At 39.0% G+C, this 72089-nt stretch overlaps 4 protein-coding genes across 6 annotated transcripts; 1 reads left to right on the top strand and 3 right to left on the bottom strand.

Annotated features, from left to right (window-relative positions):
• Positions 1–11619: 11619 nt before the first annotated feature.
• Positions 11620–17827, top strand: LOC113322743 (altered inheritance of mitochondria protein 21-like). Of its 3 annotated transcripts, none has more exons than XM_026570885.1 (10): positions 11620–11812; positions 12581–12657; positions 13333–13509; positions 13591–13702; positions 13792–13825; positions 14124–14187; positions 14278–14430; positions 14604–17167; positions 17314–17373; positions 17535–17827. In XM_026570885.1, exons 2-10 carry the CDS (start codon positions 12587–12589, stop codon positions 17600–17602), a joined length of 3303 nt encoding a protein of 1100 aa, XP_026426670.1. In that variant the 5' UTR covers positions 11620–11812; positions 12581–12586; the 3' UTR covers positions 17603–17827. The 3 variants fall into 3 exon arrangements, with proteins under 3 accessions (XP_026426670.1, XP_026426671.1, XP_026426672.1); XM_026570886.1 differs by having other exon boundaries at positions 17538–17827; XM_026570887.1 differs by lacking the exon at positions 12581–12657.
• Positions 17828–17932: 105 nt separating this feature from the next.
• LOC113322744 (serine/threonine-protein phosphatase PP1-like) lies at positions 17933–19648 on the bottom strand. The gene is made up of 3 exons (XM_026570888.1): positions 19285–19648; positions 18645–19204; positions 17933–18389 (listed from the first exon to the last, which is right to left on the bottom strand). The coding sequence occupies exons 1-3, from the start codon at positions 19457–19459 to the stop codon at positions 18213–18215; spliced, it is 912 nt and encodes a 303-aa protein (XP_026426673.1). The 5' UTR covers positions 19460–19648; the 3' UTR covers positions 17933–18212.
• Positions 19649–63615: 43967 nt separating this feature from the next.
• Positions 63616–66221, bottom strand: LOC113322871 (cyclin-dependent kinase B1-1-like). The gene is made up of 6 exons (XM_026571052.1): positions 65737–66221; positions 65400–65573; positions 65214–65307; positions 64779–64848; positions 64328–64466; positions 63616–64004 (listed from the first exon to the last, which is right to left on the bottom strand). Exons 1-6 carry the CDS (start codon positions 66079–66081, stop codon positions 63912–63914), a joined length of 915 nt encoding a protein of 304 aa, XP_026426837.1. The 5' UTR covers positions 66082–66221; the 3' UTR covers positions 63616–63911.
• A 464-nt stretch (positions 66222–66685) lies between these two features.
• Positions 66686–70017, bottom strand: LOC113323100 (cyclin-dependent kinase B1-1-like). The gene is made up of 7 exons (XM_026571360.1): positions 69627–70017; positions 69359–69420; positions 69127–69238; positions 68949–69042; positions 68505–68574; positions 67927–68065; positions 66686–67033 (listed from the first exon to the last, which is right to left on the bottom strand). The coding sequence occupies exons 1-7, from the start codon at positions 69966–69968 to the stop codon at positions 66905–66907; spliced, it is 948 nt and encodes a 315-aa protein (XP_026427145.1). The 5' UTR covers positions 69969–70017; the 3' UTR covers positions 66686–66904.
• Positions 70018–72089: the final 2072 nt, after the last annotated feature.

Genomic DNA, 72089 nt, shown 5'->3' on the forward strand with positions numbered 1-72089 from the left:
CGCAGTGTTGGTCAAAACCAATACGAAGATAGAACACCTATCTATTATGTCAGTAAGACCCTCAATTCTGCGGAAAGGAACTACACGAAGATCGAACAACTTATCCTGGCATTGGTATGGGCTACTCAAAAGCTGAGAACCTATTTCCTAACTCACTTCATCCGCGTCCCATGCAAAGCACCACTGGAAGCAGTCCTCAAAAGCGCGGGAAAAGTAGGCAGAATAGCCAAGTGGAACACCCACCTGGACCAATTCAACATCATTCATGAAATTCAACATTCCCAAAAATCCCAAGTTTTGGCGGATTTCTTAGCAGACCTCCCCCTGGACAACGACGAAGAGATTAGGGGAATACCAGAAGCCGACGAAGAAAGCAAGGATCCAGTTGATGTCCTCGAACCCGCGAGTCAAAGACAATGGGAAGTCTTCGTTGATGGTTCCAAAAATAAGGAAGGGGCAGGAATAGGCATTGTCATCACCACCCCAACTGGAGAAAGGATCGTACAGGCACTCAGGTTAGAATTCAAAGAGCATACTAATAACATCGTCGAATACGAGGCAGTCGTACATGCCCTCCGCTTAATAATAGAGATGGGGGTAACTGATGTAAGACTGACAAGTGATTCGCAGCTTGTCATACGCAAATAGGGCTCGAATACAATGTGTACGACGACACCCTCTCAGCTTACATGGCCTTGGTCCAAACATTGGCATCACAAATTCCGAACATCAAGTTCCGGCACTTATGCAGAAGGGATCTCAGGCACGCGGATGCCCTAGCATATATCATCCATGCTGAAGGACAAGAGTATCGAAGCTATCAAAATAACAAGGGTATACGATCCCTCGATTGCAACACAATTTTCCTTTGCTACAAATAAAGATACAGTGGAAGAAAATATCGAATATCAGGTGGGAGAAGACATCCGTGACGATTTTGACGAAGAAGATATCCTGTCAAGAGCAAATCAAGACGAAGATTTCAGCAACGAAGATGATTGGAGAATGATGATCCATGCGTTTCTCAAGGATGGAACCTTACCTGCGGATCACAAACAAAACAGGAAAATACTCTCCAAAGTAGGAAGATATGACCTTCGGGATGGAATCATGTACAAGAAATCTTTCCTCGGACCGTTACTACATTGCTTATCCAGGAAAGAGGGGCATCGAATTCTAAACGACATCCATTATGGTGACGCAGGAAATCATAGCGGCATGAGATTACTAGCCGACAAAGCAAAAATGCAAGGATATTACTGGCCCACAATGGTACAAGATGCCGCAAGAATGTCCCGACGATGTGAAGAATGTCAGCGTTTCGCCAAAAAGATACATGCACCAGCAACAACGTTGAATTCTGTGGATAGTCCGTGGCCATTCGAAAAATGGGGCATAGATATCGTTGGCCCTTTCATCGAAGGATCAGGGAAAAGACGATTTTTGATAGCAGCCACGGACTACTTCAGTAAATGGGTGGAAGACAAAGCCTTAGCCAGGATCAGTGACGTGGACGTGTTTACTTTCATATTCCAAAACATTATTTGCAGGTTCGGCATACCAGCGGAAATCGTGTCCGATAATGGTAAACAATTACAGGGGAAAAACATAGACATGCTCTTCGACACTTTCAAAATAAGAAAAAACAAGTCCACCCCCATATACCCTCAAAGCAACGGACAAGAGGAAGCTACCAACAAGTCCCTCGCCCTTATACTCAAAAAGCAATTAGACGAACACAAGGGGCGATGGTGTGAACAGCTACACAATGTATTATGGGCATACAGGACAACACGAAGATCTGCCACTGGGGAGTCCCCATTTCTCCTCACTTATGGAGCTGAAGCAGTCATCCCAACAGATATCCTCATGCCAACCACAAAGACCGAAGCATGGGAGAAAAATCTCACAACAGACATGATGTTAGAGAGACTGGACGACCTGGAAGGAAGGAGAGAAGCAGCATTGCAGAAGATGGAAATTATCAACGGAGACTTGCGAGGGAGTACAACAAAAGGGTAAAGCTTCGAAATTTTGTAGAGGGGAAGTATGTGCTAAGAACAATCCCGCAGTATCAACGAGAGAAGAAATGGGAAAGTTAGCACCTACATGGGGAGGACCTTTTATAATACACGACATTGCAGGAAGCGGTTCCTACTATCTTCGCAATCTGAAAGGCGAGGTCCTCCGACACCCTTGGAATGCTAAATGGCTCAAACCGTACTACCCATAGGAGCAGCGCAGCTTTGCATCTGCGTGGAGAATACCAGAAGAAGAAGGCAGCGTAACCGCTTTACATGTTTCTATCTCTGGACGAGGAGTAGCAGGCCTCAACCTATCAATCAAACAAGCTTTTTGGGAAATCTTTAAGTAAACGAAATGGTCAAAAGGCCCGCTGGATGAACACATATACATTACCTTATATATTAACAATATTGGGGAAAGTAGTTAATCTACAATCTCTCAGGGCTCCCCTATCAGTATCTATGAGTGTAAGACCAGGGGGAAGGCACCCAACAGAAAGAGATACCCAACCAATTTTAAGGCAGTGGGTCCACGGAATGGGTGCATGTAAATATTTCAAATAAGCATTCCATATCCTAGAACGCTGTCTCGGCCCCCACCGTTTTGGAATCCTCTGGCCCAGGATTCGCCAGCGGGGTGACAGGTCTCAAGACGATCACGAAGGTATTTACCTTCGGTGTCGCACTCAAACACTCTCAACTTTTTACAAAACCCGTTATTTATAGTTTAGCACTTCACAATACTTTAAAATAAAAAGATGAATTGATAGCGCAGGTACGCCAAAAGGATGATCCATTTCATAAAGAGTTGATTACAAGATTCAACAAATAAGATAAAACTGGAAACACATCAAAGAATGATCCGAAATTATATAATCAACGAGGATCAACTTTCTATGACTAATAAAAGAAATCTACTTGGACGATACAGCTCCATCAACGGGGTTGTCTCTGCGAGATGAAGGTACGCTATCACCTGAAGAGGGCCCAGAAGAACCAGGCAAAGGCGCGGGAAGGGGACGGTGCGGATAATTCTTGACAAGACCATGTTCGAATTTAAGGCTAAGTTCAATATTATCCAGGAATTTGTTGGTCTCTTCAACCAACTGACATCAAGCCTTATAAGTGATAACAACGGTCCGCTGGTGGGCTTGAGACAACAATACAGATAGGCGTTCCGCCTCTTTGGAGGCAATCTCAGCTGCTTCCTCACGAGACGCGGACAACCCCTTGAAATAGTTGGTTTGTCCTTCCTGCTGTACTAAGGCATATTGAGTCTTTTTAAGCTCATCATTTGCTGCGTGAAGCTGTCCCTCGAGTGCTGAAAACAAAAAATACCAAGGGGTTAAAACGAAAAATAACAGAATCATACTCGATAAAACGAGGTTGTACCTTCGACATTAGCCGAAGCCTCCTCATACTCATTGACAACTGCGTCCCGAGCCTCATCAAGAAAGTCATATTCGGTGGATAGTTTCTTATAATCCGTCCGAAGGTTCGTAAGAGCAAATTGACTGGCGTCTAAATCTACCTGCTTCATCGAACCCAAGTGACGAAGATGGTTGACTTCATCATTCACCTCCCCCATCCTTTTATGAAGTCGATACACATTCATCTCAAGATCTCTTTCAGACTCTACTTGGCGAGCAATATCCGCTCGAGACGCTGCTAGGGGTTTACTAAGAGCACCAACCTCGGCCCTAGCATTATATTTTTCCTCGGAAAGACGCAGCATACTATCCCTAACCCCGGGGCCTAAGAAAGAACGAGCCTGTTGTAACTCTCCTTCTAAAAAGCGCACTCTAGCCTCTAAGTCTGAAGCATGTTCTCGAGCATCACGCAGGTTGTCACGCGTCCATAGCAGCATACCATTAAACAAACAACAGTCATGATTGTACTTATTTTACATATCAACCATCAGTGTTCGCTTTTCACGCCACTCAGCGGTTAAGGCGTTGTGCTCATCAACACGAGCATTCCACTTTACGGCTTCGCTCTTCAACTTACCCACCAACTCTGCAATACGGGATTTCTGTCGTTCCCTTTCTTTCCGAAGCCATATCAACTCGGGGACTCCACCCACTGAAGATAGGGTGAGGATACTCAGACAGAACACCAAAATACAGATAGGGAATCACAAAGAGTGAAAAATCCGTAAAATACAAACCTGTGAAGGACGATACACTTCTACGAGTCTGCTCTAATTCGTCGCGGACTATAGCAAGTTCTGAACGAAGATTCTCCTCAGCGTTACCCAGTTGTTATTTTTCCTTCAGACGACCCCTCAGTTCATTTATTTCCGCTTCAGCCGCAGACAGTTCCTCTTTCCTATGACGAAGCTTGGCCTCCAACTTTAAAGACTTTGCTTTAAAGAATTGGTATAGAACATTGTTACAATGTTCGCTCCTCATCATATACGTACAAACAACAAACATTATTATACCAAAGGGATCAGATATCACGAAGAACACAATGCGCGGATATCATAAAAAGAGTACAAGGATTTACCTCTAAAACACGTTGCTGGGGAAAACTGTACTGGTACCCATCAGCTATGGCCATTATATCAGCAACAGAAGAGGGAGGGTCAACCACTAAATTAGCTTCCGAAGTTCTAAGATTCTTCTCCCACATCTCAGCAACGCGGGGTTCAGAAGACAGTTACATCATTCGACGAGTATAAGCGTCAGAATTCTTCTCACCAGTGACCACGGGGGCATGGTTAGGGACGAACATCAGGTTCTTCTTCTTTAGCCAAGCCAAAATGGCATCTTCACCTTCAGGCATTAGCGAGAAAGGGAAATCCTCGGAAGGAGACTCAACCGCATAATTTTCCTTGGCGGTTATCTCCTCACCCGCGCATGACTCGACATTCCTCAGCACGACCACCTGCGTTCTCAGCTTGCTGGTCAGTGGTACCTTCTTTTCTAAAGTCCCAAAGCACATCCCAATCATCATGTGGGGAAAGCAATGAGAAGTCCTCGGCAAGACCCATGGCAGCAGTCACATCGAAGGATTCCCCCGTGGAATATATCCTACCGAAAGAGAATTCTGGGAAAATTACGGGCAAAGTACCCACACCAACAATGTCATCGCCAACAGGGCAGATCCACTCCCACCAGTACCACCGACAGTAATATTACCCTCAGCCTCACCATCACCACCCGCGACAACTTCTTCTTCACCATCACCACCCGCGGCAACTTCTTCTTCAAGATCACCACCCGCGACAACTTCAGCCTCACTATCACCACCCGCGACAACTTCTTCTTCACCATTACCACCTTCGTCATCAGGGTAAGAAGTGTCGGTACGCTCTTCTCCGTTGGACATTTCTTCATCCTCACCATACCCTTGGTTTACGGGACTCGTAACCTCCTCATAACCCTCAGCCTCACCAATAACCGCAGTAGAAGATTGTTTGGGTCCAAGTTTCTTCTTCTTCGACACCTACAAACCAGTATACATCCCACAAAGGCTCATTTTTTCCCTCACTTCAAAAATGAAAATTATTTCAAGCAAGGAAAAAGGGGCAAAAAGATAGAGAATATAAGAAGAAACTATACCTTGGTAGTAGCAACACTCTTTGATGGATGGATAACACCAGAACCCTCCTCCTCATCTCCATCAACGACATCAAGAGCATAAGGAAAATTCATGCCCGCGAAATTAGGACGCCAAGGACAGAAATCTCCATAACGAGTAGGAGGAGTTTCACGAGGCTTGCTATTTTCAGAAGGACGCCAACCACGTGGACCCGGAATCCATCCGTAAGCCCAAGGACCAACTACCTCAATAACAGTAGCATGCCATTCATAATCATGGTCACGCTTAATCATTTCACGAGCAGGAAAGAGTTTCCGTTTAGCATATCCCTCAGTACCAGGAACATACTTCAGCTTGGCATCACTCACCTCACTCAAAAGACGAATTTCACCACGGGGAGCAGCAATATTACGAAGACTAACACTCCACAGCTTACGGTTTCTGTTGTTGACATAATCCCCAAAAGAACTATTAAAGTTCTGAGGAGTGTACCACTTTCTCTCAGCAGGATTTGGAACATAGCAGGTCATCATAGTCTCTCCCTTGCTCCGCAGATAACATTCCTTCAATGAACGAAGATAATTCCCAGATAGTTGTGACACAGAACGATTATGAGTGTTCGTGGAAGAGCCTTCGCGACTAGCCAACACGTCATAATAAAATGAGTCACCCGACTTATATAAGGGAAACATAAGACCCGCCTCGAAGGCTCCAACCGTAGTCAACAGATGAAACTCGTCAAACTGATAATTAGCAAGGAGCTCGTAGGTGATATCATCGTCAGGAGCATAGAAGCGAACCTCAAAAGCTTGGAGTTCATGTTTTTCCTTGAACATCTCAAGATCAATATGCTTGAAAGTGACCTTCTTCTTACCAACTGAAATACTGCGTATCATGGGGATAGTTTCTTCTTCGTCTGCGGAATCAGAAGTAGGACCCAATTCCGAAGCTTTCATTTTAAAATGAAGATTTTTAGACGGATCAGCTCTCGACATAGTACCCTTGGAGTACTTCCCTTTGAAATAAACCGCGGGAGGAGGCGGCAAAGATTTCTGCGGAGGCACTGAAGGAGGAGCCATTGAAAGAAGGGGCGGAGCATCCACTACTTCAGTACGAGGAGGAGGAGCCCGCGTACTCCTAGAGTCATCACGAGGAGGAGCCTGCGTACTCCTAGAATCTTCACGAGGACGAGAAGGGGCGCGGTTAACAACATACCTAGATCCAGAAGGACCCTTCGGCATATCCCCTTTCTTGGGAGGCATAATCTTCGCACCGGAGGAAGATGAAACCCTATGACCACGAGGATCTGATTGCGAAGACTTGTAAGGACCATCCCCAAGTGGAGATCTGTCAGGATCTCTACGCGGAGGGGATCTTGGCGGACTAGACGTCGGAGTTTGGTAAGGAGCCCGCGGACGATCAGACATATCTACAAGGAAACACAAAAATAGGTTAGAGAAGAATACGAAGAGATCACTAAAGATCAAAAAACCCATAATTGATGGTTCATCCGAATAAACATGAAAAACCCTAAGAACTAAAAAAATACTCCACCCGACTCCAGGGATGATACTCAGATACAGACTCACAGACGCTGTAACAAAGAACAGGGGCAAGCATATATGCTTCGACATGTATGATCTTCATCGCCAAACCAAGAACACAGCAGCAGGAGACAAACGGGTAGATACACAAATAAGTCAATGTTGAACAACTAATGAAAAACCCCATACCTGTATAGAAGAGGACGACAAGCACCAACCACAGTCGAAGAAAGAAGGATCGGAGATATCGACAGATACAGGGGCAGCAACAATCAAGAACGAAAGAAGCAGAAGAAAGAAACAGAAAATTGAATGCTATATTCCTCACAAGAACAATGATAGTAAATGGCTAAAGAACAAGAATAAGAAGACAAGAAGAGAATGAACACTGACAAGAAGAGGATAAAAGTTTATTTTACATTCTCTTTCCTATTTATGAAGCTAGAGGAGACAATAACTGCTCCTCGTACCAAGGAGCAGTTACGGGAGAAGTTAATGCAAAGTGGGAAACGTGTAGGACTACCTTTCTTCTTCAAAATTGCAAAATACGCCCAAGTTAGAAGAAGATGGGCAAATTGTATGTACACCTTTCATCATCCTCCACGTGTATAGAAAGAGACACGTGGAAGGCATGCGAAGCGAGACATCAAAAAATGATAGCAAGCATCTCATCAGAAGATGCCATCGGTCAGCAGATCTGACGGTCAGGGACAGAGGACCACAGAGTTATGATGGCTCAGAGGAGCACCAGATAATACCCCTTGGGTATTAACACACCCAATCCCGAGGAAGATCCCAGATCAACGGTCGAGAGGAAGTTTGGCTGACACAGATGTGACCAGACAAATAGACACTTGTCTGACACGACCGGACATCCATCTACCCGCATTAAATACCAAAGAGGTATACACGTGTCGGTCAGCTCGTGGAAGAAGCGAGGATAACCCTTCGTATTCAAACTCAGGCCGCGACATATGCCGAAGACCTCTGCGTAATAGGCACAAAGCACAAGAAGATAAGATTACAACGGCATCTCAGAGATGGGACCCACGTTCCTTCCCTATAAATACCCCTCTCCACTAAGAGAGAAGGGGCAGACCATTTTGGAGAGCAATTAGAGGAGAATATAGGAGAGAGAAATAGGAAGAGTAAGTAATCCCCCTACTTCCGCAGACCTATGTATATTCTAAAGTCATTCGACTATCTTTGTAACCATTCAGTACATAGTGAAACACCAAACCCCGTGGATGTAGGCCTTAGTGCCGAACCACGTAAATCTGTCTTATTTACATTTCAGCACCTTACATTCAACGTTAAACTTCATATGCTTTATATTTATACTTGTTTCTTGATTTATTTGCTTATACGAACATTATTTATGATAATATTCGACTAGACAATGACAAGCCCGAAGGTTTTGAGTCGATGAATCGATATAATCATCCCGTTACGCATACGATGTACGATTCTAGAATGAGAACGTGTGCGAATATTGTTTGTGAACACTTGGATGTTCACAATCCGCGTGATTTATGTGTTCACAACAGTTATGTGCACCAACTCATAGCCTTGGGCATTAAGGTTGCTCCTCGTTTGATCACCACAACCAACATTTTGACAAAGAAAAATCTTATCACCAGGGACCAATAATTCCCCACTTTCCACTCCATCTTTTAGCACGAATGACGCCCAGTTAGTCCCTTCTCTACCGAAAACCAACTCTCTTTAAGTGCCCAATTAGTGGACTACTAGTACTACTGCAGTAGTAGACCCATACGTGGACCTACACCAATTTAAAGTTTAGACTTCTGGTTCTAGTCAAAATGGTTCATGAGTTTGGATGGTCCTTATTTTGTGAACGAGATAGGCCTAAGGCCATTATCAATCTACTGTGATATCGTGTAGGTACTTGGTAACACATTTTTAGCAACTGTGAGAAAAGGTAAAAAAGTGGCTAACCGACTAAACCGACAAATAGTTTCTATGAGTTGGAAAAAACGTGAAGAAAAAACCTTAACTTTTACACCACTTCTGTTCTCTTCTTGTTCCCCACAAAAATATACCAAAGTAGATGTAGGCGCAAAAAAGAACTCTAGGACTTGTGCTCATACTTTATGCCCTTTGCTTTGGATCAATGGATGGTGAATTGATATGAATTTGCTTTGATATCAATGGATGGTGAATTGATATGAATTTGCCAATGGATGGTCCCTGTAAAACTCTAAACATTGGGATGGGTAAAAGTTAGATGGGTCCAGATCAGTGTAGTTGATTTCGGCCGAAACAACCGGAATCTCGGCGATATTTCCGGTTTCGGACTTAGGGGAGCCGATATCTACATTCTCGCCGCAACGAGATCTCACTGGAAAAATCGCCGGAATTGTTCAATCTCGACTGCATTTTCGGCCGGAATTTCGTTGGATTTTATCTGTTTCAAAGTTCTCATTCAATTGAAACTCCTCAATTTTCATCGATTATAATATGGATTCTCTTTTTATTATTAAAACTCAAACAACACTAATTCTTGAGAGAGACAAACAGAAACAAACAACAGAAACGCCATATGCAAATCAGTATCACCACTACCGGATCGATCACAAGAGAGTCAGAGACCACCATTGTAGAACAAAAGTTTCATATGTGGTTCTCTAATTAGTGAGGAATTTTTTTTTTAATCTAACACCGTCATCACCCCTGTTAACATTAAAAATATCTCACCACTGATCTCCTTTTTCCTCTTTTTAATTTTCTCCAAAATCATTATCCATCGAACATGCTCAAAGCTTTGAGTAAACAACTCCCATGAAAAAATTTGAGAGAAAGAGAAATTCAATTCTTAGAAAAAAATGAGAAAGTTAATGGCATACTCTATCTTCTCTTTCCTCTCTTCTTTTCTTACTGCTAGGTGCCAGTAACCCTGGTTTCAAATGAAAGTTAATAGTATACAGGATGTTGAGGATCTCACGGTAACATGAGAGTTAAGTCACCGAAATTCTGGCCGCGTATCTCGGTGAGACACTGTTGTCTCGGTGTCTCGGATCCAGACGAGACAAGCCGAGAAGCGAGATTAACCACATTGGTCCAGATAGTTTTGTTTCTGCACGGTCGGGAGAAGCCAGCCCGAAGAACATCCAGCATTTTTGGTAAAACTATGGAGATTATCTTCCAACGTGCCAAAAAGTCATCTAAAAGGAAACCTAGTTAACAAACTGTTACTACCAATTGCATACGCAGTTTACTAATATTTGATTTGAATCATTTGATCTCTTTTTAAAGTTTTATTATTATAATCCAAGCGACATCTAAGCTCAAATAATAACATTATTTATCATTTAGCTTTTGTGGTCTAGTAAACAGTCATTTGCTTTAAACATAACCTAAAACAAATCCCAAAGAATACTAAATATTTTCATCTGATTTGAAATTTTAAATGTAACATAAAACCAAACCCCACAGACATACTGATTTGCTAATGATGCTCATGCATTTCCCGCTCCGTTCACGCAAATAAACAACCACTAATTTCGTGTGGCCCATCTTTCCTGCTTTTCTTGAAGAGAAACCCACCACTCTTTTTGTTGACCGCATCGCAAATATTATACTTTCCTCGGTCATCACTACACCACTTCCTTAAATTATTCTTCCGCATGGTTGGGGTTGGCGTCCCGGAATTCACACCCATATACCTTCTTGCATGCATACATGCTCCGCACGGTGTTATTTGGGTCAGTGCTTTAAATCTTAATCGTCAGGTCTAATAATGAATGACCCAACGCTGAACCATTTAGCGAAAAGGTAATTTTTTTAACACTAAATTATGAGGGCTACTTTTTCGCTGCTAGTTCAAGTGCGAGCAAATGTTAGAAGAGGGAACTAGTGATAACAAATAGACAACATTTTTCTTTTTGAACTGCAACACTTTTCTGCTACTCTAGCAGCTCAATCTAGCCCATAAGATTTAGCCTAAACTACTTTAATTTCTGCCAGAATTGTATCACCCTGAGCTTGCAAGTTGATGATGGCTTTGTACACCTCCTTTCCTCAAGCCTTGCAACTTATTTAGCACCTGTACTTCCTACATTTTAAAAGCATTGCGAAAATCGAAAATGTTTGGTGCACCGTGTGAGAGAAGAATGGGACCCACTCCTGTCCAGGACTGTCCGATCCCTCTAGTTGCGCATCACGGTGCACAATCAGGGTGTGTCTATCACAGCCGTGCCAAAATTTGGAGTACCACAATGCGAGCTCAAACTCTAGAAGAGAGACCAAACGAAAGACCACAAGCTTGGATAAGTTCAAATGAGAGCGGGCCTCAAGAATCGAGGACTCTGTCTGAGAAATATAGATTCGGACCATCTATCTTCTCGAGAAGAACATAAAAAAAGCACACAAATACATGTGGCAGGTAAAAAATAATAATTTCCATTACACCTCAAGGGCATTTCAGTAAACTTGTGATTCTAAATTATCAATTTTTCCATGAGATCATTACTGCACCAACTAGTGTGGTTAAGTGACTTCTACTCTCTCTCTCTCTCTCTTCTTCACTTCACACAGACAGACACAGCCTTTAACTTACTTTGTCTCTTTGCATTCCCCCATTTTTCTCTCTTCCCCATTATTTCTACGAATCTCTCTCATCTGTGAACACTTCTTTGAGATCTCTAGAACAGCAACAGATTCCATCTGAAAAATAAGGTACATTTCTTAGATTTTCTAGTTGGATTAATGACTTCATTTCGAGTTTGGGGTTCACTATGATGATGAAACCAGGCAATGCATGTTTCATTTTGGAGTTAGGGTTGTGCGTTTTTTGGAAGATGAATCCAAGAATGTTTTTTTTTTTTCAGTTTATATAACTGTAAACAAAGAATCTTTTTGTGTACTGAGATTTCTTTGTCGGTTGGGTTTTTTCTTTATTCTTGGATTAGTCAGATTCTTGAGATGTCTTTACTAGATTGGAGTTTGAGATGGTTAGATTTGTGTTGAAGTTGTGTGTTTTGCTAATGCATTTTGGATTTGAAGGTGTTCTTCTCCAAGTGGGTTTTGACTGTGTGACCTGATTTGAGTTTTTTACATTGATGATTTTGAAAAATGGTTTTGTTTGCCATGCCAGATTTTCCAAATGTTTTGTTTCTTTAGATCAAATTTTGCTTGAATTTGGCTAAAAAATTAACACTCTTTTGAGTATTTTGGATCCTAGTCATTCAAGGGAGGTAGATTGTGGGTTCTAACCAGAGAAGATTTTGTACTATTAGAATTTTGTCCAAGCTTGAAAATTTGTCTTGGGTTTGTTTTTTCCCGGATTTGATTTTTTGTTTTGTTTTGTTAACTTCCATCAAGCATCTCCACGAAGTAAGGATTGCTTGCTTAGTTTTGGGTGTTGCCATTAATGGTGAATCAATCTTATGAGTGTCTTCTGATGCAAGCTTCTCATACAAATACATGATTTTGTGACACAAGCAGATTAAGATGGAAGGAGTAATAAATGCTGAGGCACCCTTGGATTATGCTGCATTTCAGATTATGCCCACTCAAAATAGGTTAAACATCTTCCTATGAACTATCGTTAGTATTGTATTAGCTTTTAGAGCAGAGAGTAATTGGTGAAATTTTTGCCCATGTTCGCTGCCAGACATGAAAATTGGACAACTGATAGTTTAAACTTGATCTATCAAGACAAAAATTTCCTAGGAGAAATTAAGTTCTTGGGAAAGGGAATGTTTTGTTGCACGTATAGGGTTGGCCTGGATATATTAAATCGATAAGAGATTGTAGTTAATCAGCCGCTGCTGTGGGATTTAATGAAATATAGAGATCAGATTATGCCCCAATTGAGTTGTTCCTGCATTTTAGGAATATGGGTGCTGTGTCTATTCTGTGTAAAAATTTATCAACTCTTGAAACTAAAATAGTGCTTATCAACAAGATCCGTTGAGTGGACTTTCTGTTTGTTCTATATCAAATAAACTTATCAAAGAGATTAGTTGTACAGCTATCTGTGGTTGCCGATTACCAATATATAGAACAGTACTAGCCTTAAGTAATGCTCGCGTGATATCCTGATCCATCAAATCCTAAAAGCAGTTTATGAAAAGTTAATTTGCCTTCTGGTTTGCCCACCATGAGAACCTCATGGGAGTCTCTAGAGCAATATCAAATGCATCACATTTCTCTAGTGTAAGATCTTCTAGTAATGCATCTTATATTTATTGCAGGTACGAGGCATTTGTTTGTCGAGACAGAAAAATAGAGAAAGTTGCTTCTGGTCATCTAGAACAACTCATGGTAGAATTACCTGAAGTGAAAACTGCAGAACAGGGTGACAACTTCAAGCTACAGTTACCTGAAAATCTAAGGGGCTCAGCATGGTTCACCAAATCTACTCTAACTAGGTTTGTTAAGGCTTTACTTACCTTTTTCTCTTTGTCCAATCTTTTGTACCGAGTTCTCTTCATCCTGCATTGGGTTTACAGATTCTTGCATATTGTCGGTGCACATGAAAAATCAACGATTTGCAAGTCTCTTAGGAGTGAGATGGCTCAGCTGGAGGAAGCTAGACGGTTTCATCTTGAATTGTATAGCCAGGTAGAATCATATTGTCTTATCTTCTTTGACAACCCGTTGGAATTCTGCTGTTTAACTATCCTCAATAAGAAGTGTTTTCCCTTTCTCAGGGTCACAAGGAGCATCCTGGATCAGGGAAAACAGGTACCCTCATTCTTGACTTTTAAAATGTTAAATCCCAACTTAGAATTTACCATGTGCACATTCATCGCTGTATGCACAGTTTTACTGGTTATGGTTTGTCACTGGCTGCGGTGTTGATAATGGTTAAATTTGCATTTAAAGTACTAGTCCTCTTTCCTCAATAGCCTGTGTTAGTGTCACAAAGTTACTGCTGGATGTATCCCACAAATAAGTGTGACATGGATTGCGAATGTCCTGTTTTGTGTTACAAGATTACTTTTCGACTGGAAGCTTACATGTCATTTTTCCCTTTGATTAGATGGCCATTCAAAAGTTGCAGAACGAACAGTAGATTCCCAGACAGTGCCGTCTGATGCTACAAGGTACTGAGTCAATGGTTGTCATTCCTATTAGCAATTTTTTTTTGTTGATCTCCTACTTATTTTCTGATTTGTCAACTGATTACTTGTTAGGAATGAACTGCTGCGAGCAATGGACTTGAGAATAGCAGTATTAAAAGAGGATTTCACTGCTTCTTTCAACCAGGCTGTAGGTGCTCCATGCTCCATTAAGCAGATAACTGATTTGGTGACATTTTGTGAGCATTTTGGAGCAATGGAACTAAGGTGTTTACCTTTGCCATAGGGGTGTCCGTTAATTTAACAATTCCATCGAACTATAATAAATCCCTTTTATGTTTTCTATCTATTTTTTTACTGCATGAAAGACAGTTACTGATTACTGAGTATCTTGTTCGACTACAAATACTAAGATAAAGAACGTCCATTTTTGTATTCAGGAATTTGCTGTCCAAGTATATAGAATTGGGAGTAATGGATCAAGTTGGTGAACCCCAAAATGACCGATCAAGCGGCTTGCTTGATTCTGAGAATGGCAGCGAAATAACAAAACTGACAGCTCAGCACTCTTCGCCGGTGAACACATTCAAGGCAATAAAATACAATGCCTCCCCTGCTAAAGCTGCACAACGTGAACGTCAAAGCTCGACTGGTAGCGAGGAATCGTCTAACTCGGGCGATGAAGATCAGTCCTTTTCAGAAAGAAGCCGTCCCCTTGTGAGATCTGGTTCATCTAGGAGGTCTGCGTCACCAATGCGGAGAATACAGATAGGAAAATCTGGATCACGCAGAGCTGCTGCACTAACAATTAAGAGTCTTAGCTATTTTCCAGCTAGGGAAAGGGTATCTTCTAATAGAGATGGGACAGGGAACAGCAGTGAAGATGAAGATTCTGTTGTTCAGCCACCGGAAAAACCTGAGAGTAATGTAAGAAGGATGAGTGTTCAAGCTGCAATCAGTCTCTTTGAGAACAAACAGAAAGATCAAAGTTTGGATCTTCAGAAAAAGAAAACTTCAGCGGAAGTCTCCGTCAATACTAACAAGGCTGTTTTAAGAAGATGGAGTTCAGGCATGGGTGATTCTTCAACCCAGTCCCCGTCAGAGAATGGGAATGCTTCTGAAGAAGCTGCTCAGATATGTACAGATAATTTAGAGAGTGAAGAAGCTCAGACTAGTGAAGTGAAGTCGGAACAGAACTTTCTTGGTGAAAGTTTGAACCCCATTAATACTGTTGAGCCAGATTATTTTCTAGGTGGAGGAGGGGAGAAGAGAACAACTTATCGAACAACTCGAAAAGCTGATATTCTTGTAATCCACGAAGATGAGGATACTTGTGAACGAGTAACAAAATCTGCTGAATGGAGCCAGCGAAAGAAAGCAGAGTTGAGCCAAATGTTGAAAATGATGGAGAATAAGCCTGTCAGACATCGAAACATGGCCACTCAAAATAGCAGAAAACAAGAGTCTCCCAATGAACAAAGAGGTGGCTTTTATGATCACTACAAGCAGAAGAGGGATGAGAAACTTAGAGGAGAGAATTCTGGGAAGCAGGAACAAAAGGAAGAACAATTTAAAGCACTGCAGGACATCCTTGAGCAGCAAAAGGCTGAGATGGCCTCCAAAGCTACGATTACGGCAGGAAAACAAAGTTCCTTATTGAGCAAGCCTCGAAAAACTCAAAAGAATCCATCTCCACCTGTTAAACCCAAAAAGGATGCCCTTAAACCAGCTGTTCCACGCAAGACTTCAACCAAAGCCTCACCAACAACATCTTCCCTGCCAGCAGCGCGCAAGTCCTGGCCATCTGCTCCATCCCCGAAACCAACTATTCCTGCGCCATCTAAAACACCTAATGGAATCTCCTCTACAGGCACCACACCAACTCGTCGGAAATCACAACCCACACCTTCTCCAACTCGAACAACTCCGAAAGTTGGAAGACCCCTACAGCAACCGAAGAGCACAAAAAGTGCCCAAAGTGAGCCTAAACGGACCTTGAAAAGTCAGGAAGTGAAGAAGCAGCAAGCAGTAAGTAAGAGTGAGAAAACCACAAAAACAAAATCTCATTTAGCTCCAGCAGATGGCTCTAGTTTGGCTCCCACCAAGCCGAGTTTTTACAGCAAGGTGACAAGAAAGGGTAGTGTGGTTCCGTTAGAGTCCAAGCCTTTCTTGCGTAAGGGCACAGGAATTGGCCCTGGTGTTGGCCCTGGTGTTGTGAAGTCAAAGGCTTCTCAATCTGAAGAACCTCCAAGAGACAGTGGCAATCTTGTTAGGGATGAAGAGGAGGTGGTTGCTGAAATTCCAAAACCAATGCCAGAGCAGCAAGAGGAAGAATACGCCATCCTACCGGTAAGTGATGTTACTGACTTAGAACCCGAAGCTTCAGTACATACCCCCCAGAATTGTGAACAAACAGAAAATCGTGCTGAATTTGTTGCTGAAGGTGATAGCTGCAAAGAGACGACAGATTATCCAGTAGAAATGCAGTCTGACGAGGTACCAACCATCTCACCGAATGCCTGGGTCGAAATAGAAGAGCATCAAGAAGAGATGCCTGTATCTTGTGACAATGACATAAACCCTGCTTTGCCTGTTGCAAACCCAGCTGATATTGTGCCAATCAGATCGTCAAGTCCACGCATTCGTCATTCTCTCTCACAGATGCTGCAAGAAGAAAATGGTGATCCTGAGATCATTGAGTGGGGGAATGCTGAAAACCCACCAGCCATGATCTATCAAAAGGATGCACCAAAAGGATTCAAAAAGCTCTTACAGTTTGCCAGGAAAAGTAAGGGGGATGGTAACATAACTAGTTGGTCCAATCCATCGGTGTTTTCTGAAGGGGAGGAGGATGCGGAGGAATCTAAAGCTGCTAGTAAGAGAAATTCAGATGCTTTGCTGAGGAAGGCTGCTATTCAAGCTTCATTTGCTGACAGCATAAATGCTGGAAATTCAGACAAGAGAGCTACTGACAATACACCCACTATTCATGATTTACTGTCAGGTGTGTTTAGGCTTTATATACGTCCTAGGTCATTAAGTCACTAACTTAGCACACTACTCTACTGTGTCAAACCCCATAGTTTGTAATTTCTTTTTAACCTTGAGATGTCTCAAAATCAAGTTCATTTAATTATGATTTCTTCACAGCGGCTCAAGCAAGCAGGATGGCGGAGGGACACATGTCTGCTGCAGCTTCCTCTTCTAAAGGTTTGGTTTTTTACTCTTTTCTGGCTAAAGGTTTATGTACTTATATTCTTAAGTTGGATCCATATTTCCTTGTTGATTTTTAACTAAAATGATCCATGTTTGCTCTCCTTTATCTGCTCACGTATGGTCTATATTTTTCTGATGTTGTATTTGTATTTCAGCAGGACGGTCATTCTTCTCTCTTTCAACATTTAGGAGCAGCAAATGGAACGAAACAAAACTTCGTTAACGAAGGCAAATACTTGTAAAGGGAAAAAAAATGTTAACATTTATCTCCTCTCCTTGACCTTGTGTAGGTGGTTTTGCTCGAGGCAAATGTTTTTCTTTTCTCTTCCTTTATTTTTTTGGTTGTCATGTTTGTCATATTGGTCGAGCCTGGTTCTGCATATTGTCGGCTGAGTTATCTGTAAATTCAAAGTGATTAATATAACAATAGAGATTATTTTTTGCTGAAGATTTGTACCTTCTCTGTACCAGAAAATAGTAGAGGCAGATATATTAGCACATAGCATGTAATCATTTTCTCATGATTACCTTAGCTATACTTTCTAATTTATGGTTTGTTTCAACATGCCTTTTATTTATTTGGGTTACAAAGCAGCTGAACTTTTCTTCTTTTCCAAATCACCAAATCACCACATACTTTAGCTTCCTTTACTGTTAGGAATTATATACACTACTGATCCGCAACAAACCAAAAAAAAAAAAAAAGAAGAAAAAGAACAAAATAAAGGGGCTTTGTCGCCGAGATGTGAAAGACACTTTTGTCTCTGAATGAAATTTCCTTCTACCATGTTGAGGTATCTCTCTATTTTCCATCGTCTCACTGGCAGAAATCCTTACTCCATTTGAAGTGTCTTTGCCTTCCACGGTTTTAGGATTTGAAAGGAACACAGCAAACTAGCATCTACACTCATCAGTGCACCTGCATTGTTGAATTCTCCGCAATAGTTTGGTGCTGAAAATATTGTAACCAATTGCCTGTCCGCAAAGAATTCGTAGCCATCTTCAACAACCTGTCACCATATTCATTAGGTATAGACAGAATACTAGTAAAACTTTCACCAGGTCAAAATCTATCTCTTTGGAGGTTAGTATTTATAGTAGTCAGAGATAATCTAAAGTTGTCAAGTTGGACCAGGTTAGTCTGCAGTGTAAATGTACCTTCGGCTTCCCTGCCGCTGCCAGAGTCCAATATGTGCAACATACAAGCCTAGCCTAGAGAAACAAGTAGAAATGAAAGACAGGCAATAAGGAAGAAATGTATGTACCTGGTGGGCACGGCAAATGAGATCCAGATCATGTTTCTTCAAGAATTCAGCAACTTTGTCAGCTCCAAAAGTAAAAGAAACACCTCTGTCATTCTCACCCCAACCTTTAATATCTCTATCAGGATCAGCCCAGAGGAGGTCACATATTAGACCTTGATCTGGAACATCTACCGGTCTTTCAATAGCTCTTATCTGATCCATACTTTCCATTTCAGGTGAAAGCCCACCATGCATACATAATATCTTGTCGTCAATGATTGCTGAAACTGGCAAACAGTTGAAACAATCCGTAAAAATCTTCCATAAACGAACACTAAACCGACGTTTACATTCATCGTAGAATCCGTAGATTCTGTTAATGGAAGCGCATTCATGGTTACCGCGAAGAAGAAAAAAGTTATTTGGGAATTTGCATTTGTAAGCTAAGAGTAAGCATATTGTTTCTATGCTTTGTTTTCCTCTGTCTACGTAGTCTCCGAGGAATAAGTAATTCGACTCCGGTGGGAATCCACCGTATTCAAATAGCCGTAACAAATCCGAGAATTGGCCGTGTATATCACCTGTCAACAATTACAACAATGCAGGAACCATGAAAATGTGAAATTCAGATTAATGAGAAAATGAAGATGATATTACATACCACAGACATTCATAGGGGCTTCTAATTCCAGAAGAATAGGTTGGCTTAAGAAAACTTCTTTGGAAACTATACAAAGTTGACGAATTTCAGATTCATTTAACTGAACCCTTTTGCCTTTATTTTTTCTTCCATCCAAGAGTCTATCAATTAAATTGTCTAATACATTATTGTCCATCTCTTTTTGAAGAAAAAAGTTTGGTTTTGATTGAATCCTCCACTAGGCCTCAAATGATCAAAAAGAAGGAGATTGAAGAAGATTATTTGTTCAAAAGAAGCGAAAACAGAAAAGAAAAAACAAGAAAAGAGTAAGGGAGAGAATGAAAAGAGGATGAGTTTGGTTTTGGGTTGCTAAAATTGGTAAAGGAGAGAAGAGTGCAAGGTTAAAAAGAAGAGACTTTAGAAGCCCTTCATTTAGACCGTTTTATAAGGGCGGGTTTGAATGCATGCACCACATGCATCCCTAACATACCCTTAACTAACGGGTCGGTTGGCAATCGAGACTTTTCTTACGCAAACTTTGATTTTTCCTTCCTCTCTTCAAATCTGCATTTCTCTTTCATTCTTCTTGTAATGTACTGTATATTTTTTTTTCTAATGATCTAGTTGAAGAACTATTATGCTGACTGTATGTACACCTTTCATCATCCACCACGTGTACAGAAAGAGACACGTGGAAGGCATGCAAAACAAGATATCAAAACATGATAACAAGCATCTCATCAGAAGATGCCACCGGTCAGCAGATCTGACGGTCAGGGACAGAGGATCACAGAGGTATGATGGCTTAGAGGAGCACCAGATAATACCCCTTGGGTGTTAATACACCCAATCCAGAGGAAGATCCCAGATCAACGGCTGAGAGGAAGTTTGACTGACACAGATGTGACCAGACAAAGAGACACTTGTCTGACACGAGCAGACATCCATCTACCCGCATTAAATACCAAAGAGATATACACGTGTCAATCAGCTCGTGGAAGAGGCGAGGATAACCCTTAGTATTCAAGCTCGGGCCGCAACATATGCCGAAGACCTCTGCGTAATGGTCACAAAGCACAAGAAGATAAGATTACAACAGCACCTCAGAAGTAGGACCCACGTTCCAACCCTATAAATACCCCTCTCCACTAAGAGAGAGGGAGGTCGACCAATCCAGAGCAATTATAGGAGAATATAGGAGAGAGAAATAGGAAGAGTAAGTAATCCCCCTACTTCCGCAGACCTATGTATACTCGAAAGTCATTCGACTATCTTTGTAATCATTCAATACATAGTGAAACACCAGCCCCGTGGATGTAGGCCTTAGTGCCGAACCACGTAAATCTTTGTCTTATTTACATTTCAGCACCTTACATTCAGCGTTGAACTTCATGTGCTTTACATTTATACTTGATTCTCTGTTTATTCCTTTATACGAACATTGTTTATGATAATATTCGACTAGAAAATGACAAGCTCGGAGGCTTCGAGTCGATGAATCGATATAATCATCCCCTTTACACATACAACGTACAATTCTAGAATTAGACTGTATGCGAATATTGTTTGTGAACACGTGCATGGCTTCGTGATTTATGTGTTCACAATCTGGCGCTAGAAACAGGGACTTTGTCCCGGTAAAAGATTTATCTTATCATGTGATTTCACCTTAAACGCGCATTATGGTTGTGCCCTATTCTGGGTTCAGCGTGCTTTCAAAACCTTTTTTATTCTGGGTTCAGCGTGCTTTCAAAATCTTTTTTATTCTGGGTTCATGGTCTTCATTTTCACAAACACCATTTCAAAGCAGACAAATCCACGGCTATCTATCACAGATTTGCACGTGAGGCGTTTTTCTTTTAAAACTAAGACTTAATAATCCAGATTCATGAGTTCTCGCGACGGATCTGCCTTTTCAAGAGTTTTCCTTTTCAAAAGTAGTCTGAAAAAAAGGTGCATGATTGTTTATTAGAGAATTTGTATTGCGAAAACTAGACCGATGGAGTCTTTATGTTTCTCTTTTATTAAGGCCCTTGGGCAGCTCATTTCCTTTTATTCCAATAATTTTGCGGATAAGAATGGCACTAACCCGATCCTCGTGGATATCTTTGGTTCTCTTTATTTATTCCCTTATTCAGAAAAAGACTAAAAATGGAAAAGATACTAGAGGCAGGAAAAACCAAAGCCTCATCAAAGGAGACACCGAGGATTATCCCGGTCATGACCCGAAGCAAGCAGAAAGGAGACAAAGCTAAAACATCTACTCAGAGGCAGGATGCTGCAGAAATCACCTCGTCTATGAACACTAACTCCATTGCAGCCGCGGCTCTCAAAGCAGCAGCCACAAAGAACAACGCAACTGTTGCAGCTCTCCAGGCTACAGAAGCTAACAAGACTTTGGTTTCAAACCAAATCCATCAACAAAGAGAAGGGGTGGAAGAATCTATGACACATCGGCCCGCACATCCACCAGTCTTCGGAATGCCGTCAACCAACGGTCAGAATCAAACCATACCAGTGGTTTTAGTACCGCGGGTGGAAGCTCAACCGTGGGGACCAAACTTGGAGATACCAACAATTGAAGCTTATCCTCTGCGACCCTTAATACGCACAGTAGACGAAGGGGGAACTATCGCCGTAGGGGTACAAGCCGGAACTCCCAATCAGGGATCAAACCAGTCCCACCGACTGATGGTAGAGTTCGAAGTATTGAAAAAGAGCCAGTAGGTCTACGCAGATTCCGTAGCTCTTCTGGCCAGGGAGAACCAAGACTTGAAAGATAGGATTTCCCAAAGCATGAAGACTAGCCAACAACTGGACGAAGAAAATTCTAAAGCACCAGAGCCTAATCGAGACCGAAGAATCATCCTAGCAAACGCCGCTAAGGGAAGCAGTGCATCCGATCCGGAATATGCCGCCGAAGACTTAAACTATTATGACAGTGAAGTTCGAAGAAAGAAACGCTCAACTGAGCATGAGAACGTGGGATATTACCGCGCAATGGAGAAGCTGCGTGATGAGATGATGGCTGAGATCAGGTAGTTAAAAGTCAGACAAGGCGGAGGAAGGCTTGAAGAGGTGATGAAAGAAGCTAACTCCACGCCCCTAACTCATCACCTGGCAAATACCCCCATTCCGTTAAAGTGCCCTGTCCCAACTTTTGAATGCTATAACGGATCCAGTGATCCCGCAACACATATCCGGTATTATAATCGTATCTTAGCCCGATGGAGCCAAAACGACGTTTTCCTCTGTAGGTATTTCCCATCAAGTCTAAAGGGATCGGCTTTGTCTTGGTTTGACAACCTGCCACCTGATTCCATCAACTCCTACGATCAACTCGCAGAGAAATTCTTGAGAACCTACATGTACAGCAAAGCTTTCAACACCGGAATGGATAAACTTTTTTCTCTGGAAATTGGTTACAAGGAGAACACGAGGGAATACACCAACAGATGGCACAAGATCTGCTAAGCCATAGGGAGTATGGATCCCGTAGTAAGCATCAACTGCTACAAGTGGGGATTAGACCGAATGAGTCCACTATTTGTTGAGATCCACGGAAGCGTACCTAAGACAGAAGGAGATCTTCGAATAATTATTGAGAAGTATGCTCGTCTTGAAGAAATCCAGCGTGAGAACCCGAGGGCACAAACGCAGAGGTCTCACCGTACCAATTCCGCAGAACAAACCAGCGGGGCCAAAAGAAATAGCTCAGTGGAACGACCGCACGAAGATAGGAAGGAACGAAGAGATGAACGACGAAAAGACGATCGAAAATTCGAAGATCAGGTTTACACGAAGCTCAATGCTAGCTACGCTCGGATCTTGCGAGAGATCAAAGGAAGGGAAAATTTGGAGTGGCCGTGGTCTAAGGGAAAACATCCCCCAAGACCGAGAAGTCTAAAGATTACTGTGAGTATCATTGCTTCAATGGACACCAGACCGAGAAATGCAAAAACCTCAAAATAATGATCCAAAAATTGATTGATGCTGGCGAACTCAAGCAATACATACGAAAGGAGTCACCGAGGACAGATCCAAACGAACCAAGCAAGTCCAACTTCCAGAGGGAAACCGCACAATCAACACCATCTCGTGTTCCGAAGCCGCAGGGCCCTCACTTACAGCGCAGATAGGAAAGAGGCTACGAAGCAATTCGAAGACCACTGCGAATTATATAAGATTGATGGCGTAGAGGTGGACGAGCACGAAGAGTGGATGGACGCACCTATCATCTTCGATACTGAAGATATCGAAGAAGATATGGAAGACCATAACGATCCCTTGGTCCTCACACTACCAGTGGCCGGATGTAACCTCAAAAAGATCCTCATCGACGGGGGAAGCTCAGTGAACGTTCTATTCTACGACGCCTTCAAACGGATGAAGCTCCATGATGAACAACTGATGACCTCTTATTACACCATCTACGGGTTCAACGGAGCGCCCACAAAGCCATTGGGAGACATCGTGTTGCAGGTGAACGCCGGGCCCATGAAAGTAGAAACACGATTCAGCGTGGTAGACGCCCCATCCCCCTATAACGCCATTATTGGACGAAAGTGGGTACATAAACTCAAGGGAGTGGAGCAACTTACTACCAATATCTCAGGTTCCCTACACCCGAGGGAGTAATGGAAATCAAGGGAGATCGGGTCTCTGCAAAAGAGTGTCCAGCCACTCAGGATCGTATCAACAACGAACAGGAAGAGCAGCGAAAAACCCGAAGGATCAAAAATAAAGAAGCTGCGAAAGAAAAGGCCATAGACCTGTTCCTCAAGGAAACCACAGGGAAGGGCTTGACAAAGATGATAATGTCCTTAACACAGAGGCAAGTACTTCAGCAGCCAACGAAGGACAGAAACATACCAAATAGCAATTAAAGAACGTCCCAGTCCTTGGGGACCCGAAGCCGGTGTTCACACCAGTGGAGCCCGTAAAAGAAATCAACATAGGAACGGAAGAAAACCCGAAGATGATCAAAGTAGGGACCATAATGGACGAAAAAAGAGAAGATTCCTTAACCAAATTACTTAAAGAATACGCGGATGTATTCGCCTGGAAGTTAGGAGACATGCCGGGGATTGATCCGAAAATAATCCAACACGAGCTGCGCATCAAACCAGGCACGCCACCTTTCAGGCAGAAAATAAGAAAAGTTGCACCAGAGTATCATAAGGCAGTAGAAAAAGAACTTCGGAAACTACTAGAAGCAGGCTTCATCAAGGAAGTCAAATACCCTACATGGATCTCCAACATGGTCGTCGTTCCTAAGAAAATGGAGGGGTTAGGATATGCATCGACTTTACTAACCTCAACAAGGCATGTCCAAAGACAGCTATCCCCTACCGAGCATAGATCAACTGGTTGAAGCAGTGGAAGGGTACGAAGAGCTGTCATTCATGGACGGATATTCTGGTTACAACCAAGTAGCCCTGGCAGAAGAAGATCAACTACACACACATTCTACACCCGCATGGCCTTTATTGCTACACTAGAATGCCCTTTGGACTTCGAAACGCAGGGGCAATACCAAGAATGGTCGATGCTATCTTCAGGCCATGGATTGGTAGTACCCTAGAAGTCTACGTTGATGACATGCTCGTCAAAAGTAGGCTGCGCAAAGATCACCACCAGGACCTGAGAGATATTTTCGAAGCAATGAGGAAACATCACATGAAAGTAAATCCAAAAATGCACTTCGGTGTCACCTCAGGGAAATTCCTCGGATATCTGGTAACAAAAAGGGGTATTGAGGTAGACCCCGCGAAGATTCAGGCCATAGTGGAAATGCCATCTCCGAAGAATTTAAAAGAAGTGCAAAAGCTCAATGGGTCCTTAGCAGCCTTGGGCAGATTTATTGCCCGATCCTCGGACAAATGCAAACATTTTTTCAATATTCTCAAAAAAGGGAGTAAGTTTGAATGGACCGCAGAATGCGAAGAAGCCTTCCAAAGAATCAAGGAACACCTGGCTTCAATTCCAATCCTGCAGAAGCCTGATCCTGATGAGGTTTTGGCATTGTACATAGCAGCGACAGAAGACGCAGTTAGCGCAGTGTTGGTCAAAACCAATACGAAGATAGAACAACCTATCTATTATGTCAGCAAGACCCTCAATTCTGCGGAAAGGAATTACACGAAGATCGAACAACTCATCCTGGCATTAGTATGGGCTACTCAAAAGCTGAGAACCTATTTCCTAACTCACTTCATCCGCGTCCCATGCAAAGCACCACTGGAAGCAGTCCTCAAAAGCGCGGGAAAAGTAGGTAGAATAGCCAAGTGGAACACCCACCTGGACCAATTCAACATCATTCATGAAATTCAACATTCCCAAAAATCCCAAGTTTTGGCGGATTTCTTAGCAGACCTCCCCCTGGACAACGATGAAGAGATTAGGGGAATACCAGAAGCCGACGAGGAAAGCAAGGATCCAGTTGATGTCCTCGAACCCGCGAGTCAAAGACAATGGGAAGTCGAGTCTTCGTTGATGGTTCCAAAAATAAGGAAGGGGCAGGAATAGGCATTGTCATCACCACCCCAACTGGAGAAAGGATCGTACAGGCACTCAGGTTAGAATTCAAAGAGCATACTAACAACATCGTCGAATACGAGGCAGTCGTACATGCCCTCCGCTTAATAATAGAGATGGGGGTAACTGATGTAAGACTGACAAGTGATTCGCAGCTTGTCATACGGCAAATAGGGCTCGAATACAATGTGTACGACGACACCCTCTCAGCTTACATGGCCTTGGTCCAAACATTGGCATCACAAATTCCGAACATCAAGTTCCGGCACTTATGCAGAAGGGATCTCAGGCACGCGGATGCCCTAGCATATATATCATCCATGCTGAAGGACAAGAGTATCGAAGCTATCAAAATAACAAGGGTATACGAGCCTTCGATTGCATCACAATTTCCTTGCTACAAATCAAGATACAGTGGAAGAAAATATCGAAGATCAGGTGGGAGAAGACATCCGTGACGATTTTGACGAAGAAGATATCCTGTCAAGAGCAAATCAAGACGAAGATTTCAACAACGAAGATGATTGGAGAATGATGATCCATGCGTTTCTCAAGGATGGAACCTTACCCGCGGATCACAAACAAACCAGGAAAATACTCTCCAAAGTAGGAAGATATGATCTTCGGGATGGGATCCTGTACAAGAAATCTTTCCTCGGACCGTTACTACGTTGCTTATCCAGGAAAGAGGGGCATCGAATTCTAAACGACATCCATTATGGTGACGCAGGGAATCATAGCGGCATGAGATCACTAGCCGACAAAGCAAAAATGCAAGGATATTACTGGCCCACAATGATACAAGATGCTGCAAGAATGTCCCGACGATGTGAAGAATGTCAGCGTTTCGCCAAAAAGATACACGCACCAGCAACAACGTTGAATTCTGTGGATAGTCCGTGGCCATTTGCAAAATGGGGCATAGATATCGTTGGGCCTTTCATCGAAGGATCAGGGAAAAGACGATTTTTGATAGTAGCCACGGACTACTTCAGTAAATGGGTGGAAGCCAAAGCCTTAGCCAGGATCAGAGACGTGGACGTGTTTACTTTCATATTCCAAAACTATTTGCAGGTTCGGCATACCAGCGGAAATCGTGTCCGATAATGGTAAACAATTACAGGGGAAAAACATAGACATGCTCTTCGACACTTTCAAAATAAGGAAAAACAAGTCCACCCCCATATACCCTCAAAGCAACGGACAAGCGGAAGCTACTAACAAGACCCTCGCCCTTATCCTCAAAAAGCAATTAGACGAACACAAGGGGCGATGGTGTGAACAGCTACACAATGTATTATGGGCATACAGGACAACACGAAGATCTGCCACTGGGGAGTCCCCATTTCTCCTCACTTATGGAGCTGAAGCAGTCATCCCAACAGAGATCCTCATGCCAACCACAAAGACCGAAGCATGGGAGAAAAATCTCACAACAGACATGATGTTAGAGAGACTGGACGACCTGGAAGAAGGAGGGAAGCAGCATTGCAAAAGATGGAAAATTATCAACGGAGACTAGCGAGAGAGTACAACAAAAAGGTTAAGCTTCGAAATTTTGTAGAAGGGCAGTATGTGCTAAGAATCCCGCAGTATCAACGAGAGAAGAAATGGGGAAAGTTAGCACCTACATGGGGAGGACCTTTTATAATACACGACATTGCGGGAAACGGTTCCTACTATCTTCGCAATCTGAAAGGCGAGGTCCTCCGGCACCCTTGGAATGCTAAATGGCTCAAACCGTACTACCCATAGGAGCAGCGCAGCTTTGCATCTGCGTGAAGAATACCAGAAGAAGAAGGCAGCGTAACCGCTTTACATGTTTCTATCTCTGGACGAGGAGTAGCAGGCCTCAACCTATCAATCAACAAAAAACTTTTTGGGAAATCTTCAAGCAAACGAAATGGTCAAAAGGCCCGCTGGTGAACATGTACATTACATAATAAATTAACAATATTGGGGAAAGTAGTTAATCTACAATCTCTCAGGGCTCCCCTATCAGTGTCTATGAGTGTAAGACCAGGGGGAAGGCACCCAGCAGAAAGAGATACCCAACCAATTTTAAGGCAGCGGGTCGACGGAATGGGTGCATGTAAATATTTCAAATAAGCATTCCATATCCTAGAACGCTGCCTCGGCCCCCACCGTTTGGGAATCCTCTGGCCCAGGATTCGCCAGCGGGGTGACAGGTCTCAAGACGATCACGAAGGTATTTACCTTCGGTGTCGCACCCAAACATCTCAACTTTTTACAAAGCAAGTTATTTCTAGTTTAACACTTCACAATACTTAAAATAAAGATGAATTGATAACGCAGGTATGCCAAAAGGATGATCCATTTCATAAAGAGTTGATTACAAGATTCAGCAAATAGATAAAGAAACACATCAAAAATGAATCCGAAATATATACATCAAACAAGGAATCAACTTCTATGACTAATAAAAGAAATCTACTTGGACGATACAGCTCCATCAACAGGGTTGTCTCTGCGAGATGAAGGTACGCTACCACCTGAAGAAGGCCCAGAAGAACCAGGCAAGGCGCGGGAAGGGGAGGGGACGCGGATAATTCTTGACAAGACCATGTTCGACTTTAAGATCAAGTTCAATCTTATCTAGGACTTTGTTGGTCTCTTCAGCCAACTGACATCGAGCTTTATAAGTGATAACAGCGGTCCGCTGGTTGGCCTGAGACAGCAATGCAGATAGGCGTTCCGCCTCTTTGGAGGCAATCTCCGCTGCTTCCTCACGAGACGCGGCCAACCCTTTGAAATAGTTGGCTTGTCCTTCCTGCTGCACTAAGGCAGATTGAGTTTTTTAAGCTCATCATTTGCTGCGTGAAGCTGTCCCTCGAGTGCTGAAAACAAGAAATACCAAGGGGTTAAAACGAAGAAATAACAGAATCACACTCGATAAAACGAGGTTATACCTTCGACATTAGCCGAAGCCTCTTCATACTCATTAACAACTGCGTCCCGAGCCTCATCAAGAAAGTCATATTCGTCGGATAGTTTCTTATAATCCGTTTGAAGGTTCGTAAGAGCAAATTGACTCGCGTCTAAGTCTACCTGCTTCATTGAATCCAAGTGACGAAGATGGTTGACTTCGTCATTCATCTCCCCCATCCTTTTATGGAGTCGATACACATTCACTTCAAGATCTCTTTCAGACTCCACTTGGCGAGCAACATCAGCTCGAGACGCTGCTAGGGCTTTACTAAGAGCACCAACCTCAGCCCTAGCATTATCTCTTTCCTCGGAAAGATGCAGCATACTATCCCTAACCCCGGGGCCTAAGAAAGAACGAGCCTGTTGTAACTCTCCTTCCAAAAAGCGCACTCTAGCCTCTAAGTCCGAAGCATGTCCTCGAGCATCACGCAGGTTGTCACGCGTCCATAGCAGCGTACCATTAAACAGACAACGGTCATGATTGTACTTATTTTGCATATCAACCATCAGTGTTCGCTTTTCACGCCACTCAGCTGTTAAGGCGTTGTGCTCATCAGCACGAGCATTCCACTTTACGGCTTCGCTTTTCAACTTACCCACCAACTCTGCAATGCGGGATTTCTGTCGTTCCCTTTCTTTCCGAAGCCATATGAGCTCGGGGACTCCACCCACTGAAGATAGGGTGGGGAGACTGAGACAGAACAAAAGTACAAATAGGGAATCACGAGGAGTAAAAGACCAATAAAAAATACGAACCTGTGAGGGACGATACATTTCTGCGAGCTTGCTCCAATTCGTTGCGGACTATAGCAAGTTCCGAACGGAGACTCTCCTCGGCATTACCCAGCCGCTCCTTTCCTTCAGGCGACCCTTCAGTTCATTATTTCCATCTCGGCCGCAGATATTCTTCTTCTCTATGACGAAGCTTAGCCTCCAACTTTTACAGAAGTTCTTTTCTTTATGACGAAGCTTAGCCTCCAACTTTAAATGTTCGCTCCTCATCATCTATGTCACAAACAAACATTATTATACCCAAGGGATCGGATATCGCGAAGAATACAATGTTCGTATATCATGAGGGAATCAGTACAAGGACCTCTAAGACACGCTGCTGGGGAAAACCGTATTGGTACCCATCAGCTATGGCCATCATATCAGCAACAGAGGAGGGAGGGTCAACCACTAGGTTAGCTTCTGAAGCTCTCAGATTCTTCTCCCACATCTCAGCAACGCGGACTTCAGAAGACACTTGCATCATCTGACGAGTATAAGCGTCAGAATTCTTCTCACCGGGACCACTGGGGCAGGGTTGGGGACGAACATCAGATTTTCTTCTTAAGCCAAGCCAAAATGGCATCTTCGCCTTCAGGCATTAGCGAGTAAGGGAAATCCTCTGAAGGAGATTCAACCGCAGACTTCCCTTTGGCTGTTCTCCCCTCACTCGCGCAAGTCTCGACATCACCAGCCTCAGTATGACCACCGGTTTTCAGCCTGCTGACCGGTGGCATCTTCTTTACCAATATCCCAAGCACATCCCAATCATCATTTGGGGAAAGCAATGAGAAGTCTTCGGCAAGACCCATGGCAGCATTCACATCAAAGGATTCCCCCGCGGAATATATCCTACCGAAAGAAAATTCAGGGGAAATAACGGGCAGAGTACCCACACCAAAATATTATCGCCAACAGGGGCAGATCCACCCCCGCCAGTACCACCAACGGTAATATTACCCTCAGACTCACCATCACCACCGCGGCAATTCTTCTTCACCATCACCACCCGCGCAACTTCTTCTTCACCATTACCACCTTCGTCATCAGGGTGAGAAGTGTCGGTACGCTCTTCTCCATCGGACATTTCTTCATCCTCAGCATACCCTTCGTTTACAGGACTCGTAACCTCCTCATAAACCTCAGCCTCACCGGTAACCACAGTAGAAGATTGTTTGGGTCCAAGTTTCTTCTTCTTCGACACCTACAAACCAGTACACATCCCCACAAAGGCTCATTTTTTCCCTCACTTCAAAAATGAAAATTATTTCAAGCAAGGAAAAAGGGGCAAATAGAATAGAGAATATAAGAAGAAACTTTACCTTGAGAGCAGCAGCACTCTTCGGTGGATGGGTAGCACCAGAACCCTCATCCTCATCTCCATCAACGACATCAAGAGCGTAAGGAAAATTCATGCCCGGGAAATTCGGACGCCAAGGACAGAAATCTCCATAACGAGCAGGAGGAGTTTCACGAGGCTTGCTGTTTTCAAAAGGACGCCAGCCGCGCGGACCAGGAATCCAACCATAAGCCCAAGGACCAACTACCTCAATAAAAGTAGCATGCCATTCATAATCATGGTCACACTTAATCCTTTCACGAGCAGGAAAGAGTTACCATTTAGCAGATCCCTCAGTACCAGGAACATACTTCAGCTTGGCATCACTCACCTCACTCAAAAGACGAATTTCACCACGGGGAGCAGCAATATTACGAAGACTAACACTCCACGGCTTACGGTTTCTACTGTTGACATAATCCCCAAAGGAACTGTTAAAATTCTGAGGAGTGTACCACTCTCTCTCAGCATGATTTGGAACATAGCAGGTCATCATAGTCTCCCCCTTGCTTCGCAGGTAACATTCCTTCAGTGAACGAAGATAATTCCCAGATAGTTGTGACATGGAACGATTATGAGTGTTCGTGGAAGAGCCTTCGCGACTAGCCAACACGTCATAATAAAACGAGTCACCCGACTTATATGGGGGCAACATGAGACCCGCCTCGAAGGCTCCAACCGTAGTCAACAGATGAAACTCGTCAAACTGATACTTAGCAAGGAACTCGTAAGTGATATCATCGTCAGAGGCATAGAAGCGAACCTCAAAAGCTTGAATCTCATGTTTTTCCTTGAACATCTCAAGATCAATATGCTTGAAAGTGACCTTCTTCTTACCAACGGAAATGATGCGTATCACGGGGACAGTTTCTTCTTCGTCTGCGGAGTCAGTAGTAGGACTCAATTCCGAAGCTTTCCTTTTAGAAGGAAGATTTTTAGACGGATCAGCTCTCGACATAGTACCCTTGGAGTACTTCCCTTTGAAATAAACCGTGGGAGGAGGCGGCAAAGATTTCTGCGGAGGCACTGAAGGAGAAGCCATAGAACTAAGGGGCTGGACATCCAATGCTTCATTACGAGGAGGTGGAGCCCGCGTACTCCTAGAGTCATCACGATGGGGAGCCTGCGCACTCCTAGAATCTTCACGAGGACGAGAAGGGGCACGGTTAAAAACATACCTAGACCCGGAAGAACCCTTCGGCACATCCCCTTTCTTAGTAGGCACAACCTTCGCACCAGAGGAAGATGAAACCCTATGACCCCGAGGATCCGATTGCGAAGACTTGTAAGGACCTTCCCCAAGTGAAGATCTGTCAGAATCTTGGCGGACTAGACGGCGGGGTTTGGTAAGGAGCCCGCGGACGATCAGACATATCTACAAGGAAACACAAAAACTGTTTAGAGAAGAATACGAGGAGATCACTAAAGATCAAAAAACCCATAATTGATGGTTCATCCGGATAAACATTAAAAACCCTAAGAACTAAAAATAACCAAAAATACTCCATCCAACTCCAGGGAAATACTTAGATACAGATTCACAGACTTTGTAAAAAAGAACAGGGGCAAGCATATATGCTTCAACATGTGTGTTCTTCATCACAAAGCCAAGAATACAGCAACAGCAAACAAACGGGTAGATACATGGATAAATCAATGATGAGCATCTAATGAAGAACCCCATACCTGTATATCGGAGATATCAAAAGCTAGTTGTCTGCGATACAGGGGCAACAACAATCGAGAGCGAAAGAGACATAAAATTGAATGTTGTTATCTTCCTCACATGAATAACGATAATAAATGACTAAAGAACAAGAATAGAAAACAAGAAGAGGATAAAAGTTTTTTTTCACATTCTCTTTCCTATTTATGAAGCTAGAGAAAACAATAACTGTCCCTCGTACCAAGGAGCAGTTATGGGGAAAGTTAATGCAAGGTGGGAAACGTGTAGGACGACCCTTCTTCTTCTAAATTGCAAAATGCGCCCAAGTCAGAAGAAGAGAGTCAAATTGTATGTACACCTTTCATCATCCACCACGTGTACAGAAAGAGACACGTGAAAGGCATGCAAAACAAGATATCAAAACATGATAACAAGCATCTCATCAGAAGATGCCACCGGTCAGCAAATCTGACGGTCAGGGACAGATGATCACAGAGGTATGATGGCTTAGAGGAGCACCAGATAATACCCCTTGGGTGTTAATACACCCAATCCCGAGGAAGATCCCAGATCAACGACTGAGAGGAAGTTTGACTGACATAGATGTGACCAGACAAAGAGACACTTGTCTGACACGAGCAGACATCCATCCACCCGCATTAAATACCAAAGAGATATACACGTGTCAATCAGCTCGTGGAAGAGGCGAGGATAACCCTTCGTATTCAAGCTCGGGCCGCAGCATATGCCGAAGACCTCTGCGTAATGGGCACAAAGCACAAGAAGATAAGATTACAACGGCACCTCAGAAGTAGGACCCGCGTTCCAACCCTATAAATACCCCTCTCCACTAAGAGGGAGGGAGGTCGACCAATCCAGAGCAATTATAGGAGAATATAGGAGAGAGAAATTGGAAGAGTAAGTAATCCCCCTACTTCCGCAGACCTATGTATACTCTAAAGTCATTCGACTATCTTTGTAATCAGTCAATACATAGTGAAACACCAGCCCCGTGGATGTAGGCCTTAGTGCCGAACCACGTAAATTTTTGTCTTATTTACATTTCAGCACCTTACATTCAGTGTTGAACTTCATGTACTTTACATTTATACTTGATTCTCTTGTTTATTCCTTTATACGAACATTATTTATGATAATATTCAACTAGACAATGACAAGCTCGAACGCCTTGAGTCGATGAATCGATATAATCATCCCCTTTACACATACATCGTACACTTCTAGAATTAGACTGTATGCGAATATTGTTTGTGAACACGTGGATGGCTTCGTGATTTATGTGTTCACACTGACGATTAGATCAAAATGGTTTAAGGGATGCCAAAATATCAAGGTCTTCAACGTCCGAGGTTTCATAAGAATGTTCTTTGTCGACCAGAGTTTAAAACTTGTACAAGTAGCATCTTTGATTCTACCGACAAACCAAGAAAAAGAAGTTGGGATGTTGTTTTCGGTAAGAGTCTTGATACATCCACCGAAGCCCAGCACCGAGAGGGGATCGAATGGTCAGAAATGTCCCCTTTATGCATTGAGATAGGGACGAGGCATGAGTGGGCCCCACCACCCCTCACGTTTTCAGTGCACATCTTCGGTGAATGTATCATTTTTGTTTCGGTAATGTTTAAGCAAAGGCCATAACCAGAGTACCTAGCTACTTGTTAGACGTCAAATCTTCGATAAGTCACCTTTAAGCAGTAGTACTCTTTGCCTTAGACTAAATTGGTCCTTGTACGAACAGATGAAAACAAGAAAAGTGGTTCTTTTTTTGAAACGACCTCTCCATGGTGTACGAGTGTGCTGCCTAACCAAAACAAAACTGACATCCTGGCCGTTTAAACCTTTTAGCTTTGACAAACCTAAATCTTTGTGTGGATTGTAGATTATGGTACTGATCCAAGGTGATGGGAAGTGGGAACCTAGAAGGTCAATGTGTATGGGAGGAGATTATTCATTCCCCCTCTTCAATAATCAATTTAAAAACTCTCATTTTCGAGGCCCTACCTGCACAAATAACAACAAATTTTTTCCCAAGGCGTAGACTTGCTTTAGATATTTTAATAATGATTTACAGTTTCCAATTATTTCCAAATCATTCACATTCCGGTAGTACTAGATGAACCCGTGATTAATCGGAAATGCTCAACATAAAAAAACTTACGGAGCCGCACAGTATATACATAAAATATGGATCATGGAAGATCAATACTGCGGAATAAACAAAGATTTATTATATCATTCATCACTATTTGCACAATGACATACAATAGATTTAATCTTTGTAAACAAAAGCTCATCCTTTTTTGCATCAATATTTGCATAATGACATAAAAGGCTTAACTTTTATTTGTCAAAAGCTCATTCAATCTTTTATCAATACTCGCATATCGACATACGACATACTTAACTTTTGACCACGTATGGAACAATCATAGTTCACGGACGCAAACACACATCCCATAACAAATTGCAATATATAAACTATAAAGATTAATACTGCAAAAATCATCTTCCAAACAGACTTTGGAATTTAAATAAATAAATCTAAAAACATTGAAGATGAAAATCGTTGGACATAGCTATGTGTAATCACAATAATGGCTATTCCAAACTCTAGTTATTCTTCATAAAAACACAAGAATAAAATTCTCATAAGAAGATTTCCTAGGCATATATAAGAATCAAGTTTCTTTGATAACATCATACCTTTGAAAGGGTCTATCATAAAAGGTATCACTGATATCCTTGATTCTTTTGACCGTAGAGACCTCATGTTCGTGAGTGAGAACATTAACTTTTCGATCAACAATGCGGGCAAGATGCCTAGCTTTGACACAGTCCATGATGAGCTTCTTCTGATTCCTGATCAAGATGTTTTGATTATCAAGGATTTTGGCCTGACCATCAATGAGCTGATTTATTTGTAGTTGAAGATTTGCAAACTCGACCTTAGAGTCATTCCGAAAAAGAATTAAATCCTTGACAGATTCTCCCACCCAGGAGTTGTACTCTTTCTTTTCAATCATCCTTTTCAAGATAAGTTCTTGAACATAATCGCATCCTTTAGAGTCTTCTTCCATCTCAAAGATTCACAACTTCTTGAGGTCTTGAGAAGTTTTCCATACCCTTTTTTTAATTTATTAGGGAAGGAAAAACAATATAAGATATATATGTTTTCAAGCAAGAAAGATACACCATTGTTGTGGAAACCCTAAACTCTCAAGAGAGACGCGGACGTTCGTGGACTGGTTGAAAATAATAGAACAGAAGAGATTCGAAAAGAATAAAATACCTCTTGTTTTTGTATATCCCTCATCATCATGATTAAGTAATTAAAAAAATTTAATCAGAGCATAAGAGTGAGGTGCACAGCACCAAGGAGTCAAGTGACTCTACTTTCACATCAAGAGAAAACAGAATAGTCAAACATAAAATAGACGGAAAACTATAGTAGACTTGAGTATCTCCCAAAAATCATTTTTGCATACCTCAAGTTATATACAAGAATGAAAATGCCTAAGATTATGCAGTCAAGTGAGATGTAATCCCACTATGAGTATTGAGAGATGAGTTGTAAATTCCATCTGAAGGTTTGAACCTTGTATTCCTTACCTTCTTTTTGTTGTTTTTTATTCCATAAGAATTCAACATAACCTTGTCAGGTGATCCATCATAAATATTTTTCTGAGGATTAAGTCTAGGATCTCTAGATATTGGTTCCATAGGATTGGAAGAGACAAGTTTCCACCATCTAGACTTGGATTTACCAGACTTATTCTCATAAATACCGGGAATGTGTATTTTTGTGGTGTAAGAATTTGCACCATTTGAAGGAACACGATTCCTGTGGGGATTTCGGGATGAGTGGCCATTGAAATCTGTTTTATGAGAATCATATTTTTCTGCAGGGAAGAAATCCATTGTAGTGGTCATTATAGAGTTTACTTTGTTGACGGTGAAAAGAAGTAGATTTTGAAGATCAGAAATCTGTTTCTTTCTAGCAAAACAATGATGAACATAGTGATTCTTTTCCCCACAGAAGGAACAGGTTCGTGGAAGAGAAACATTAACAGGAACCTGCTTTAAATTCATATCCCTACTAGAAGATTGCAAGTCATGTAAACACTTCTTAGCAGAAACTTCCTTTGGAGAACATGTCTTCATGTACTGTAATTCTGTCCGAGAATTGATAATTGGTACAAAAGAATTTCTCATTAAAACTGAGTTTTCCTTTTTCAAGGATTTGTACTGTTCTTGGACTAGAATAAGGGATGTACCTAGTTTTTCCTTTTCAACACGAAGTCTGTTAAAATCTGATGAATGCGTCTCGATCAAACGTTTTTCTCTAATTGAGTCTTCTTTAATAATATTCTCAAGAACACTAATCTTTTCACGCTGAAGGGTAGTTTCTTGAATAAGTTTTTCGATATTGTTGGAGAAGGATTCAATGATATTATAGAGTTCCCTGTTCTCGACCAAGAGACTTTTCAAATTCATCAATGGGCTGAGCATGATTATGAAAATCAATAGCCACAGTAGATTTTTTTTGAGATTCTGAGATCCATTTCAGCTTTTGACAAAGTGTCAAATGTCTAATTGAGGAAATGTTATCAAAATTTGACAAAACATCCTTTCTACCTCGAGATTCGGAAGAATCATCTAAAGAGTTATCCTTTGAGGCAATCCCAAGACATTTGGCTTAATTGAAAGCTTTAGAAGACATGTTAGTGTCCACAATAGCAAAAGATAATCTTCCGTCCGCGGAGTCAGATTGCTACAAACACAGACTTATGAGGTATTTAAACGTGTTTGCATGCTCTGATACCAATTGAAAAAGTGGGGGTCTAACAACCTCACCCAATATTTCGCTTCGCAATCTGTATGGACTAACTCCAATATACTTTCAAGAGAATCAACTAGACAGTCAGACTCAATCTTAAGAAAAGTATATCAAGGAGTTATATCTCAATTTCTCAATTTAATACTTACTCAAGCAAATAACAATCTGCGAGTCTAATTGAATACAAGAGAAATTAATTTGAACGGTACCAAAGACCAGTGTTCAAGGATCAATCAATTTCAATCAACAACCAAAGGTTGTATTTACCAATTCATCGATTCAATGCACAACCTGTGATATGTCAATTATATAACAAAATATAATGCGGAAAATAAATAACATGGACACCAAAAGTTTTCTTAACGAGGAAACCGCAAATGCAGAAAAACCCCGAGACCTAGTCCATATTGAAAAGACGAGGGTACCCAAATATGCCTCAATCTAAAACTTTTCCTACCTATAAGTCCTTCTCCGAAAGTGATTGTCTATGGACTGAGTCGAGATAATGCAACTAACCGGTTCACACTTCGTGTGATCATCTATGGATACGAGATCGAGACAATACAACAACGAAGTATGTTTACTTGATAAAAAGGTTCGGACTTAACCAAGCACAATAGGATTCACTTATCAAATAAATAAGAATTAACGTTTGTGTGATTTACTTTAATTATAATAAACAATTATAACGCGGGAAATAAAAGTAAACGACACAGAAAGATTTTGTTAACGAGGAAAACCTCAAATGCAGAAAAACCAAGGGACCTAGTCCAGAATTGAATACTCTCAGGATTAAGCCGCTACACAAAATTACACCAACTTCGTATAGTTGAGACCAAGCAACTAAACCTATGGTTCACCTAGTTCCGTCTGTATTCGCACGCCTCCAACTTATAAATAAGTCACGTACTTGGATCAATTCCTTTGGTTCGTATTCCAAACAGTAAAAGAACAACAAATCTGTTTGGTATCAACTCTCTTCAACCAAGTGGTATGAGTCGAACAAAGACTCTTCTGTTTATCTTAACATAAACTCCTTCGTTGGGTCCTTAGACCTATCTTATGTTCAATTACCAAAGTAATCATTAAGATTTTGCGATAAACGCTCTCTTAATCCAAAGAATTGTGTTTACGCCGATCTACTCAATTAATCAATCCAATTCTATCACAAGGATAAAACCGATTATTAATTGGATCCTCTTTTTACCGAAACAAGTATTGTGCACACCAAATATTATAAACTCACAAATCAGAAATCTTCAATATCTTCTTCATCTTCAAATCTTCTTAAATCTTCAATAAACACCTGCACACAATCACTTGAATCTCTTGTGATCAATCACGCACAGAACGGAGTCTGTTAACAATGGATTATCACAAGACCGTCTTTAGAACTAACAAAAGTATAAAGATCCCTGTCGAAACTCTGAACTAGTTTGAGTGAATCTTATATCAGAAGAAAAGATCCTCAAGCATAAACAAACTAGGTGAAATCAAAGTTCAACCACCTTTAGTCAATCAAATCAATGAAAACAAAAGATAAACCGCAATTATCTAGCTTCCCACCAACGGTACTGACTAGATCTTCTCAATCCCAAAGAAGACTTTAAACCAAGCGGTCGTAAGAGATTTCGGCTAATTAGGTTACTCTCCTCTCCGAATAGGCGGCTTCATCAATAACAGCACAACAAGAGGAAGTTTGCTGTTACGAAGGATTAGTTTGCTAGAGATGCAAACTTCAGTATTTATAGACTAGGAAGTTTGGACACCAAGGAATTTCCAAAACCGAAAATATTTTCAAGATATTCATTAAAGAACAAATTCGGTTTCCATAATTCCTGGAAATTCTCTGTCCAAAAATAATGATCGAAATCTCTCGGAAAATCTCTAATTAGTAAATGCACATTACTAATTCTTATTTCCCTGAAAAATGAAATTAATAAACTTAATTAAAATATTCTTGACTTATTTATGTTTCGATCCTGGGATTCTTTTCCCTTAGCTATTAAGGAAGAACTTTGAACAATTAAATAGTAAACATTCACAGCACGTGTTCAAAGTATGTCGACATCCTAACTTTGTAAGTTCTCTTTCATACTTACAACCTTGAAAACAATTTGCCACACTTCCAAACAAGTTTAGAATTGGTTCATCTGACTTTCAAGAACTCTGCGATTGATCAAATAACATTCAATCACAATCATGGGTTTAACGGTTCTTCCAAAACAAGTTTCGGTTCTACCTCCATGTGAGTAATGTGCATAGTCACACTAGGTTTCCAAAATTCGGTTGACTAGGTACTAGGATCGGTTCCCCACATATATATGGTATCTAACTTGAATGTATTGCGCATGTCCATAGGATCGGTTCCCCTTTCTGCTATAAACCTTGCTGCACCTCATACAAGGATCGGTTCCCCTTTGTGATATACTGCACCTCTTACTAGGATCGGTTCCCCTTTTCCCAGTTTTGGTCATACATAAAATCACAACCCGATCATACAATCTCAGGTGATTACTTAAGATCGGTTTCACTAATAAAAGTCATACCAATACATAAGTCAGGCCTTTGTGAATAGTTCTACCAAGAACAAAAATAAGGTGTGAGCAGTTATACTCGATCACACATATTGGTTGTTCATAAGATAATCAATGAACAACAAAACCAATAACACCTGGAAATTTCCTTTTCGGTTCACAAACAATATTATGAACTTACTTACTTAGAACACATGTAAACATTGTTCCCTAGGATGAAATCCTCACCTCATACCCATACATAATCACAATAGCATTCAAATGATTATGGCGATGTCTTATCTACAAAGTTTAATGGTTAAGCAATAAACCTCGTATTGTATTCCTTAATACTATGTCTATCTAGAGTGCAAATATGCTTCACAGTTTTCTTTTCAATATGCACGACTTGAAAGATACATTAGGGAATGAAACAGTTCAAGTCAAATATCACTAAGTGGAGGGATGATTGTTGTCGTTGTAGCTCCTTGCTTCTTCACGTCTTCAAGTCTTCGCAATACTTGTAATGTCTCATATCCTAACACTTTCAATCTAACCTATACGAAGTTGACTCTAGTACATAATCAAGCGACTCTTAACATGAGTTTTGATTCACTAAAATATGACAACCAAACTTGACATACCAACGCTTGGTGGGTTCAACCGAGCTATGCTCTAACAATCTCCCCCTTTGTCAATTTTAGTGACAAAACTCTTACATCATATGGATAAAAAAATTACAAGAATTCATTACTCATACGCTTGATTCACGAATTCAACAACACAGTAAACTGCATACATTCGATCCTCAAAAATGTCGATGTTGACATTATAATAACAAAGATAATGCTCCGCCTAAGGAAGATAGGTAGATATTCAATCCACACGTCTTTTTTAAACCACTTATATGATATGTTACTCCCCCTTAGTCTGTGCTTTCACTCTTTCGTTTAGATAAAAGTTCAAGCACCAATGTTCTTTTCCATAGCGATACCAATCAATATAAAATCAATGCCAGTATCACTTGTTTACTCCATATATTTCTCCCTCTTTTTTTTCACAAAATGACAAAGAAACGAAAAAATAAAGGACAAGACGAAAAGAATCTTACAAATCTCAAAATAGACTTGCAACATGTAGAATTAGGCACAAGGGTTCCACCCACCATGTTCTGATAACCAATATCAAAACCGAAACTACAAGTAGTTTTATTTTGATATGTTACCAAGGAAACAGTTGTCCAAAATAATTTTTCCACTTTAGTTTAGCAAACCAAAAATCAACTAAGCACCTTAGTTCCTTTGCTAAACCGATTATACAAAAACAATCGCTTATTCGATAAGACCAAAATAAAGATAACTCTATTTTTCTCATCAGGTTCTAATTATCCATAAACTTAGACCTTTCAATTTTAAACAAGACAAGTACTAGGTTAGTTAACTAGTATTTTTTGTTAAGGCATGCAATTAGATTTGAATAACCAAAACCTCACTTCGATAAGTCTAACTAAGATGAGAATTAACTTAGTTTATCTTATCCGGAATCTAAATGGACTAAACAAATCATTCCATAAACCTTTTATTTCGTTAAGCCATAAATAATTCATACAAACCAAATAAATCAACTTGCGTAATTATTCACCTCAACCGGAAGCAATTGAAACAACATAGACATTAAAGCACCACAATTGCACCGAAACTTTGTAAGCCTAAACCATTGATACCACACAATAAAGCAAAATAACAATAGTTTTTCTTAACCGGAACCAACTAAATCGCACATACATCCATACACACATAATGGAATAAACATCAATTGTATCGAAATTTTGTTAAGCAAAAGCAATAAATATATATGAAATAAACTCAGGCTTTTCTTAAACAGGAAAACAATTAACTAACAACATTGTTACCTCAAATTTCGCATCCACTTCTCCAATAAGTTTGTGTCTTCGTCCAGGGAAAATTAATATCGAAATATCATCATGTTGTAATTCTTATGCAAAAACAAAAGAATAACAACAACCAACCTTTACCAGAGAAAGGTTGAAAACGGTTTTAACAATGCAAGCAAAAGTTGAAAACCGTCGAAACTCATATGCTTTTATGCTAAACCAAAACCGATTCAACATATTGTGACTTTTTCACATATTGTTTCTACCATAACCCCTCATGATTCTTTGATAAAGCCTACCAACATGGGATAGAACTTAATCCTGCTAAATCAAAAAGTCACCCAAACCATAAGGGTTAACAATATATGAGATCGAATATTAAGGTAGTAAAACCGAAATCAAACATCCCATAAACATACATAGTAATAATATAAAAGCATTCAAGAACAGGCTATGTAAATCGAAAACTATCACAAGAAAATTATAAATCAAATAATTTTATTCATAATAAGATAGTTTTATTCATAATAGACGTTATTGAAACAATCAAAAGCTACAGTCTATTTTTTTTTGTTTTGCAACTCAATCATAGGAGAGCACATTCCTTGAGACTAAGTAATTTTTGTCGCTCTTCTTCAATTTCAGATTCTTGGTTCCAAAACTCTGATTCAATTTTTTGAATTCCTTTAAGAGTTTCTGGATCTTTTGAGTAGCAAAGCCCAGCTGTTTCTGAAAAAAGTCTAGTTGTTTACCAAGATTTCAAGATAAACAATAACAGACTTGTTGTTGGAATTTTGTGTAATTCTTTTAACAACTTCATAGTGCGTTTGTACCCCAATCATTTGACTTATAGTCTTATTAGTCACAACATTAATTCTCACCATCTTGTTAAAATCTTCTCCTCCGACCGGTTAACAGATTTTGGTAACAATGCACGGAATACCGAGATGTCTCTTGATACCAGAAGATGAGATAGAATCTGATATCTTGATCATTTGACTGACAATGATACCACAAAGATCTATTCGAATATCCTTTTTCAACAGAATATAGACAAATTCTGCAAACTCTTATCCCAGACTGATTTATCTCTTGTACTTGCAAATATGGTTGCCAAAGCAAGTTTACCGAAAACCCTAAGATGAAAGGGTATATCCTTTGTTGGTAATCTATCATTTTTCCACGCAACCTTGTTTCCAATGAGACGTGTTGAAATGGTATCGTGTTCAATTTCAACTCCGGTAATCAAGTGATTACATTCCTCATTGTACTTAATAGCATTAGAAATTGTCTTACGATCAATATAATAGATACATCGACCAACAAAAGTCACAAAGCTAAGTTTTTTTGTGATCAACATTGTGTATATTGGCATAGAACACTCTCACCAAGTCAGGTGAATATTTTTCAAGATTAAAAAGATTTCCCAAGTTTATATCTTGAACAAAATTCACATAATCCTTATTTTGAACATCTGGATCAAACTTCTTTTCTGTGGTAAAATCCATTCATTTAAGTGTTTCGTATTTCCTGAAGCAAGAGCTATCAATGAAACGTGCAAATTCATGCTTGTTATCAATACTGTTAGGAAATCTGATTTCATCAATATCTTCAATTTTGATCCGATTATTAGCGGATATGGTTCTTGATTTCCTTTTTCTCATACTTGCAAAAACATGAGAAACCCTAGTTACGGTTTTGAGCAATCTTCCCCAATATGTTTGAACATATAGCAAGAGATTATATTTTATAGGAAGACTTGATATCAAAAACCGGAAATAACTAGTTTTAGGAAACACACTCAAAATCGGAAACCAAGGCTTGTGAGGAAACAATTCCGATTTTGTGTTTAGGTCTTTCTTTTGGAAAACCGGTTTTCTATAGACTGGATCTTTATTTCAGATCGATTCCATATTTTTGTCCAAAAATCTGTTTACTCTTGTATTACCAGAATTTAATAATATCACTTGAAATTTACTCAAAAGATTGCTAGAGTACACAGATACAAATTTGAACAGAGTATGTTATTCGTTGAAAATACCATTAGAATCATAAATCATGTAATATTTCAAAAGATAACTTGCTTCATTGAAACAGTTGTGAGAAGTATGAAGCAATCCATTGTTAATAAAATTATTAAGCGAAAACTCATTCCTTGTCGGAACACATATTTTCCAAAATCGCATCCTAGATGGCGAAACATTGACAGTCATAGATCTGAAAATGTATATGTGTATACTTTGGTAGACTATCCAAAATATATTTAAGATTCCTGATTTTTCCGGAACACAATATCCGATGTTCATAAAAATATTGAGCAGAATCTTATGCATTTTCAAGATACGACATGTCTCATAGGCCATTGTATCATTGTTCACTATAATGATATACAATCCTATGATAGCCAAAGGATTATGTAAGTCACTCGAGACATACATAGGCAAAATTCCTAACAGATTTAGGAATAAGAGTATTACATACTTCATACGTGTTTTCCACCACGATCTTATAAAGTAGTCAAATCCTTCCATTACGTTAACTGAATTGACTATTGGATTCATTCTTATAGGTTGGATCGCACCAAACACAGATTGTTAGACCTTTTCGTGTTTGCCTGCTCTGATACCAATTGAAAATACGAGGGTACCCAAATATACCTCAATCTAAAACTTTTCCTACCTATAAGTCCTTTTTACGAAAGTGATTGTCTATGGACTGAGGCGAGACAATGTAACTAATCTGTTCACACTTCGTGTGATCGTCTTTGGATACGAGATCGAGACAGTACAACAACGAAGTATGTTTACTTGATAAAAAGGTTCGGACTTAACCAAACACAATAGGATTCACTTATCAAGTAAATAGGAATTAACGTTTGTGTGATTTACTTTAATTATAATAAAATAATTATAATGCAGAAAATAAAAGTAAATGACACAGCAAGATTTTGTTAACAAGGAAAACCGCAAATGCAGAAAAACCCCGGGACCTAGTCTATAATTGAATATTCTCAGGATTATGCCGCTACACAAAATTACACCAACTTCGTATAGTTGAGACCAAGCAACTAAACCTATAGTTCACCTAGTTCCGCCTGTATTCCCACGCCTCCAACTTATAAATAAGTCACGTACTTGGATCAATTCCTTTGGTTCGTATTCCAAACAATAAAGGAACAACAAATCTATTTGGTATCAACTCTCTTCAACCAAGTGATATGATTCAGACAAAGGCTCTTCTGTTTATTTTAACAGAAACTCCTTCGTCAGGTCCTTATATCTATCTTATGTTCAATTACTTAAGATTTTGCGATCAACACTCTTAATCCAAAGAATTGTGTTGATGCCGATCTACTCAATCAATCAATCCAATTCTATCACAAGGATAAAACCGATTATTAATTGGATTTTATTTTTACCGAAACAAGTATTGTGCACACCAAAGATTATGAACTCACAAATTAGAAATCTTCAATATCTTCTTCGTCTTCAAATCTTCTTAGATTTTCAATAAATACCTGCACAAAATCACTTGAATCTATCGTGATCAATCACGCACAGAACGGAGTCTGTTAACAATGGATTATCACAAAATCGTCTTTAGAACTAACAACAGTCTAAAGATCCCTGTCGAAACTCTGAACTAGTTTGAGTAAATCTTATATCAGAAGAGAAGATCCTCAAGCATAAACAAACTAGGTGCAGTCAAAGTTCAACCACCGTTAGTCAACAAATCAATGAAAAATAAAATAAACTGCAATTATCTAGTTTCCCACTAACGGTACTGACTAGAGCTTCTCAATCCCAAAGAATACTTTAAACCGAGCGGCCGTAAGAGATTTCACCTAATTAGGTTACTCTCCTCTCCGAATAGGAGGTTTCACCAATAACAACACAACAAGAGGTAGTTTGCTGTTACGAAGGATTAGTTTGCTAGAGATGCAAACTTCAGTATTTATAGACTAGGAAGTTTGGACACCAAGGGATTTCCAAAACCGAAAATATTCTCAAGATATTCATTAAAGCACAAATTAGGTTTCCATAATTCCTGGAAATTCTCTGTCCAAAAATAATGATCGAAATCTCTCGGAAAATCTCTAATTAATAAATGCACATTAGTAATTTCTTATTTCCCTATAAAATGAAATTAATAACCTTAATTAAGAGATTCTTAACTTATTTATGTTTCGATCCTCGGATTCTCTTCCCTTAGCTATTAAGGAATAACTTTGAACAATTAAATAGTAAACATTCACAGCACGTGTTCAAAGTATATCGACATCCTAACTTTGTAAGTTCTCTTTCATACGTACAACCTTGAAACCGATTTGCCACACTTCCAAACAAGTTTAGAATTGGTTCATCTGACTTTCAAGAACTATGTGATTGATCAAATAACATCCAATCACAATCACGGGTTTAACGGTTCTACCAAAACAAGTTTCGGTTATACCTCCATATGAGTATTGTGCATAGTCACACTAGCTTTCCAAAATTCGTTTTACTAGGTACAGTAAAAACTCCATATATTAATAGCCTTGGGACTTCATAAAATTATTAATATATGGAGTTTATTAATATAGGGAGGTATACCAAAAAAAATTGCTCGACAAGAAGCTTTAAAAATACTGGACAAGTTGGAAATATTTTGGATTCAACAAGAAGGTGCACATAATAACGAGGTCTTACGCATACGCAAATCAAAAGATGCAATAACAATCCAAGAAATTACATCCTTTTCTCAAACAACTATACATATATATTTTTCTTTATCTTAAATTTTGATTTAAGAAGATATATAATTTTCCGATTTACATATTAATATATGGAGGTAAATTCCTTATGGTGGGACTAGAAAAATCTATTAATATTAAAATGTGGAGTTTATTACTATTTAAAACTGGCCCAAGTTGGGACCATGATTTTTTATTAATATATAGAGTTTATTAATATATGGAGTTTTTACTGTACTAGGATCGGTTCCACACATACACATAGTATCTAACTTGAATGTGTTGCATATGTACATAGGATAGGTTCCCCTTTGCCTAAAAACGTGTTGCACATGCCCATAGGATCGGTTCCCCTTTCTGGTATAAACCTTGTTGCACCTCATAAAAGAATCGGTTCCCCTTTGTGATGTACTGCACCTCTTACTAGGATTGGTTCCCCTTTTCCCAGTTTTGGTCAGACATAAAATCACAAACCCGATCATACCATCTCATGTGATTGCTTAAGATCGGTTTCACTAATAAAAGTCATACCAATACATAAGTCAGGCCTTTGTGAATAGTTCTATCAAGAACACAAACAAGTTGTGAGCGGTTATACTCAATCACAGATATTGGTTGTTCATAAGATAATCAATGAATAACAAAACCAATAACACCTGGAAATTTCCTTTTCGGTTCACAAACAAGTTTATGAACTTACTTCCTTAGAACACATGTAAACATTATTCCCAAGGATGAAATCCTCACCTCATACCCATACATAATCACAATAGCATTCAAATGATTATGGCGGTGTCTTATCTACAAAGTTTAATGGTTAAACAATTAACCTCGTATTGTATTCCTTAATACTATGTATATCTAGAGTGCAAATATGCTTCGTAGTTTTGTTTTTAATATGCACGACTTGAAAGATACGTTAGGGAATGAAACAGTTCAAGTCAAATATCACTAACCTCAAGTGGAAGGATGATTGTTTTCGTTGTAGCTCCTTACTTCTTCACATCTTCAAGTCTTCACAATACTTGTAATGTCTCATATCCTAATACTTTCAAGCTAACCTATACGAAGTTGACTCTAGTACATAATCAAGCAACTCTTAACATGAGTTTTGATTCACTAAAATATGACAACCAAACTTTACATACCAACGCTTGGTGGGTTCAACCGAGCTATTCTCTAACACATATTGAACACACATTGTATTAAGTCGCTACAGACACTAGCCTACTACAAACTAAATTCGGTCTAGACTGTAGTTGAACCCCAATCAATCTCAAACTGATCCAAGGCACAGTTGCGCTCCTTACGTCTCTGATCCTAGTAGGTTACTACGTACTTGATTCCCTTAGATGATCTTACCCACAACTAAGAGTTGCTACGACCGAAAGTCGAAGACTTTAATAAACAAATCTGTATCACACATAAAAGTCTACAAGAATAGATAAATATGTCTCCCACAGAAATACCTACGAGTTTTGTTTAGTCTTTTGATAAATTAAGGTGAATAGGAACCAATTGATATACCGGACTTATATTCCCGAAGAACAACCTAGAAATATCAATCATCTCACAATAATCCTAATCGACTAGCGAAACAAGATATTGTGGAATCACAAACGATGAGATGAAGATGTTTGTGACTACTTTTCTATCTTACCTATCGGAGAAATTAATCTCGAGCCAATTTTACAATTGTACTCAATATGATAGAAACAACAAGATCAGATCATGCAACCATAGAGAAAGTAGTTGGGTCTGGCTTCACAATCCCAATGAAATCTTCAATTCGTTAACCTACAGGGTCTCGATAGAAACCTAAGGTTAAAGGATAATCGACTCTAGCTTATACAACTAGTGTCACACAGGAGGTGTAGGGATTAGGTTTTCTAGTTGCTAGAATTCTCCTTTATATAGTCTTCAAATCAGGGTTTGCAATCAATGCTACCTTGGTAACAAAGCATTCAATATTCACCGTTAAATGAAAACCTGATTAGATTCAAGCTAATATCTTTCAACCGTTAGATCGAATCTTAGCTTGTTATACATAAATGAAATGCACGTTCATTTAGGTTTGTGTAACCGTACCTAAACGTGTACACCTAGTTGGTTCAACAATGGTTAACCAATGGTTAGCCATATGAGCACTTTCATATCAACCTTATTCATCTTCATCATAACTAGTCCAAATGACTCAAGTGAACTAGTTCAAGAGTTATTCAATTTTCTTAGATCTTATATAAGTATGCATACATTTGGTTCCCGGTTTCGGACTATACACTAATGTGCGAACACACTATATGCTTATATCCAAATATGGTTACATGTTCTAAACTCGTTATTTCAATCACTAAAACATTCTTAGAGGACGTTATATAGAGGTTATTCACACTCTATTTTTAATCAAAGCGATTTTCAAGATATTGGAATAATCAAAATGACTTTCGTCACTTGTAAATATGAACTGGGCCAAATCAAAAGCTTACCAACATATATTTCGATAAATAGATAAGCGAGATAAACTCGGATCGAAGTAGCAAAAATGTATAATCGAAGTCTATATAGCAATACGACTTTTGTCTCAAGATAGGAGATAGAGTAGATAGGATTTTGAGTGATAGATAAGTTCAAGTCTCCACATACCTTTTAGTCGATGAAGATCCACTAGTTCCTTGAGTAGTTCTTCGTCTTTGCATGATGAACGTCATGGAGTCTAGAGCTCAACTACACTTTCTATCCTAGTCCGAGACTTAGCTATAAGTAGACTAGAAATCAAGACTTATAGTTTTGGCAACTAAACTTGGCAAACAAGCTTGAGATAGGAACGCTTGCGAGTTCGACCAAGCAGTGCTCTAACAACTATATAGAATTCGATTATACACATTTGATATTTCGAGATGAGTTTAACTCGCTTACATATTTCTCTAAGTATGTGTTGGTAAGCTTTCGCTTTAACCAAGTTCATCTTATATTCTTGACGAAAGTCGCCTGGTAACATCTTACATGATTTGTGTGAGATGGTCATTTGATGTAGACTCGGAATGTTTCGTATTGATCATTTGATCACTTGAAAATTGCTTTGAAGCTAATAGTTCGTGTGAGTCATCTATTCCCGTCTTCCAAGAATGTTTCAGTGGTTGAAATGAGAGTTTAGAACAATTGGATTTAAGCATAGTATGTGTACTTGCATATATGTAATCGGGGAACCTGGTATGCGTACTTGTTGGTTTTGTGAATTCGGGGAACCTGGTATGCGTACCGGTACGCGTACTGGTGTAAGGTTCAGGTCCAAAAATTTCTGCTGAGTTTGCGTACCAGTTCGTGTACTGGCGAAAACCAAACTTGGTCTGAATACTTAGATACGCGTACCTGTATGCATACCTAAGTGGATAATGTTCTAACATCGGTTTGTTCATAATCTAATACATTTATATAATAAGGAATGCAATCTTTTGCAAACCGTGGCTCTAATGTTCATGACTTGATTCGAGTGAATCAAAATTTATTTTGCTTCAATTGTGTCTTGCATACTTCTATGAGAATATAAATAATTGAAATACTCTAGAACTAGTTTCATTTGAGTCATTTGAACTAGTTATGGTTAAGATGAATGAGGTTGATATGAAAGTGTTCATATGGCTAACTTCGGTTAACTATTATTGATCCAACAAGGTATACATGTTTAGGTACAGTTACTCATATCTAAATGAAGTCACTTTTCATTTGTGTGTAACAAGCTAAGTTCGATATAACGGTTGAAAGATATTAGCTTGAGTCTAATCAGGTTTTCATCTGACGGTGAATATTGAATGCTTTTTTACCAAGGTAACATTGATTGCAAACCCTGATTTGAAGACTATATAAAGGAGAACTCTAGCAACTGGGAAACCTGATCCCCACACCTCCTGTGTGATATTAGTTGCGACTAGAGTCGATTCTCCTTTAACCTTAGGTTTTTCACGAAACCCTGTAGGTTAACGACTTAAAGACTTCACTGGGATTTTGAAGCCAGACCCAACTATTTTCTCTGTAGTTACGTAATCTGATCTTGATGTTTCTATTGTATTGAGTACTATATTCTCTAAGATTGGCTCGAGATTTAATCTCGGATAGGCAAGATAAAAAGTAGTGACAAACATCTTCGTCTCATCGTTTGTGATTCCACAATATCTTGTTTCGCTACCCTACGATTAAGATTATTGTGAGGTGATTGATATTTCTAGGTTGTTCTTAGGAAATATAAGTATGGTATATCAATTGGTTCCTGTTCACCTTGATTTATCAAAATACGGAACAAAACGCATAGGTTTATCTGTGGGAGACAGATTTATCTATACAATAGACTTTTCTGTGTGAGACAGATTTGTTTATCAAGTCTTCGACTTTGGGTCGTAACAACTCTTAGTTATGGGTGAGATCAGCTAAGAGAATCAAGTTCGTAAAGTCTTGTTGGGATTCAGAGACGTAAGGAGCACAATTGTACCTTGATCAGCGTGTGATTGGTTAGGGCTCAACTACATTCCATTCCGAAGTTAACTTGGAGTAGGCTAGTGTATATAGCGTCTTAATACAGTGTGGTGTTCAAATATGGACTAGGTCCCGGGTTTTTCTGCATTTTCGGTTTCCTCGTTAACAAAATTTCTGGTGTTTGTGTTATTTCTTTTCCGAATTATATTTTGTTATATAATAGAAATATCATAGGTTGTGCGTAAGTTCAACCAATTGTGAATTCAACCTTTGGTTGTTGATTAAATTGATTAACACTTGGATATTGGTTTTTGATACCGTCCAAGTTATTTCTTATATTCAATCGGGCTCGCAAATTCCTATTTTTTGATTGCGGATTGAATTGAGAAGTAGAGATACAAACTCTTGGATATATTTCCATTGATTGAGTCTGACTATCTAGTTGATTCTCTTGAAAGTATATTGGAGTTGTCCTTACAGATTGCTAAGAGAAATATTGGGTGTGGTTGTTAGACCCTCGCTTTTTCAGTAAAGCCTTTACAATATCATTACTTCAAAAATAATATGAGATAAAATAATGGGTCTCAGTATGAGATCTTTGAAAAATCATGCCAGTCATGCCGTGAGAATAAATTTTGATATTTCAGTCATATAACTGTGATGAATACCAAAGTATTTAAATTGGAAAAATTTCATGGAGCAGGGCTGAACATGAACTATTGTTATTCTCTATCTGATGTCTCAATTTTTAAAAAGGATTTCAAACTCAAGATTATGATGAAGGATGGAAGTTCAAGTAATAATATTCAAGACACAATCTAAGAAGTTTGACCTTAAGCCCCTTACATGCACAATTCTTATCTATTTTAAGAGCGCACGAAACAAGAAAACACCTTTTCAACACAATTAATTTGTGTTAGGGTGAGCATTAGTGATCTCACCAGTAGATTCCTGCACAGGTTCTTCAATCTCTATTTTCACATATCGTTTTGATCTATATATCTTCTTTCTTATAGGTTTATCCTTACCCTTAGGATCATTCACACTTTGAGAAGAAGAATGAGAAACAAAGTTTATTACCTTATAAGGGTTTGTCTTTTGGAAGCATTGAAACACATTTTTCAAACGACTAGCCCTCCGTTGCAGTTTGTTGACATACCTCATTTTTTGTTTCTACTTGAAAAACTGATTAAGTTCGTGACCTTCAATGGTACATTAAATTCATGTCCGGTTGAGAGGAAGATTCAGAGCATCTTCTATTTCAGCAAACAAACATACTTGAGATATTCCTGAAATATCAATAATAGATTTTTCATTACAAAGTACAAAATCCATTCTAATACGTAGTAGATGAAGGATCTTCAAAGAGTTTATCAAGATTGATGTGAGTATTGATAAACTAATCAAAGTTAGAAACTTTTTCCAAAAATATTATGCTTGATACATCTTCCTCTATTGAATCATAATGATTATAGTTTTCATCAAGACCCTTGTTACCAGTGTATTTTCTAAGGTTTGGACATTCATTAGCAAAGTGAACAAATCCTCTACACTTGAAGCAGTAAGGCATATATTCATCATAACTATTGTCATCCACCTTTTTATAAGGAAAAAAATCATGTGGCTTGGATGATGATGAAGGACGATCTCTGGAGAACCGTTTATTTCTCTTCTTAAGAAGAAACAGTCTTGTAATAAGAGAAACATAAATTTCAAGATTTCATCTGATAATTAGTGTACAAGACTTTTCTTAGAGATGTAAACACTTTCAATTTAATCAAGTAGTTCAGTGGTGTTGAGTGCTTTGAAGGAAATACTTTTTATGAGCTTTAGTTTGCTATTTATGATCATAGATCTTTAACTTTCCAACGAGGGTGCTTCTGGAAAGTGTAGCAAGATCATTTCCTTCTGTGATGACATGTTTCTTAGACTCGTATCGAGATGGTAAAGATCTCAGAATTTTCATCACAATATCCTTTGCAGGAATATTATTTCCTAGTGCATAACAAACATTCACTATTTCAGACAACTTGTGATTAAATTCCTCAAATGAATCTTCATCAACCATATGAAGGTTTTCCCAGTCATAAGTTAGGTTTTGAAGACTTGCTTCTTTTTCTGCGGAATTCCCTTCAAATACAAGGTTCTAAGATATCCCAAGCATCCTTCGATATATTGCATGTAGACACATGATATTGGAGATCTTGGCTTATGAAATGGATAATAGTGTTCGGACCATCAGAGTTGTGTTTAGCATTACTGATTTCGTCATCACTGCATGCAACTGTATCTTATGGAACAACATCTGATCCTTCTCCATCCATTGGAAGATTGTACCCTCTTACAATAAAAACCAATGTTTTGAAATCACAAACTTGTAAGAAGGATCACATAGCTACTATCCACCATAAGTAATTTGTGTCATCAAAGAATAGTGATACATTAACCGATACAACACTATTTTCCATAATTTAGATTTCTAAAAACACAAAATTATTAGGTTTAAATTTGTTTTGCTTCTCTGATACCAGTTGAAAAGGAGAAGGTACCACCAACTTTTTCATTCGACAAAATGTATGGATAAAACCTAGTACAATTGCAAGCAGACTAACTTAATGATTCTTGAGAATATGTACGTAGTTTATATATATATCTCTTCTTAATCAAAAATATAGATTATGAATCCCATGAACCTAATTATAGAAAAGTACTTGGACGATCTTAAAAATCAGTATCCAAGATCAATTTAGTTGTATCGAAATAATACAATCAAAATTTTTCCAAGTAATAAACTTGTTATCTATCTTTTAAGATATGAATTCTACAAGAAACAAGTCTCGTAATCAATCACAGTTATATGGATGTATCTACTAAGATTGACTATGTGCTACTTGCGTAAATCCTATTATAAAGATAAAAAATATAATGCGGAAAGGGAAAAACACAAGACACCAATGCTAAGAAATTCAGTTACAGTTGCGCTCCTTACGTCTATTGAACCTCGCAAGGATCTACGCAATTGATTTCGTCAGATGACGTCCTTTATATCCTAAGAGTTGCTTCAACCTCAGTGAATACTTTTGATACTAATCTTCCTCTACATATAAGCCTATTTGATTTACCTTTAGATCAAAGATCAGGGTTTGAAAATATGTTTGCAATAGACAAAGATAACAAACCTTAAAAATCTGAAACACTTACAATCACTTAGATGAGAATCCTGGATTCTTTACTATCTATCAAGAAGAATCTTCAACTTACCAATTAAGAATAGTTTTCAGAGATTTATCTTGAGAAATCACAAAGTCTGAGATGAAGAGAACTTTTAGGATTACTACGTATCTTTCCTGAGAGAGATTACGATAACCTCGATAACAGAAAATAAAATTCAGGATACACGAACTATCAAGATTAAAGATAGTCGGACCTGGCTTCACGAATACCCAATGCGAAATATTTCAGTTCTATACCTAATTATCTTTCTTATAGGAAACTTTCGTCAATAGAGGATGACTCTAGATATCAACTAGGACACAAAGTGTCATGGATTGATTTTACCAGTTGAAAGAGAGTCTCTATTTATAGTTTTCCAATACTGAGGGCTGCTTTAGAATTCAAGCTAAGATAACTTGAGAATCAACAAACACTTTCTATGTTTAGATATAACTCTAATTAGAGTTTCAAATAAGCATGTGAGAATTAGTCTTGAAATCACATTAGAAGAATATACACAGTGATCCGGTTACGAAGCCGTGTATAATGACCGTTGATGGCTGTCGTAAGTGCAATCAAATTAATAATCTTATTTCCACATAATTAACTGGTAATATAATGGAAGCAAGGATCGTTCCCACGAAGAGCAATGAGTTTTAGTTTTCAAAGTGTCACAAAGGGGGGTTTTGTTTTAGATTTTGAATAAAAATGATCAAAGCGAATAAAGTTGAGTTGTAATCAATAGAGAGAGATATGATCGAGGAATCCTTCTTCGTTAATAAACCGTCAATGAGTTATTATAGTTGCATACTCGTCGTTAATCATAGATTATCACCAACCATGAAATAAACGCTAGATCACTGTTATCCCCTATATTCCTTATATCACTGGATACAGAAGTTCTCGATTATCAGATTCTATTCGTCTAAAACACCTAGTAGTAGATCACTCAAGGTGTAATTTGGTAGAACGCTTTATGTTTTGTGAATTTATAGGTTGATCCTACTAGTTAGGCTCTTAGATCAAGATTTACTTTTTAGTGTTGTTTATACACACAATCGCTCCACAGAATCTCTCTGCAAGGTCTCGTGTTCTCTACTTGTATAAAAGTTATTCGGCGATTACTTATCTCCTAACTTAATACTAAAAATAGATTAAATCAATAATTCAATTCAGTTGTCCACCAAAATAATCTATCAATCATTCATAAATATTCGTTATAGTATAAACAAGCTATAATGATATGAAGAAATTCAAAGTAGATTAATACAATAACTCAAATCTTGTTTACAACTTAGAATTCATCCTAAATCAATAGGTGGTTAGCTACTCATGGATGTAGAAGCATCCATGATATACATATAAGAGAAGATTAGAGAAATCGTTACGATTAAAAAACCGCTCTGAAACCCTAGCTTTCGCTCCGTGTGTTGTTTCTCCTCTCCAAGACTTACAATTTCGTGATCCCTTGATAAGTTTTTATTCATGACCTAATACCTCTTTATATAGATTTACATTGCTTTGCCTTAAAGTATCTAAGTCGGTTAAGGAACCCGACCCGAAGTTACAAAAGAAAGACTCTAAAAATAGTTCGGGAATTTTGGTCATCATGGTTCCCGAACACTGTTCCTGGACAATAATTTAAATAAAATCTAGGGAATCTTGTTTGCGAACACCGTTTGCAAACTGAAATTTCAGTTATTCCCGTTTGCGAACTTCGTTCCGAACTGACTTGTCTTCGGTATTTGATACAACTCGTTTTGGCCGTAACTTCTTCGTCCGAACTCGGAATGACCTCATTCTTTTTGAATTATTTTTATAATTGAATTCTCTTCAAGAGGGTGATAATAAATCCTGAATTTGAATGAGTTAAGATTGTTCTTTGGCCCGTGTCTTGATTTTGAGCATTTTGTTCCTTTTCGTTGCACTTCTTCAACTTCTCTTGGACTTGGGCACTTGGAATACTTATAATAGCTAAAACAAGTATGGCATGGACACTAAATTCATATGAATTGTGCACTGATCAACCGTTCTTTGTAAAATATTGATACGTATGTTCTCTATACCTTGGTAACTATTGTTGTAGAGGCGGAATTCAGAATAATAATAGACGAAAACTAGAGAACACACTAGAAACCATATTCGGAGAAAATATCTTCTCTAGGTTATGAACGAGAAAACTATTAAAATTCTCTCTTTGTTACGGTCACAATCTCTCTAAATAGTAAATAATCTTAAACTGTTTTGCTAAGCTTGCTTTTGCAATAATTAATTGCCTCACAAACTTCTCTCTAGTCTAGTTTGTATCACAAACCACAGTATCTAGATCTAGGTGTGTCTGTATCACAAACCACACTCTAGATGTCTTAGCTATGAGCTAAACATCTCTATTTATAGCTTTAACGGTTTCCCAAACCTTCTAGGAATCTATTTCCTTATCTAGGAATAATTCCTTTTTTAGGTATATTTCCTTACGTTGGTTTGGTTTACCAAACCTCCTAGGAATTCATTTTCCTTCTATAGGAATATTGCCTTAAATCAGTTTTTCCTCCTAAATTAAAATTCTATCCCCAATCCGTCTTGAGGATCACTAGTTCCCGGAGAGAGGAAGATACACATGTATCAAATATGCCATATTAACTAAAAAAAATTGATATTCATTTAAACACTTAAGAATTTAATCATGATACACATACACAAGTGTTTTAGTGATCGATGATGTCTTAAAGGTGTTTAGGAGAGTCACAACAATGCTAAACATATTTAAAAATAATTCTTTGAGCATCTGCTAAAATCCACTCCGAGCATTGGTGAAACAGTTAGGGAACCGTAAGGAAAATTCACGAGTTAGGGTGCTACTATTCTTGCATCGGGTTTTCCAACCCTACTCGGCTCGAGAACTCAGATGGACACGGTTCGTGAACCGGGTTGGCCAACTGTTAGCCTTTTAGACAAACTTGAAAAGTTTAGATCATCACGATTGGTGAATTATCCCCAACTGAACTTGCGGTTTGTGAACCGGGTCTGCCAACCTTCCCTATATTTTCAAAATCATATATCTATGTGTTGCGAAGTTGTTCGCCAACCTACCTTGAGCCGAAATATCAGAAGTTCTGAATTTCTCTCTTTTGATATTTGAAATTTTCCCAAATGATAAAATCATTTGCTTGGGAAATTTTCAGTTTATCCACAAATTAATTCTTGAATAATAAATTGTTTCAAATTATTATTGTTAACTACCTTTGAACATCTATGTTTGAATCATTCGAGATTTTTAACACGAAATTTCTTCTTTGAAATAAATCTACTATAAGTCATGTGACATAATTTCAAAAGATAGAATGGTAAGATAGTGAGTAAAATAGAATGGTTCATTTTTCACATACCTGATTGATGAAGTTCTCCACATGTCTTCATCGATCTTCAGTCTTTGAGGGTGGTGTCTGATACTCAACTACCAAATTCTAACCTAGTCAGGGACTTGACTTAGTAAACTAGAAATCAAGAAATAGTTTTGTTCAACTAATATTGACAACAAGCTTGAGATAGCAAAACTTGTGGGTTCAACCGAGCATTTCTCTAATAAACCACCCATATCATACCCATACATCATTCAAAGAGGATGTTACTACATAACAGGGGTGGATCCAGCCCAGTGCCAGTGCACATCATCCTAATTTAGGCCCAGTTACACATTTAAATATATTTTCAAGCCTAGTTTTGCTTGTTTGCACCCCTTTAAAAAATATTGCACTCCAAAGAAAATTTTGCACCCTCAACCTAGAAATATTGGCTCCGCACCTTGTAGCACAAGGCCATCATTTGTTTTTGATTGGAATGCACAAGAACATCATTTCTCTATCCAGTATCTTCTTATAAGAAATATTATACTCCACTGAAAAAGCAAATACCAAAATGTGACAAAAAAAGTGAAGAACAGTTAAGAAAAAGCCAAACTACGAACTTCAGGAGTTAAAACCCAATTACTTAAACCATAAGTTTGTTTCCCCAAATCTATTGCATCATACCACCATGCCGAACTCCAGGACTCACAATAATATTATTACTATCAACAAAGGAATGGAGAAACGACATAAGGTTAAAAGTGATTTCTATCGACATAAATCTTGAGATTTTTTTATAAAGGATATGGACAACAACAAATACTTTCATACTAAGACCAACATGAAAAAAACTAGAAACAATATTGACTCCATTCAAGATCATGACAACAACTAGTTGCAGACAAGAGAGCAAATTGCAGATCATCTTGCATATCACTTCTATTGGTTATGTTATGGATAAATGACTTTATAATGTGATGCCTACCATACTATCTGCTGAAGATAATGTACCCTCATAAGATCTCAATCTCACCAAGAAATCCATGACACTCTTAAGAGTATGGAAAACTAGAGTGCACCTGGACTATAAGGGTTTCAAGCATGCTTTGACCAAGCACATTCTCAAGCAGATTAAGAAAACCTACATATCTTGTAATGACCCGTCCATCCAACCTCACTTATCCACTGCGATTATCCGACAGTGTAGGGTTTTCAACAGGAATCGCTGCGGTTATCCAGCAGAAACTTCCCAGGAGGTCATCCGTTCATGGATTGCTCCCATCCGAGCACGCTTAACTGCACAGTTTTATGCCATCTCTGGAGCTAATTGTGCTGAAAAGGCCTCGGTATAATGTATACGTTCCTTGTCTCTTGTGAGACCAGTATCTGGCATAACAACCCAGCATACTCTCTCACCCGAGCACAAGCGACACGTCCTTAGTTGTATCCCAACTAACACCGATATTGTTCCCACTTACCCACTGCGGTTATCCAGCAGTGTGGGATTTCTAACGGCACTACTGCGGTTATCCAACAACAGCTTTCCGAGAGGTCACCCGTCATGTGACTACTCCCGGCCGAGCACGCTTAACTGAGAAGTTTTTCCCACAACTCAGTCAAGTGAATCCATCAGGATTCGGTGTTAGGAAAGGACAAATCATTAGTTAAATTCCATTCGGCGACGTTCCCTGCCCCTCATGAGACAAGCACCTGGACCAACCCCGTCCAACATACCTTCCCACCCTCGGCACGTAAAACGTCATCGTCTATGATACCATTTGTAATGAACTGTATATTGTAATATCCCGATTCGGCAGGTATGGTTCGCCGATTGGAATATAGGTAATAATTTGTCCTTTCCAAACACCGAGGCCTTTTCAGCACAATTGGCTCCAGAGTTGGTAGAAAACTCTGCAGTTAAGCATGCTCGTGCTCAGGAGAGAGAAATCCAGGGATGGTTGACCTCTCGGGAAATTGTTGTTGGATGACCGTAGTGATGCCTGTTGAAAACCCCACACTTCCGGATAACCATTGTGGCTAAGTGGGGATAATATCGATGGAGAGACGGGTCATTACAAATGGTATCAGAGCCGACGACGGGTCACCTGCTGAGGGTGGGAAGGTACGCTGGATGGGGATAATATCGATGGAGAGACGGGTCATTACAAAAGGTATCAGATCCGAAGACGGGTCACCTGCCGAGGGTGGGAAGGTACGCTGATCCGGGTGCTTATCTCATGAGGGGAAGGGAACGTCGGAGATCTGGGCTTGAATATATTCCGGAGCCGAAGACGGATCCAATTTAAAGTGGTGGTATTATAATATCCCGATTCGGCGGGTAGGGTTCGCCGATTGGAATATAGGTAATGATTTGTCCTTTCCAAAAACCAAGGCCTTTTCAGCACAATTGGCTTCAGAGTTGGTAGAAAACTCTGCAGTTAAGCGTTTTCGGGCTGGAACAATCCAAGGATGGGTGACCTCCTGGGAAAATGTTGTCGGATGACCGCAGTGATGCCAGTTGAAAACCCCACACTGTCGGATAACCGCAGTGGCTAAGTTGGGATAATATCGATGGAGGGACGTGTCATTACATATCTCTCATTCATAAGAAGAAAAAATCTATCTGTGTCGCTAACTGCAGACAGATTAATCTGTGATAGCACAACTATGCCCAAGAAGTTATACAATCAATGAAGAAGAAAAGATGACAGAAGAATAAAAGATGACAAATTGGATGATGCCCTTAAAATTGGACATATCAAATTCTTTTAACATGTTAGAGTGAAATTCTTAGTAAAAGTTGTTAAATACTTCGGTTTCTGTGATAAGTTTTTGATGCATCAGTACTACTTTATCAGTTATGCTCGATGGTGATTTTCGTGAATAATTTTATCCAACAAGGGGCATAAGACAAGGTGATCCTCTCTCACTTTATCTCTTCATACTTTCTATGGAATTTCTCTCAAGGAATCTAATTGATGCTTAACAGTACAACACCATCAAAGGTATTAAAGATACTGCATGATCCCCACCCATCATCCATTCGCTCTTTGCATATGTCTGCTTGATCTTCACTCAAGAAACCCTTAGTTAATAATCTTCTGGTGTTACTTCATAATTTTAGTACTCAATCAGGTATAAATTTTGAAAAGTCTGCAACCCATTTTCAGCAAGTACGCTAAACCTGAGATTGTTGAGACTTTGACTCACATTCTAGGAGTCAAAACCATGAATTCTAAGGAAAAATATCTTGGTGCTTTTGTTATTCTTGGTCACTCAAAGAAAGAATCTTTCAGGTCAATCAAGGAAAAATTTTAAAATAAGTTATCTACTTGATCTTCTACTTCTCTTACTCAGGGAAGGAGATTTACTATGATCAAACATGTTATTAATTCAGTACATGTCTATCAAATGGGTACTTTTAAGTTACCTAATAACCTCATCAATCAACTTACTACTGTTCAAAGGAAGTTCTTACGGGGATATAATTCTAATAGAAGTACTAATCCTATTGCTTGGCAACAAGACTATAAATCTAAGGATATAAGAGGTTTAACATTTACAGATTTAGAAAAGCTGAACTTAGTCTTACTCACTATGTTAGCTTGGAGAATATGTAATGAATCCAGGCATCTTATGGTTCAAGTTCTTGACAGTAAATACTTCAAAGGTGGAGATATTATTCGTCAAAATATTGAAGCAAAGAGTTACTCATACGTACTTGGAATGGCATTACCAAGAACTTCAATTGTTCAGCAAAATTACTTCATGGAGATCAATAATGGCATGAATACTAAAAATTCGTTGGATGGATGGATTCCTGGTATGAATCATACCCCAACACCTATTGGTGATACATTCAGATTATATGGAGAAGTTGCAAATTTACTCATTCCTAGCACTAATTTATGGAACGTCAATCTTCTAAATCAATTGTTTGATGTTGACACTTATAAGAGAATACAAAATTTGTACATTGATACTTCTAAGAGGATGCCATGATCTGGATGCTTACGCTGTTAAAAGTACATACATATATTAGTTATGTGTAACATAGATGTTTAAATCAATGGGATAACTGTCGAACCTTCATTTTAGAAATCTTTATGGAGATACAACATTGTACATATGATTCTACTCTTTGCTTGGAAATGCATTAGAGAACTAAATACTACTTGATGTAGATTAACTCTCTACAATAGCAGTATTGATACTCAATGTAGTATATGTGGCAACAATGAATAGACCATGGAGCATTTGTTGAGTGTAGAAACGCCAGAGAAGTTTGGAAGGGCATGTATATTAATATTGATTCTTTCAGAAGTAACTATGATAGTGTTTCTGAGCGTGTCATCAGTTGGTTCTCCCCAAACAACAACAATACTAAAGATAAGTGGTTATACTCTCTAATGATAGGAGCATCGGTAATATGGAGAGACAGATGTATTTCTGTATTTCAGGGAGTATATCTTAGCCCCTACAATTTTATGCATAAATTTCATTACCATTTAGATTCTCATTTGCATGATAATGAACACATATCCACAACCTTTGGAGATAACTGTCGGGAAACCGAGACTACGTTCATCTCGAACCGACATATTTCCCTAGAAATAAATTTCATGAAACATTCTATTTTGTATAACTTAGCTCGAATCCTTTACTTGCATCTTTAGATTAGCACTAGCATTATTGATAATACTAGTATGGATATAAAATATATGATAATAGACACCACACATGACACACAAATTACGTGGTCCGCCTATCCTTGTAGGCTAAGTCCATGACCAAAACCACCCCGAGAATTTTTCATTATCATAATAAGTCATTGCATAGACATACATCATATAATCAACGAGCTGTATAACCCACTAGCGCTAAACGACTTAGAAACAACAAGACATATTATGAAGAGTTTGCATCTTTCTTTGTTCTTCATCTTCCATAAACCTCCACCACCATGATTTCTTCGACTTTAGACAACAACGTGAAGAACATCATGAATTCTAGCTTCTCCCATATGAACCCTAGGAACCTAAATTTCTCCCATACTCCACTCTTTCTACAAGTCACTTTTCTCGTATAGATTTTTCCCATTCACCAACCATTGTAGGACACAATGGTTGCGACCCTCACATCTTGTCAAGAGGACTCTGCAAGAGAATGATTTCTCCTTACCATATTAGCCCTCTTATATACTACCTCTGTTTCTGGAATAGTGTTACTTACTTTTTCATTTTAGCCTAAAAATAAGCCAAATTGAAAAAAATGAAAGTAACACTTTTCCAAAAACGAAGGGAGTAGTAGTTACATCCTTGATCCCCAAGTCCTTAAAAGTTCTAACAAAATGTGATTTTAGGTGATGATTATCTTCAAGTTCCCACTTGAGAGTTCCTTATTCTGGGTGCAAGATGTACCACAGTGCCAAAGAAAATCAAACGAGCTCATTCTAGCAGACTGTGAGGAGGTAGAGCTTGAAGCATGGGAAGCTATCGGTCGGAACTGCAAGAATTTGGAATTTTTACATAAATCAAAGCCAATAAACCCTACGTGGTATACAAGGAGAGAATGTGGAATCACATTGAAGCAGAATTATGGGTAGTGATATGTGATGAACATGGGTATCGATCCAACAAAAAGATTTAAAGGAGGATTATCAGTTCTACAGTTAGAAATGATCAATGTTCTACAATTAGAAATGATCAGGAAGATTTTAAGTGTCAAGTATACGTAGGAGGATTTTTTTAAAAACGATTCCTCCTTGTTGTACGGGTCTGCCTAGCCAAAACAAAGCTGACATGACATTGTGGCCTTTTTAACATCTTTAGCTTTGAATACCTTTAATCTTTGTGTGGATTGTAAATTATCGCACTTATCCAAGGCGATGGGGAAGTAGGAACATACAAGGTCAATGTGTATGGAAGAAGACTATGATGAGGGGAAGTAGGAACCTAGAAGGTCAATTTCTAAAAGCTCCGATTTTTCGAGCCCCCTACACAAACAACAAAATTGTCTTCCAAGGCTCAGACTTGCTTTAAATATTTAGCAAACACAAACACAATATGAGAATAACCTTCACTCCAATTTTTAAATCATTCATTCACATAGTATACAAGATACTACTGTAGTTTTTAGAACTGAAAAATGAAATTTAAAACCTTACCACAGTGATAATACTGAAACTTTATAGAAGGTGAAGAATAGCACGGGAAGACAACAACAAACCCTAAGACTAAGTTAAAGCAAACTGGCAGAGTCTACGAAATTCAGATCACCAAGACGATGAAAACAACAGCCTACTGGCAACCCAAGTTGTACCAACAGTAAAACAGATAGAAACAGACCCAGATAGAGAAGTTCTAGAACTGAGACTTGTCGAGGCTGTCGAAGTAAGGGTGTTCAAGTGCTTCCTTGGCCGAGATTCTATTTGCAGGATCATACTGGAGCATCTTCTGCTTATTCAAAAAAACAAATGCACCAAACAGAAAGTTAAGATAAGAACACTGATATTTGTTAATCACATGTTTACACACAATGCACGGAAGGATGGGAGGGGCCTTAGAGACTTCACCCTCCACAGATAGGTTCTGTTTAGTTCTATTTGTCGACGTTTCAAAATAGGAACTAATAACCTTTTTATGTATTCGGACTGTATCTAGTTTGAAACAGTTTTGCCATAGCCTAATAGGTAATTTTATGCCACATAATCTGGGTGGACACAGTAAAATGAATAGCAGCAGTAGATTCAGTACATGCAAAAGTTATGTGTTTATACCGTTAGGAGATCAACACCATCAGCTTCCAATGATGGTACAGCGCGCGCAAAGTTCTGAGGTTTCCACTGTGGATACTCATGCCAATCCCTCAATGCACTAACTCCTGGCCATTGCTCCTCAGATGGAGTTCCTAACAGTCTGTCAGAGACAGCATAAGAAAACAATGTTGTTATAACATGGCGATAAAAAGAAAGAGTTCTGTTGTAGATGTGTGCAACTATATTTGGTAATAGGTAACAGTTACAGACATCACAAATGTCTACGCTTTATAGATGTTCTTCACAATCCATACAGCTGGGCATATGACAGCTAACCTACAAAATTACTAGGATTATGCGCATTGATAGTCGCCTAATACACAATCATGCAACGTGGTCTATAACCATAAATCAGCAAGGTTAAGTAAAATGTGTCACTGTAAAAGAAGTAACAGTGTAGTACAAATAATACCTGAAAATATGAAGCAGTTGCTGCAACTCTGAGTCACCAGGAAATAAAGCTTGTCGTCTTGCCATTTCAGCTGCATAGGGAACGAAAGTTCAAAAGATATTGAAGTGCAAGATTAAAAATAAGCTAGAATGAACAGAAGGAGGAGTATATTGAACATTCAATACTCTTATTGTAACCTAAAATGCATGTAATACATCTAGTCTGAATCAGGGTATCATTTTCCACGTTATGATGCAATTATGGTCATCTCAAGCTTTACAGGCAATAATATGCCTTTGACACCTTGAACTTATGAGAAGGTAATGGAAAATCACTTGCAAACATTTAAGAAGGTACAAAATTGATGCTAAGCATACAAATTCAAATCAAAGAGGATTTTACACAAACAGTTTAAAAGTACAAAATTGCGAGAAACGAAGGAGTTTGAAGACTGACCAAATATGCATCCGACAGACCACATATCCACTCCAGTTGAGTAATGGCTTGATCCTAATAGTACCTCTGGTGCTCTGTACCAAAGAGTAACAATCTGCAATTCAAGTAATTAGATCAACTAAACTTTTGAGCCTAATTATTAACCTTTATACTTTAATTCATTAAATTCAATTTCATTAATTATACCTCATGTGTGTAACTCTTAAGTGGTACAGTAAATGCCCTTCCAAGCCCAAGATCTGCAATCTTAAGAATACCTTTTTCTTTATCCACCAAAAGATTTTGGGGTTTTAAATCTCTGTGAAGCACGCCATGACTATGACAATGTGCAACTCCTTTACACAACTGAAACATGAAACTCTGTACAAAAAATCCCCAATAAATCAAGTAAACCCCTCATCACCACAACAAAATTAGGGCTAACCAAACCCAATTCTAAACTCAATTTCACAAAATCAAAATCGAAATTCCCCTAAAAAATAAAGGCAAAAATCAAAAACAAAAATTAGGGTTTTGCTTTTACCTGAATAACAGAAGGAGGAACAGGTCTAGGATTAGGACCTCTACGATAAGTATCAACAAATTTCTTGAGATCAGTATCAAGATATTCAAAAACCAAATAGAGAAGTGGTTTCCCATTCTTATTATCAACATGTTCAACACAAAGCAATCGAACGATATAAATCGTTTGTGATAACATTTGTAACAAAGAAACCTCACGAAGAGCAGTTGGTGGTACACCTTCTTCATCCATTTCTAAACGTGTTTTCTTCAGTGCAACCAGTTGTCCTGTGATTTTATCCTTTGCTTTGTATACTTTCCCATATGTTCCTTCTCCTACTTTCTCAAGCTTCTCATATTTCTCCATTAAGAATCCCCAATTTCTCTCTCGATCTCGATTTCAAACCCTAGAAAAAAAATCTCCTTTCTCTTTCTATAGAAACGCTCACTGTTTGTCAATGTTTCTGTGAGTTTTGAAATGCATATAAGAGGGAAAGGAAATGATAGTTGATTCGGTGTTTCTCGCTCATCTAGACATCTACCAACTTTTTACTTTTTGCTTTTGAAATTTGAAAGAACATGGTCCCACATAGCTCATCTAAACCGTTTATTTATTCCATCAAGAAATCGTGTGGTCAATGTGCTTTAAGGATGTTCAACGGAACATGAACGCAGCTTAGCAATTTGGGTAGAAATGTAGAATGCATTCCCTATTCCCCTTTTCTGAGTCTCAACGGTCATTAAGAAATGAAAGGGAGCGTCTAGATCTGAAGTGATGAAATTTCTTTTGCTTTTGAAACCAAGCTGTATGTGTGTACACTAAGGTTAACTGCGGAGAGTATCGAATTCGTTCCGCTGAAAGTGTGAGAATCGGAGAACAGAATGATGCATTCGCATGTGAAGAAAGAATGGCAATGTGTGCACACATTTGGGTGATTATAATGGTGGAGATATATCTTTTGATTTTCTTGAAATTAAAAGGAACTAATATATTTATGTAAGATCATGTTAGATTTTGAAATGAATGTGGCAAAAATTTAATGCCAATTCTAAATTTGGATGGTTTAAGAAGAAACATATACAAGTGACAGGACACATAGTGAGAATGTACCAAAGGTATGGCAACCCAGTTTGTTGCCATATGAAAATGCAGAACCCATACAAGGCTGGAGAAAACAGTAGTTATCTTTTCAAAAGTTTCTCGAGCAAGGAGTGTCAGATACTGAGTAAAATTGTGATTTGTCGAGGGTGGCAAAGTAGGGGTGATCCAAGGCTTCCTTAGCTGAGATTCTTTTTCCGGGATCCAACTGGAGCATCTTCTGCTTGATTCAGACACATACACATACACAAAACAAAAGAGAACAGAAAATGTTGTTAATCTCATAGTTGAGCAAAAGGCTGTAGATCTTATCTAAAGCCGAAACATTGGATTGAAGTTAATTTGTAAAGCAAATTTTCAGAGAAGCTGTGATATAGCACAAGCGGAAGCGATCGAAACACGAAATAGTAACACAGAGAATCCACTCCAAACAATAAAGTACACTCCAATCCAGGAGCAACACGATCAAGAACAACTCTAATCCAAGAGCTAATCAAACAATCAAATGGTTAAACCAAACATACTTTCCATTAATCAAGATGAGCTAATCCAAGCTACCCTGACAAACAGAAAGAGAGACTACTTATAATCATCGACTGATCAGAACTTCACATACCTGTGAAGTTTATCCTAACGACTTTGACTACTAAAGATACTTATCTTTAAAGCTTCATATCTTATTTGACTTGGACACCAGCAAACTAATAGATTCAAAGCAAATCCTAACCAAACAGACCTAATTATGGATATGTACCGACTAACAAGACCGCCATAAGAAAGCCTCAAATACGTCCCGCATCAAGCTGAGCAGCTTCGCAGTCAGATTTGACCAAACAACATGTTATTCTAGATTTGCCAAAAAAAAAAGTAACAATGAAAATTCAAAAGCGCAAATGCTCAGACTTTTATCAAAAATCCTGATTTGGATTAGCTAAATGAATGATTTTTTGTCTGAGAACAAGTTACTCCAACTCTATACCATCTAAGCTTTCTCACCGATGCTACACTGCTGGGGTTTATTAACTAATGCAACCTAGTTAAAACAAACACAAATAATCATGTATTTTTAGTATCTAATAGTTCTTGTGAAGTAACAATAGAAGTAGTTTTTACCGATAAAAGATCAACACCCTCAGGTTCAAGAGAAGGAACAGCATGCACCAAGCTCTGAGGCTTCCATTGTGGATATTCATGCCAATCTTTCAGAGAAGTAACTCCAGGCCATTGCTCCTCAGTAGGAGTTCCCAACAACCTGTCAGCATGATCACCGAATAAGAGGAAAAAATAGAAGAAAACTGCAATGATACAAGGCATTGCAAGAGGGGCAAAACTAGCTTGCTTCCTGTTTACAATATCATCAACCACTACATGGCGATGAACTAGGAGCACAGGACCTATTTGCAGCATTTGCTTACAAGTGGTATGAAGTATCAGCCGTGCACGAAGGCGATAGACTAACAATGGTAGATAAGAAGCATTTCGAAGCAATATTTATTAAATGGTTTGCAATGTTTAACATGTCCTACAAGATAAAGTTAATTTAAGAGATTTTTACACGTAGATAAAATATAATCCCCAAGAGGGCTAGGTAAGACGCTCATGTGACCAGCCTAATTTATAGCAGTAGCGCAATGGTAAAGCCATTAAGGTAATGAAACCTTAACATACTATTCAAACAGAAAGAGCAGTACCCAAAAATACGAAGAAGCTGTTGTAACTCTGAGTCACCCTTGAATAGAGCTTCTCTTCTTTCCAGCTCAGCTGCACAGGAAAACGAAAACTACTAAGCCACTAATCATAGAATAGATTACAGTGATCCATGCAAAATGATGTTAGAGTTATACTCCTGTTAACTGTATTTTAATTGCCTCAAGCATCTAATTTGCATCACAGCAACAAAATTTGGTTCTCTTCTCCAACTTATGTTATAGATTTATCAAACTAGAATAAAAAAATCTGCTAAGTGATTTATGAACAAGTGACTCCTAATTCAGCTTATAATGTATGAGTATGAAGCCTTAGTCACTAATTATAAGAATTACGTTGAAAACTTCCAAAACAACAAAGATAGAGGAACTTCAGACAGTAGAATGGCGAGTACAACACTTGGGAAAAGGAAGGTTTTAGGAACTGACCTAATATACACCCTACAGACCACATATCGACAGAACACGAGTAATGCTTCGACCCCAACAATATCTCTGGAGCTCTATACCAAAGTGTAAGAATCTGCCAGTTAAGAGATTGAAACTAAATCAGATCGACAAAAAACATTAGTCCATTTTTTTTTCCATTCATGCAGTATGATGCTACCTCATGTGTGTAATGCTTCATAGGCACAATATAAGCTCTTCCCAAACCAAGATCTGCAATCTTCAGTATACCCTTCTCTTTATCCAACAAAAGATTGTGGGGCTTTAAATCTCTGCAATCCATGATTAAGAAATCAACAGAAAAGAAAAGCAGTTTCAGCAAAAAAAACAAGATTATGCTATACCACAAATCTATAAGAAACAGATTTTCACAGCAAAGTAGAAAAAAATACCTGTGAAGCACACCATGACCATGACAATATTCGATCCCTTTACACAACTGATACATGAAATTCTGTACAAATAAAAAAAAAAACCCAAAATTCAGATTCATAAGTGATCATCTAAACAAAATCTTAAGATTTTAACTAGTTTTCGTTATAATAGGATGAATCCGATGAGGATTCGTATGAAATGCCCAAATAATAGGTTCTAATCCATGTAAATATCACTAATTAGATTATTGAAATTAAAATTCTGGAAGCACATAATAGGGTTTACCTGAATGAGAGGAGGGGGTAAAGGACCAGCATCAGGACCTTTCCGATGGCAATTGATGAATTTCTTCAGATCAGTATCAAGGTATTCAAAAACTAAGTAAAGAAGGGGATTTCCATTTTTTTCAAGATATTCAACACAGAGTAATTTCACCACATGGATAGATTGAGAAAGCATTTTAAGTAATGAAACTTCTCGAATCGCTGTCGAAGGAACACCTTCTTCATACATAGACAAACGAGTTTTCTTCAGTGCTACGATCTGTCCAGTTGTTTTATCTATTGCTTTGTATACTTTCCCATATGTTCCTTCTCCTACCTTCTGAAGCTTATGATACTTCTCCATTGACGGATGCTCTCTTCTGATAAAACCCTAATTTCTGTTTCTCTCTCTTATTTCGAGGATCTTTTTGTGTATTTGAAATGAAACTAAGGCGCCAAGAGAAGGAGACGTGAACTTCGAATCGTCAGCTTTGAAATCTGAAATCACCTGGACCCACCATTATCTTTGACTAGGATTTTGTGTGCGACTCGGTGAGCTACACCTGCACATTCCGCAGCGTTAAATGACCAGCGTGTTCTAAAATGGACCTTGCTACAGCGGGCTGGTCAAGACTTGGGAGGCGACGTGGCATAATCTGAAAAGTGAAAAGGGTGACTCTGCATTGGGACTGGTAGGTGGAGATGTGAATGATCAAAGGTAGAGAATGATTGTTTCGGATGTGTCCCATGACAGTTGTCCTAGAATGATTTTACAATCGCTCGATACGGATGGGACAAACAGAAAGAAAATCCTTGAACTTGTACCTGTAACAATTAGATCTATCCACAGATTTTCACACAATTTCCTTCAATCACTCTAGAATTGTTGTAAAATCTAATGGCACGTACCACATGTAAAGGACTGAACGGTCAGCGATGTATAACTTCATGAGACACCCATGAAAATTTTATAGACGTGGCTGTTGTAGTAATTTTAATGCGGTAAATAAGAGTTCGTTGCTCGGACTTGAAAAGATTTAAAAACAAAATTGTATATACAAAATTTGTCACAGGATCAAGAGATACTAGGACTCAGGATTCCACCAATTCTTATACACATGCGAATCAACTATTAATTCTAGACAATTATAGCTTATAATGATAACAAATATCGACTCTTTTCTTTGCGAAAAATAGATTTTGTAAAGTATTAGATGTAAATCATAAGCATGATGCATGAAGAGTCTCATGGACTAAGCATACATCATCAGATAAAATCACAAATAATCAAGAAAAATCATAAATCAAACTCATAATAGTGCAAATAGTCATAAAAGAATTAAATAAAATTACTCATGCATAAAGAATGGTTTCCTACGTCATCCCAGTATTGGGGTTTAGCTACTCATAATAATCATGTTCTCAAAATACATACTTGATGCTCAAAATATGATTAAAAGAGTGAAAAATATAATACAGTGAAACTACGACCCTCTTTAAGCGTCCAGAAAAGAACGATACTTTAGCGCTGCTGTTGAGTAACGACGCTGGTCTGCTGCTGTTGAATAACGACGCAAGTCTGCTGCTGCTAGCACTGTTGAAGAACGACGGCCCTGGAGGGTCCGTTCTTCGTCTTCTTCTTCCTCCTCGAGCAGCAGCAGGAAGCTTTCCTGCAGCTTCCTGTTCTTCGTCTTCCAGCCTCTCTGTTGTGTCTCTGTGGTCTCTAAACTTCCCCAAACTTCTTGATAACCTTTCTAAGACTCGAACCAACCTTTTTATACCCAGCAAAACCCACAAATCCGAGTTTATCTATGAATATTCTTTTTATTCTCTTCGTTCAACAGTTGAGAGAAAATCTCACTTCAATCCTCTCTGTACGCGTCTTCTGGCCTATTCTAACTCTCCAAACTTCTCCTCTGACTTGAACAAGACTAGGTACATCTTTATCCAGCGTAAAACTATCCCAAAATTCTTCACAAAATCTTTGAAAATAAACAGAAAGAATACGTATCCCTGTTGAACTTTGATTCACTTCTCCCGGCCATTCTAGCCCAAGTTGATCGGTCCAATTGCTTCTAATGAACTTGTTAAGTCATATCAAGTCCGTCCCAATCAATTTCCGGTGTTGAATCTCTTTAAAACTGCCCAAAGCTTCACACAAAAATTGCTCCTCGCTGCTGCCAGTTTCCCGCCAAAACGAATGTTTGAAAACGTGAAGAAATGTGACCTTCCCCTATCCAGTCCCGAACTCCCTTTAGCAGATGCCTGGAAATGGGTCACCCCTTAGTAATTAGGTTGCCCCTTATCCAAAGTGAGAGTCTGTATAGTAATTTTCTCCCACGAGCGCAAAAACCACTTTTTTAGCCAATTTCACCGCAAAAGCTTATTTCTCCAAAAACACCTACAAAGAGATAAAATACCGAAATAAGTACAAAAATGGGTACTAACAATATACACAATAGAGAAGAAAATAGACACATGAATG

The sequence above is a fragment of the Papaver somniferum genome, chromosome 11, assembly GCF_003573695.1.
Source record: "Papaver somniferum cultivar HN1 chromosome 11, ASM357369v1, whole genome shotgun sequence".
In the NCBI taxonomy this organism is placed as follows: Eukaryota; Viridiplantae; Streptophyta; class Magnoliopsida; order Ranunculales; family Papaveraceae; genus Papaver; species Papaver somniferum.

Excerpts from the sequence above, each read along its gene's own strand:
- LOC113322744 (XM_026570888.1), bottom strand. The coding sequence starts at position 19,459 with ATGGACAATAATGTATTAGACAATTTAATTGATAGACTCTTGGATGGA. Across the intron at positions 19,205-19,284 it reads AGCCCCTATGAATGTCTGTG|GTGATATACACGGCCAATTC; the intron begins GTATGTAATATC and ends AATTGTTGACAG. Across the intron at positions 18,390-18,644 it reads TCATTTGCCGTGCCCACCAG|GTTGTTGAAGATGGCTACGA; the intron begins GTACATACATTT and ends ATATGGTGACAG.
- LOC113323100 (XM_026571360.1), bottom strand. The coding sequence starts at position 69,968 with ATGGAGAAGTATCATAAGCTTCAGAAGGTAGGAGAAGGAACATATGGG. Across the intron at positions 69,043-69,126 it reads TGAAGCATTACACACATGAG|ATTCTTACACTTTGGTATAG; the intron begins GTAGCATCATAC and ends CTTAACTGGCAG. Across the intron at positions 68,575-68,948 it reads GTCTGTAGGGTGTATATTAG|CTGAGCTGGAAAGAAGAGAA; the intron begins GTCAGTTCCTAA and ends TTTCCTGTGCAG.
- LOC113322743 (XM_026570885.1), top strand. The coding sequence starts at position 12,587 with ATGGAAGGAGTAATAAATGCTGAGGCACCCTTGGATTATGCTGCATTT. Across the intron at positions 14,431-14,603 it reads TTTGGAGCAATGGAACTAAG|GAATTTGCTGTCCAAGTATA; the intron begins GTGTTTACCTTT and ends TTTTGTATTCAG. Across the intron at positions 17,168-17,313 it reads TATTCATGATTTACTGTCAG|CGGCTCAAGCAAGCAGGATG; the intron begins GTGTGTTTAGGC and ends ATTTCTTCACAG.
- LOC113322871 (XM_026571052.1), bottom strand. The coding sequence starts at position 66,081 with ATGGAGAAATATGAGAAGCTTGAGAAAGTAGGAGAAGGAACATATGGG. Across the intron at positions 65,308-65,399 it reads TTAAGAGTTACACACATGAG|ATTGTTACTCTTTGGTACAG; the intron begins GTATAATTAATG and ends CTTGAATTGCAG. Across the intron at positions 64,467-64,778 it reads CAACTGCTTCATATTTTCAG|ACTGTTAGGAACTCCATCTG; the intron begins GTATTATTTGTA and ends TGTCTCTGACAG.